Below are 72,089 nucleotides of genomic sequence, written 5' to 3'. Positions count from 1 at the left end.
ACTCCGGCGTGTCCAGACATAAAATCCCTGGACCCATGAGAGTGCTTTGTAGATGAAGCTCCGGACGAAGACCTCTTATACTGCTTGCTATTTCTAAAGCACCTGATGGCCTTGTGAAACTTGACACGGGCGGGCACCGTGAACTCGTTCTGCTGTCTGCATCTGTCCAAGAAGCCCGAGAGGGCTATGGCCTGTGAGTGGGACACTCCTCGACTTGTCACAGCGTAGCCCAGCAGAAAGGTGTACACGGAAACGCTTGAGTCACAGTAGCTCTGCAGCAACCGGTCCGCTCCGTACACAGCCCCGATTACAACTGCGACGACAAGAATCACGGTTGCAACCGCAACAACGACCTTATATCTGAATCCAGTTGCTCTATTGACCCCCACACCTGTTGGCCTTGCATGAGGATGAGGCTCTCCGCCATACTCTACGGTAGCAGGTCCCGTAGAACATATGCGTTCCAAGGTCAGGAGAGAGACGGTCCTATCCTCGCCCTTGAGATGTGAGCCAGCAGGTACGGACGTCAGATGCCCCAGGATCCCATTCACATAGCCCCCAAGTGTCGAGGATCTGACCTGGTGACATCCATGCTCGCAGCGTGCAATCATAACACGTAGTGGGCCTCTATAAACAAGCACCAGGACAAACAATATCACTGCAACCAGTGCACACACCCCCGCGCTGATCCACGCACTAGCAATCCTCTCTGGAGACTCAGTGAGGGATCCTGTCTCGGAGTGCTGCGCAGATGCACATATCGCGTCGTGAGTGTGATTCCCTGTGAAGAGAAATGAATCCCCTTCGCACTCCGTGTGCGGGACGCATGTGATACAGTCTTCGTTGGAACAATGAAAGCCTGGTTTACACACACACTCCAGCTCATTTGTGGGACTATACACAATTCGTGCAGGTGCATAGTCCGTAGGCCACATGGACTTTCTGTTCACGTAATGGGGGCGCGCACCGTCATGGCACAGAATCGCTTTATTATCATCATCATCATCCCCTTCCCAGGTCTTACAAGGCACACAGTGTGACGCAATTGTCCCAACATTACCAGGGTTGCACATACAACATCCTTGGTTGTCCGTGACGCATGCCAGGGGCCCACGTAAGCCCGCAGATCCATTTTGTCAATTGGCTTCCAGTTCTGTGCACCAAGCGTCCTTACGCCCTCTCGGTTGGTCGCCTGTAATACGAGGTTCTCGAGCTCCGAGGTGAAATACAGCAGAAAAGATGATAATATGTCTTGTGCACCCGCGATCGCCTCCGCAGTTGGACCGACCTGATAACCGGGTGCGTTATCCCGCCGCGATTCATTGTGGGGCACGGACAACCATTCGATTTCCCTGTTCCTCGATAGAAACGTGTCACGGTACACGTTTACGGTCGCCCCCCTCTTTGTATCATGGTCTTCATCAGCCTCTTCTTCTTCTTCTTCTTCTTCTTCTTCTTCTTCTCCTCTGTCATCTCCGTCTCCTCCTTCACCTTCTCCTACCCCTACTCCTACTTCTTCATCACCTACGGTTTCATCACCTTCATTATCAACGTCATCATCTTCATAATCACTATGGTCAGACCCCACTTCTAATGGGGATGTATTGTCCTCGGGATCAGAACATGAGTTATCTGGGTCCTCACAATTGGGTCTAAGGAAGATCCGGTCTAATTTGCGCTTCACTTCGGCTACCTGGCTGGGAGTAAAAAACTGTGCCATTGTAGTTCCTCCAATGCACACGTCTACCACCCTGGGTTAGCGTTTGCCAACTGAGGTTTTGTATCTTTGGTAATGCGTCAGTTCACCTAACGCTGATCATATGTTTGTAAGGACAGCTGAGTGCTCTAAGCAGTCTGTCCTCCGTAGCGCAGCTCACACCGTCTGGCCCACAGGATTCCTTTTAAAAGCCACACACAGTCTTGTGCATAAATACTCTCCAAGCCATAGGATCCAGGCTGTAGTTTCACACTACGCGAAATACTCCTATAGTTTGTGGATACCTGGGCATTGGACCGCTGTGGAAAGTAGGAGCTACGACCATCCTGTTTGGTGTCGCAGCCCTACTAGTCTGGTCAGACCGGACAATATGGGTAACACGGACGGGACCTGCATATAATCCTGATCGTTCTCTTAAAACATGACTGTACACACACACACACACACACACACACACACACACAAATCAAAAATGGTCAAGTGCGTCACAGCCCTGCTCATCAATCTGTGTGTTGTGCACAGGATAGCCTCTGCATTGCAGCGCTTCATGGACCCCTGTCAGGTGCGTCAGTGTGCGTCTGTAATGTGTATGATATCGCTTTGTGGTTGTATACCACTGTACCCAAGGTGTTAAGTAAATGAATAGACGCATTACCGAAATAACGTGGTTTATTACAGTATGCCATCACAACCTTTATATGACAGGCTTACATAACGTAAAGAACATTATGAAGGTTCAGTTCCGGTATTCCTTATGCACTCCACAAGTGAGCGTGGTTTGTTCTCATGTTGTTCAAGGAAGCGCGCCACCCCATCGTGCATGTAGAAGCCGTACGCTGGACTGATCTTAGGGTTCTGCAGCTTCCAGAGATCGCATACATATTTCAGGGTCCTGAACATCAATTCGCATTTAGCGACGGTCCAGTGCGTGTCGCAGATCTTCGGAAGTATACCTATTAAGCTAGTGAGCTTCACGCCCATGGCATGACAGTGGAGCGTCTCCTGGGTGTCTTCTTGAGGTCCATCGATCGGCACCCATAGCATTCCCAGGAGCTGCGCACACCAGGCAGAGAATAATTTTCTGTGTGCCACTGCGCCGGTCAGCAATCGCTTGATCCCTAGCCCCGTCGGCATCACGCTGTAGTCGGTCCCGCAGAGGGCCATGAAAATCATATGCTCTGCGCGAACTGCCTCGTCCGACATCACGGTCGGTTTCACGCGCAGAAACAAGTGTCGCCCGACTCGAGACAATCTGAGGAACCGAGCGTGACTGGCCCTGGGTATGGCTCCGCTCGTGTATGCTTTAGCCATGCGCACTATTCCGGCACTGACCAATACTCTAGGGTCCAGGGATGTCACTTTGGATGACTTTGAGATAATGCTATCCAACGTCCACGCTTCATCAGGCTCCGCTTCTGCGGTGCTTTCCAGGCCATGCTCACGCCGTCTCCTTTTTCCACCCACGGGCTGAGATGTAATCTCTTCACGGGGGTCCTCAGCGGTGCCGCACAGCATTTCAAAGACATAGCGGACCGCGTTTGCACCGCTACGCCTCTTGCGGTTCCGTAACTCCAGATTGAAGGCGATCGCAGTATTCGGTCCGTTGGACTCAAAGAACTTACTCAAGAACAAGACATAAAGGGAGCCTCGGATCCCACAGCGGTACAGGTACTCAACCGCTCCTGACCTTAATGAGGCTCCCCCGTGTTCCTCCAGGATGCGCTCGAAGTCTTCGTGTAGTCTGTGCCTCTGGGGCAGCAACTGCTCGTCTCCCAGCTCAACGTCGCACAGCACCCGGAAGCGCTCGTCTCGAGAGCTCGAATCTCGGATGTGCAACGGGCTTTGCTGGTCTGGTTCCGAGAGAAGCTCCCAAAAGGGCGAATCGTGCATCGGACGATCCTCACGGTAGCTCATATTGTCCAGTCTCAAAGTCAAACCTTCCCTCCCGCTGGCCATGAGTACCGCGACTAGGTCAGAGTCTCCCGTGCACACGGTCACGGCTCCTTTCAATGCGTTAGCCAGTTCCACCATCAACGTGTCGGCTTCGGAGCCCCGACACTCTCTACGCGCGTCGCGTAACTCCGCCGCCCCCCTGCTGTTAGGGTCTGCGAAGCTGGCTATGAATATTCCTGAGAGCCCAGAGGGCCTGCGGATCTCGCCGCAGTAGCTCAGGTCCAAGTACGAGAACTCCTCCGGGTCCGTGGCTGCGATAGGGTCCTCTGGCACAATTGACGGTGCGTGGTCTTCCTCACACCTCTCGTGAAACGAAGCCAGCTCACATTCTCCTCCTATGACGGGAGAGGATCCCTGCGAGTCGTCGCCCCATTGCGCACCAGTGACCAAGAACGTTTGTTTCATGCCCATCTCGGCGAGAAGTATCATCATCTCGTATTCTATCTGGGGCAGGTGTTTCTTACAGAAATCTATGTGAGGTGCCGTCGCGCGGGCCGCTCTGACCTCTCTTACACTTGGCTTCTGCGCGGCGGGTCCATCTTTTACAAGCACCACAGCGCGAGCACTATGTCCCTCCTGCGCATAATTACATGCCAGTGTCCTGGCCATCTTCGTCACGGATGTCACGGGCTCCCTTTCCACATAGTCACTGTCCTTGACTCTGTGAATCACCATCAGATGGTCTATGATAATGGTGATAATGGTCTCGTGGCTTATCTATAACTTCAAAAGGCGTGAGGTCCGGATTTGCAAGCATTGCGTGAATCGCCTGATGTTTCAGCCCCATGGTCAGAGGTGTCTGCAGGGTCCTTCTTAGGACTCTTCAAAGGTGTGTCAGCGTCCCTCCGCCTCACTTACATGGCAGGGTTGAGCCCCGCCAGTTATTATAACCGTCCATGCGCCTTGCATGTAAAGCACAACCTTGAGAGAGAGAGAGAGAGAGAGAGAGAGAGAGATGCGTGTCGCACACTACAAGCGCTGACTTCCTGCCGGTCTCTATGAGTTGCTCATTTTAGGCGAGCGCACGGTTTAATCTCCGCCGGTCTTCACCTTCGCGATAGCAGCTGAGACCCTGACCTTTTCTTGGTTGAACATTACGTTCCTGTAGCACAAATCGTCCGGGTCCGCGCTGCGCTGTTTCCCTTCCCCATCCGCAGAGATTTCATTTAGGTGACTTCCTACCCTCATGTTCATGCAAGTAGGCGTGAGGCAGTTGAGTACCTGCGGACACAGGCAGTTCAGCCAGGGAAATCTGTCGCGCAGCGTCCTGGACACAGTAGGCCTCATGCAGCTCCTTATCGTAACCGTGCTCGTCCCGGGTCTGATTATCACCAGGTACGCGTTTGATCGCTCTGCCGTGCTCGGGTACGTGAGCGAGAACATAGTCCAGGTTAGCCACAGCTGCGTGTTGTAGCGCCATAAGGTCGCATCATCCAGTACGTCGCTGTTCCTGGTCTTGAGCTCCAGTAGGGCAATCGTGTTTCTCACCGTGTTGTTGGCCACCAGGTCCACTTCAGTGTAAAAGCTCGTCTCTCCGCATAGCGAACGGCACCCCTTCGTGCAGTTGTTGTGGTACGTGTAGCACCCGCCCCTCCTTGCACTGTCTCTGTCCGGAGCGGGCACCCCGGCCACCTTGAGTCCTGCGCATATGGGGCTCATTCGCAATGCTTCGAGTTGAGGCAATATGACACGAGATACGGGCCCAACCTCGTCCATGCTCATATTACCGTTGAACACGGCTTTGCACTGTGCGCCCACCATAGTCCCTATGCTTGCCAACATACGGTTAGAGTCCCAAGCGCGCCTGCAGCTCTTCAGGTCCAGCGCCTTATGCTCGATCAGCCTCAGTAGCGCTCCCCTGAACTCCATGGCCTTGGATCGGGGCGCGCTCAGGTAGAGCACGTAGTCCAACATCCAACTGAGCGAGGTATCGGGCTCTTCGTTGAGATCGCGCAGGATCCTGGCAAACAGATCCATTCATATCATGTTGTACGAGCGCGTGCATTTCCTGCAACATACTATCGAGTCCAGAGTCTTTGTGATACCCTGGACCTTGTACCAGCGATGGTTCGTGATAGACTTAGTGAATAAGTGCGGTTTCGCGGTCCGAAACTCCACGGCCGGTTCCCGCTTCATCGTATTAAATGTTTCGATCGGACATCTGTCCTCTGCGTGAGCAGAGTCAGGCGCGTTAACCTGCGACATAATGCGCACGAGAGTTAACGGTATTGTCTTCCATTCACTTGAGCCTCCGACCCCAGCGGATCCAATTGAGATGCAGCGCGGCAGGGCCGGCATCACGGGAGGCTTTGACTCTCTGATTTCCACCGGCAAGGAACTGTTCGGAGGCAAGCTGTCCGCTACGTCCGTTTCCATCCTCGGCGCAGTTCGCTTCAGGGGCAAGCTGGGAGCGGCCATATCCGTGATCACCTCTCTGATCGTCGGGTTCCTCACCGTACCAAACAACATCCTGTACTTCATAGACAGCAGGCATGGCATCAGGGGCTACAGCAGCGTCAACACCCGGGATACCGACCAGGCCAGGCCCGAGCACGAGTACGCCTACATTCACGCAGGCATAGCTCTGATCACCCTGGGCTGCCTAGCCATGGTTGTGAGCATCATGCTCAGCTTCTTCGCTGCCACCAGCAAACGTAAAATGGACGAGCCTGCCCGGAGCCCGCGACCCGAGCAAGAGCACCCGCACAGTGTATGCGTGTCTCATCATGATGAACGTGGAGCTGTTCATGTCCATGATCAAGATGGCGCCGCGGACGGCTGGCTCGGTGTGTTGGTGCGCGTTGTTTTGTTTTGTTTTGTGTTTTAACTCTGTTTTTTGTGACGGTACCCGGAGCTCTTTCACCAGAGAAGAGCTCATGAACATCAGGGGAGCAACACCAGAGGATTTATTTCCTAAATTTCTGCTCCCAACAGTGGAAATTTTGGACATACTGGTCAAAGGTGTGCTCACCCTTGCTCACGCAGTGAAACGCCGGAGGAGAGGAAAACGAGCCGGCGCGCTCGTGCGCCTTTGCCAGCGCGGACTACGCACAGCGTTACCGGGAATATTTCTCTCTAACGTGCGTTCACTGCCCAACAAACTGGAGGAATTACAACTGCTGTTGGGTAAAAACAGGGACTTTTCTTCATCTGCGGTTTTGTGCTTCATCGAGACGTGGCTCTGTGGATTAATACCGGACTCTGCGCTGCAGCTGGCTGGCTTCCAACTCCACCGCGCGGACCGAGACACGGAACTTTCCGGCAAAACTAAAGGTGGAGGAATCTGTTTCTACATCAACAGTGGTTGGTGCAAGGACGTGACAGTGATCCAGCAGCACTGTTCTCCTGACCTGGAATCTTTCACCATTAACTGTAAGCCTTTTTATTCACCCCGTGAGTTCGCTTCATTCATTCTGGTCGGCGTTTACATCCCGCCGCAAGCCAACGTGCAGGACGCACAGCGTATGCTCGCGGACCAGATACTGTGTGTGGAGCGGACCAACCCGGACTCCTTAGTTATTGTCCTTGGCGACTTTAACAAAGGTAACCTCACCCACGAACTCCCTAAATACAGACAGTCTATCAAATGCCCGACCAGAGAAGAGAACATTCTGGATCACTGTTACACCACCGTCAGGGATGCTTATCACGCCGTCCCCCGTGCTGCACTGGGCCACTCTGACCACGTCATGGTACACCTGATTCCTGCGTACAGGCAGAAACTAAAGCTCTGCAAACCTGTAGTGAGGACATCAAGGAAGTGGACCAGTGAGGCTGTGGAGGATCTCCAGGCGTGTTTGGACTCTACTGACTGGGATGTGTTCAGGACTGCTACCAACAGTCTGGATGAGTACACGGAGACTGTGACGTCCTACATCAGCTTCTGTGAGTACTGCTGTGTTCCATCACGCACCAGGGTGAGTTACAACAATGACAAACCCTGGTTCACAGCCCAACTCAGGCAGCTAAGGTTGGCAAAGGAAGAGACCTTCAGGAGTGGGGACAAAGACAGATACAAAGAGTCGAAGTACAAGTTTAGCAAGGCGGTGAAAGAGGCTAAACGGCTGTACTCTGAGAAGCTCCAACACCAATTCTCAGCTAACGACTCTGCGTCTGTCTGGAAAGGGCTCAGGCAGATCACTAACTTCAAGCCTAAAGCCCCCCACTCCATCAACGATCGATGCCTAGCCAACGACCTGAACCAGTTCTACTGCCGCTTTGAAAGACAAAGGGACAGTCCAGCAACCATCCCCCACGACACCTCTGAACAGCTCCAGCTCCAGTCACCTCCACCAATGCCCACCTTAAAGGCCCCCCCCTCCCCCTCCCCACCCACCTCAGTGACGACTCTTTCCATCCATGAAAGGGACGTCAACAGACTCTTCAGGAGACAGAACCCCCGGAAAGCAGCTGGACCGGATTCTGTCTCCCCATCTGCCTTGAAGCACTGCGCTGATCAGCTGTCCCCAGTGTTCACAGACATTTTTAACACCTCACTGGAGACATGTCACGTGCCAGCCTGCTTCAAGTCTTCAACCATCATCCCCGTTCCCAAGAAGCCAAGGACCACAGGACTTAATGACTTCAGACCCGTCGCCCTGACCTCTGTGGTCATGAAGTCCTTTGAGCGCCTTGTGCTCTCACACATCAGAGACATCACTGACCCTCTCCTGGATCCCCTGCAGTTTGCCTACAGAGCCAACAGGTCTGTAGACGATGCAGTCAACTTGGCCCTCCACTTCATCCTCCAGCACCTGGACTCCGCAGGAACCTACGCTAGGATCCTGTTTGTGGATTTCAGTTCTGCCTTCAACACCATCGTCCCAACTCTGCTTCAGGAGAATCTCTCCCAGCTGAGCGTGCCTGACTCCACCTGCAGGTGGATCACAGACTTCCTGTCTGACAGGAAACAGTGCGTGAAGCTGGGGAAACACCTCTCCGACGCTAAGACCATCAGCACCGGATCCCCCCAGGGCTGTGTTCTTTCTCCTCTGCTCTTCTCCCTGTACACGATCAGCTGCACCTCCAGTCACCAGTCTGTCAAGCTCCTGAAGTTTGCGGACGACACCACCCTCATAGGACTCATCTCTGATGGCGACGAGTCCGCCTACAGGTGGGAGGTTGACCATCTGGTGACCTGGTGCAATCAGAACAACCTGGAGCTCAATGCTCTAAAGACAGTGGAGATGGTTGTGGACTACAGGAAGAACTCAGCCTCACCCGCCCCCATCACCCTCTGTGACTCCACTATTGACACTGTGGAGTCTTTCCGCTTCCTGGGAACTATCATCTCCCAGGACCTCAAGTGGGAGCCGAACATCAGCTCCCTCATCAGGAAAGCACAGCAGAGGATGTACTTCCTACGGCAGCTGAAGAAATTCAGCCTGCCAAAGACAATGATGGTGCACTTCTACACAGCCATCATCGAGTCCATCCTCACCTCCTCCATCACCATCTGGTACGCTGCTGCCACCGCCAAGGACAAGGGCAGACTGCAGCGTGTCATTCGGTCTGCAGAGAAGGTGATTGGCTGCAATCTACCATCTCTTCAGGACCTGTACGCCTCCAGGACCCTGAGGCGTGCAGAAAAGATTGTGGCTGATCCCTCTCACCCCGGACACAAACTCTTTGAGCCACTCCCCTCTGGCAGGAGGCTGCGGTCCATCAGGACCAAAACCTCACGCCACAAGAACAGTTTTTTCCCGTCTGCTGTCAGCCTTACCAACAAGGCCCGGAACCCCCCCGACACTCTTCACATTCCACCTCGGACTCATCCTGTCACATTGAGTGATATAAATATAACTCTATGCGTTACATTAACGCTCAACTGGGACTTCTTTCTGAAAAACAGTACTGTGTTTCTAACAATAACAGACTTGTGTATATATATTTAAATTGTTATTTTTTATGCTCTTATTTTAGTAGATGTGTCATATTTTAGTAGATGTGTCATGCACCAATTTCACCAGAAAAAATTCCTCGTATGTGTAAAAGCATTCTTGGCAATAAAGCTTTTTCTGATTCTGATTCTGATTCTGATCGCGGGCTGCATGGAGTTGCTGTACAGACCGCTGATCGGAGATGAACACAGGCTGAACAACATGGAATGTGCCATTGCCGTGTTCAACATCATCATCTACGTCATGTATGTTGTCACGATGATACTTACGTCAACCGTGCTCAAGGAGAAGCAGGAGCAGGTTAGAGCGTGCAACCGCAGAGACCTCCCCGAGATCACCATCCCACCGAACACCTCCCGCGACACCCGCATGCACTATAGCAGCAGGGGGGCTGGGAATCCATACTGTTCACAGTCAGGCATGTACATGTGAATATGCAACGATAGCTGTACTGGCTCAACCTCCACCCTGAATCAGCCATGTCATCCACTTGACCGACGTAGATCCCTGAGGCCAGCGCGGTACTTGTACAAGGAAGAGAAATGTGTTGTGCACAAGGTCATCATTAGAGCATGGCACCGTGCTTACATCACGCAAACAGTTGGCTCATGCGATAATGTTTTGATCTCATCATCCATTGATAGCATCCCATGGGCATGCTTCTTTAAACTGTGGTCGTCTTTCAACAAGAGAGCTACGTTGTTTGTGTATCCAACAGCTTCGGTGCAAATAAAGTGACATGAGACCAAACGAACGTGGAAACGCTCTTTATTTCACTGATAATGTTTATTTTCCTGGGGTCACAGGAAACGATTGTTCTGCAAACGTGTACATGACATGCACAAAACCCCCGACATCGTGACAATGATGTCACAGGTTCGCATCAGAGGGCCAGTACAAAGTGGCAGATGGGGAACTCCACCGTCCTCTCAAAACAGTGGTTCATTAGAAGCGGGACCACGCATCATGTCAGCAGGCACCTATAGGGTACATAAAAAATATGATATCACAACAAGTTCACAAGTAAGTCAGGGCAAGTCGGTATGACCTGTACCGCAATCCGTGAAGCACACATACCCGGAGAGCAACAGTAGGATTGACAAAGGCAAGGCCACGGACCCTAACCGTGTTTTGGTCACGGGAATCTCGAACCTCTGACAATTAGGGCAGAACGCTGAAAATGACCATGAGACAAATGACATAGGTCAAAGCGAGCGTGGCATACGTAATGGAAACCGCTGCCACATATGCAATGACACTGCGGGGGGGCGGGACTTACCGCATTCGGTTTGGGTGTCTGGCACATCCGCGCCATAACCCGGGGATCCCTGCATCGCCACTACGCTGTGCATACTGCACGAGCTTGCGTGGCTCCAGGAATGTTGCGAAATGCAGTCCCGGCAATGTTCTAGTTCTTTCATTCCCACCACGCCTTTGTCCACAGCGCAAGAACGATAGTCAGACACTAACAACCCATCCGCCAGCGATGCTGCGCTCTGCGGGCCTCTAAGTAATCGCTCTTATAAAGGCTCATGTCTCCTGAGCATCCAATGGAAGCCGGAGCTAAGTGTAAACAAGAGCGCAAAAAAATCATGAGGGTGATTGGTTCACATAATCGGGAACAGACACGTTGCCACAGAGAGTGTGAATGCGCAGCCTGACAAGAACAATTAAGAAAAATACAGGCACCCTTGTCAGTATGTCAAAGCCATTATGAAGAATTAAAGCACGTCAGCCTGCAAGCTAATGTCGACGAGATTAAACCACGAGCACCTTCGTACTACGTGCGCATGCAGATCATTCATTGTCTCCAGTTACATCCGGTCCATGACGCTGCATTGTCTAGGTGCAAATGGTAAGCGCTTGTTCTAAGACACTTATGCGGGTTCAGATGAAGTACGTGAGAGAGAATGAAAGGTGCCAATGATGACAAGCGCTGTTCTCTCCGGTTACATCCTGCGCATCACGCTACGTTGTCTAGGTGCTCATGGTAATCGCTTGATCTAAGAAACGTATGCGGGTCCAGATGAAGTACGTGACAGAGAATGAAAGGTACCAATGATGACAAGCGCTGTGACCGGCAGTAAAGGGTACATACGGGCTTAAATAGCACGTGATCATTGAATGTATAAGCAAATAAAAAGGCCGTGCCCTCGAAATGCGCCCATGCCCTGTTCCCCGCGCGCTTACTGAATTTTGAAGTTGGAGCAGCGCTAACTGCACATGTCCACTGGGTGCCGTGGTTTCCCCATGGGGGGGGGGGGGGGGGGACGGAAAGCGAGGGGGGGAGGGAGGGGGGGAGCGAGGGGGGGGAAAGCAAGGGGAGTCCCCCTGACCCCGTGTGTGTGTGGGGGAAGGGATGGAAAACGAGGGGGGGTCCCCCTGACCCCATGGGGGGGGAAGCGAGGGGGGTGCCCCTGACCCCATGTGTGTGTGGGGGAAGGGTTGGAAAGCGAGGGGGGTCCCCCTGACCCCGTGTGTGTGTGGGGGAAGGGATGGAAAGTGAGGGGGGTCCCCCTGACCCCGTGTTTGTGGGGGAAAGGATGGAAAGCGAGGGGGGGGTCCCCCTGACCCCGTGTGGGGGGAAGGGATGGAAAGCGAGGGGGGTCCCCCTGACCCCGTGTGGGGGGAGGGAATGGAAAGCGAGGGGGGGGTCCCACTGACCCTGTGCCCAGGGTAGCGCCGGCAGGGGTACGTTGCACAAGGGCTAGGGAGATGTTCCAGGCATGCCCCACCGGGAGGAGGCCCCGGGGAAGACCCACGACACGCTGGAGCGACTATGTCACTCGGCTGGCCTGGGAGTGCGTCGGGGTCCCCCCCGGATGAGCTGGAGGAAGTGTCCAAGGAGAGGGTAGTTTGGGCGTCCCTGCTTAGACTGCTGCCCCCGTGACCCGGTCCCGGATAAAGCGGGTGGAAGATGGATGGATGGATGGATGGATGGAAGAAATAATATTACACCATAATTTGTTGATTCTATTTTGCATGATTATTCTTAATTTGCAATGCAAGCTATCAAGTAAATTAAGTCAAAGTACAATTGTGGCCTCTGAAATGTAGTGGAGCAGAAGTAGAAAGCAGCAGAAAATGTAAATTGTCAAATAATTGTCTCAGTATTCCCCCCCCCTCCCCCCCTCCCCAGAGACATGGCCCTCATGCGCATCTGTGGGCCTTCTTGTGTGTTTAACCATCATTTTAACCACACTGTTTTCTTCCTGAGGACTGGCTGTGATGCAATAAGAGAATGCATGTCTATGAGAGATGCCAGATCCTGTTCGACAATCAATGGGGGTCTGCAGGTCCTCCTTTAGTGCCTGAAAAGCCCCTTCAGCTTCTTCAGACCACAGTAATTTGGTGGCATTGTTGGATTGTCCTGCAGCTTTGATCAAGGCACACAGTGGTGGTGTTTTGAGGGCATAGTCACAGATCAGCTGTATCCTGCCATGGCCAGAAAAGAGAGCATTTGAGAAGCTTTCTGTGGTTTTGGGATTTTGGCTATAGCCAAATGGGGCAATTAGCCTTTTATCCCCACAAAGCTGTCTGCCTAAGTAGTTGACTTTATGTTGACAGAACTGCAGTTTATCTTTACTTAGTTTATGCCAACCAATTGCTATAGCCGTTAAGACAGCAATTGAGTCTTTTTCACACGGTTCTTTGGTGGGACTACAACTTAGAAAATCATCCACATACTGAATTACAGGGACCTGCAGATTTTAAAGATTTGGGCAAACACTCTGTTAAAGATTGACGGACTTTCCAGGAACCCCTGGGATGACCTGGTGTACATGTTCTGTTGGCCTTTGTATGTGAATGCAAATAGATGCTGTGAATCTGGGTGGACTGACACACTAAAGAATGCAGAACAGAGATCAATGACAGTATACCACTGTGTGCCAGGTAGAATGTTTGAGAGCAATGGGTGTGTATCAGGGACAACAGGGGATTCGGCATCTGTGACAGAGTTAACTGCCCTTAAATCATGTACCAATTGATAGTCATTGGAATGTGGTTTCTTCATTGATTCTTGAAAAATTGGGGTATTGCAGGGGCTCTTGGTCTTTTTTTAAGACTCCAGTTTCCAACGGACCTTCAGTTATGGGTCTGATCCCTTCCATGGCATGCGGCTTGAGTGGATATTGTCTTTGATATGGTCAACTACCCCCTTGTTTTAATTTTATTGTCACTGGCTGATCTGTTTTGACATTACCAATATCTGTCTTGTGTTTTGACCACAGTTCCGAGGGTATTGTGTTCACTAGGGTTTCTTGTTCTGCAGTTAATGGCATTTGAGTTGGTGGTCTCTAATTCACTATGACTTTCTCTGCTACTCCTACATCATACGATTTCATTAATATCCTTATGTACTGTTTGTCTGGAGAAATATGAATGTTTTTGTTTTCAGTGGTTTCCCATTTCTGCACCTGTAGGGCTGCTTTCACCATTAGACCATTCTTGTATTTCTTGTGGGGGCTCCATAGCTGCTGCTGCTGCTGCTCCTCGTGGTCCTAGGTAAATATCATGACCGATGATGGAGTATTGTTTCTTGTTGATCATTTCTTCCCGGCATGTGTTAATAGTCCTCGTGGTCTTGGTACTCATCATACAGTATAGTACAGTGTATTGGAAGTGTCATGCCTTCAGCTTTTCCAAGCAGTGCTGACTCTTGTGGTGTGAGCTGCAGCCAATGTAACAGTGGTTACACACAATCAATGCTTGTGTCACTTTGCTGGACCATCTTGGGTGCACATGATTTTAGCTTTGAGAACTATGGACCTTCCTGCAAGTAGCATGGGGATTGGCTGCTTGAGAGGTTTAATTTGGGTTTTTCCCAGAGAAGCCTATCGTCTTGGCAAATGAATTTGAGAGGGTGAGAGTGGAGCCAGTCCTGCCAATGCATGTGTAGGTTGCACCTGTGTCCACCATGAAAGAATGCTCTTGATTTTGTATTGTAACTGGTACGGTGGGTTCATCTTGAGGTTGTGATGATAATACAGGCAACATGGCTTCCCCTTCTGGCTACTCTAGGCACCCCTGGTTCTAGTTAGCTGCTGGGCCTATCCAAGTTTTTGGTGGCCTGTTTGTCCACATCCCCAACACTCATTGTCTAAGTTTTGATTCAGGTCTGGGGTGTATTGTGAGTGCCTGTATTGTTGAGGACGAGGGCATCCTCCCCTTTGGGGTCTTCCCCTTCTCAGCATCTGTCTTCCTTGTTCTTGCATTGTTTGGTTTTGGTAGGTGCCCCCATTATGGCCTCCTGGAGCACGAACATGCACATGGATAGGTGGTAGTGCTGCTGTTACTGGAGCAACGGGTGGTATTTGCACTGGCCCTTGTTGGGCCTGTGGTTGGGCTGTCGCTGGAGGCACCACCAGAGTTTGGATGACTGTTTTTTCAGGAGATGAAGTTTGGACTTGGACTACTGTTACCAGCAGGGCCTGAGTCTTGGGCTTGTCTTTTTCTTTCTTTCAATTGGACGTCTAATGGCCAAGTTTTTGTTAAATTCTTCTGCCTCTTGTCTTTCCTTCCGGTACCCATCCACATGATGCACAATGTGCTCTGAAAATAACTGCTACTCCATTTTCATCAACTCTATAACACCATCCAGGCATTTCTGGACTTCTGGTGGCATGGCCTTCTTCACCATTAGTTTGAATAGGCTCTCCGTGGTACGATTAGCATTCCAAGTGCTCTATCTGATTGCGTTGGAAGTTATGCAGGAATTTTGACAGGCATTCATCATCCTTCAGGGTTTCTCCTTCCAGTTTAGACGGGTCCATTTTTTCTGGATAATGTTTCCTCAGTTCTTATCATATGTCATCACGATGTCCTCCAAAGCCCACAGTGAGTGCAGACAACCTATTAGCTAGGCCAATCATGCCCATAAATGACCATGGCACATAACAACGAGTCTATGTTGGTCCTTTGGTTATTATAGGGCACACTGATGCTTCAAACTGTTCTTCATCTTCTCTGTCCCTGTAAAGTGCACCATACAGTTGTCCACTCCTGGTCCTGATCTCTTGTCCTGAATCATCTGGGCTCATAGCCTTTCAGTTATATGTATTCTTTTTTCCAGGTCACACACTTGTTCTCTTATCTGGTCCCTTAGCCTTCGTTTTTCACTAGTCAGTGCCTGCCATCCAGCTGCATGCTCGTCCTCTCTGTGCACTGTACCTCATCACTATTATTTTCACTGCAGTCACTCCAGGCTTACATTTTCTGCCTCTCATGGGAACATATTCTAACCTCGCTGATCCTCCATCTTCAGGATGTCTTGTAATGTAGCCTTACTTTACTTTTTCCCACTCAACTCTTCTTGGGACAACAGTGATACTTAGTTGTTGTGCTAGGACGCCCCCGTTTTGTCCTTCTATTCCGTGTCCCTCTGGTATTCTAAGAAATGGGCCCAGTGGGATGGTTGCAACTGCAGTTGGATGTCCACACAGTCAGTTCAGTACCAGAGCCAATGTTTTTGTGGTCCACAGTCCTCACAGAAATTGTTCCCAAGGGATAAAAGGAAGTGCACGAGGCAAATTTCTAAATTTTGTTATCTGGGTGGCACGGTGGCACGGTGGCAACACTGTCGCCTCACAGCAAGAAGGTCCCGGGTTCGATTCTTGCTGCGGGCACCGGAGGTGTGTCCTCCACCATGCCTTCGGTGCCTGCTGCTTGAGGAAAAAGGCCTTTCTGTGTGGAGTTTGCATGTTCTCCCCGTGTTCACCTGGGGTATCCTCCATAAAATATACCCCCACTAAAAACATGCAAGAAGATCACCACCTGAACAATGGTGAGACAAAAGGAACTGGGTCCCCGGGCGCCGGTTGGATGGCAGCCCACCGCTCCTGGTCTGCCGCGGAGGAAGGACGACCAGGATGGGTTAAAGGCGGAAGTCAAATTTCACCAGTGCATGGCGTGTGTGGGCATGATATGGGCATGTATCTGTGTGACAAATAAAGGGGATTGTCCCTCTGATTCTTCTTAAAAAGTCTTAGATATTATTATCCTATACTTATATATGTATGTGCGTGTGCGTGTGTGTGTATATCTATCTATCTATCTATCTATCTATCTATATGCAGAGTGAGGCTGCACCCCTGAAGCACAACATAGAGGCCTACCGCAAGCGCTGTGAAGCCTTTAGGTGGAACACATATGTTGTGGATGGACACGATGCGGAGGAGCTGTGCAAAGCTTTCTGGCAGGCTCAGCAGGTTAAGGGCAAACCCACCTGTATTGTAGCCAAGACATTCAAGGGCAAAGGACTCAAAAATATTGAGGATCTTGATAACTGGAATGGAAAGCTCATCCCCTAGAATAGAGTTGATGGCAGGATGACACTGGTGACCTGGAATGCCAGTAACATTGTGCGATGCCTGTGCGGCCAGGAATCATTAGAGGAATGCTCAGTTTATAACAGGTTAACTTTTCACACTGTGTCTGAAGAAAGAGTTCTCTCTCTCTCTCTCTCTCTCTCTCTCTCTACACACACACACACACACACAGCCAAGATCCTGCGCAGAACCCTCAAGCTCCCAGGCCTCTAGGAGCTTGTTCCCGCGCGCTCTTCTGGACAGAGACCTCAGATGTTCTTCCTGGTATCTGCTGGAGCCATTCTCCCAGCTTGGGGGTTACCGCTCCAAGTGCCCGATCACTACTGGGACCAGTATGAATATGTGTTGTGAATTTATATATATATATATATATAGAGACACACTACACAGAACATCACCTGTCAACCTGTAAATAATTTTGAGGACAGTGTTCCATATTACCCTCTAACGTCTTTGTCATGTAAATGTTTTATGTAAATTTTAGGTCTAATTTGCTGATTTTGACTTATATTTTGACTTGACTACAGTAACCAAAGCTGTAATTTCTTTCCAGACACCCACATTTCAATTTCACTAAGGGGTTATGCACTGATTAAACATGTTTATTCATTAAAGTGTGATGCATATACACATTGTTGGTGTCAATGTTTTGGGAGGAAGCCAGTTTGACTTTAAAGAAGATGCAGTGATCATCAAGGAAATCTAGAATTTTATTTAGAATACTACAGAATAACTTATCTAGAGAACTGCTGATAATGCCACAGTAGTCTGATTTGTCCCCACTCTTAAGGAATGAGAGAGATGAGCCCTTTGCCCCAGAACTGTAATATGATATTGAGCAATTTCAGCACTGCAACCTTCATGTCTGGGGTGTTGCATTTGAGTATTTCAGTTGTAATGCCCTCTGGACAAGCTTTCTTTGTCGCGTGTGCACACACACACACACACACACTCACTCTCTCACTCTCTCTCTCTCTCTCTCACACACACAAACACACACACACACAAAGCAGATTGATATCTTTATTAAATGGGTAAGGACACAAAAACAGACTTGGTAAACTAATTGTCAGATAAAAACTTCATACTGACATGTAATGTGTAAATAAAATACAATGCAGAAATGTTAAAAGATCAGCCTGGTGTTACTCTATATTTTTGTTACTGTCAACAAATCCCACAAAAAGACCAAGACCAACAATGTGTTTGTGTCCTGTGTGTACTGTACAACTGTAACTACTGTTTACCTGGTAAGACACAAAAGGAAAATAATCCTCACCACGATAACTTCCCAGAATTGTAAAACCCTTTTTTTTTATTATAAACAGCTGTGCAGTGTTTTGAAAATAACTTGGCCCCTTGCATTTTTTTAACACAGAGTTGTTTCCTGTATAAACGTCTCGTCATCAATATTTGTAAAAGGTTTTGGACAACAATGAAGCGCCACGGCACAGAGGAATAAGCTTTTATCAGGCTTTGGATAAATAGACAATACGTTCATTAATTACTGATTTTCATGGGATTTGCTTTCAATAACAAAAATACAGAATACCATGAGCCTTAGCATTTAAGAATTGTTGACTGCCAGTTTGGAGATCTTTCAGAACTGGTGAAACCTTTATTCGTCTCTATGCACTGAGAAATCAGTGATCAGTGATCACAGGCTAATCAATTTCTTTTGGGTAAATAGTGAATCAATAATTTCTCAGTTAGTGAGCATTATTGAATGTTGGCTGGAGATGAAGGCTGTGTCAATTCAAAGCAAGGGGGCACCAGAGGGATGTCTGGGTAACAGTAGTTAGTGTTTACCCAGTACTTCAGGAGTTTCAAGGGCATGGTTGCTAGCTTACTCCGAGGGCAGGTCCCCTGTAGGATCATGCTCATCACAGCTCCTCACTGTGCCAACATCCTGCAGGTCAACCAACAACATATCTGTTTGAATGTCCTCCACATCTAACTGCACCAAAGGCTCATCGTTTTCCTCACTGGCCGCTTCATCTACTTGCTCCCATTCTGCGTCTTGGTTGGACAGCTGGTTGTTTGTGCGAGGGGTTTGGTTCATTTGGCTTCTCAAAGATTCATAAGAGCAGGACTCGAGGTCTGGACCTGTTAGAGAAGACAACTGTTATTTCACTGAGTAACTAAAGCTTACTCTCAGTGGACTAGTATTATCTGAAGACCAAATATAATTGAGTTCACCCTGTCACATCTGAGTTTTGAATAGGGAGATAGGTCAGCTACGCATTCATACCCTACCAAGGCATGTTACTAACCTAGCTTCTTCCCCAGAGTCTTTGTGCTTTCTTGTCTCCCAGGTTCCTATGGATACTGATTCCTCTCTCTCTCTCTCTCTCTCTCTCTCTCTAACCAGTCAAGGCAGATGACCGCCCACCCAGAGCTTAGTTCTGCTTGAAGTTTCTGCCTGTTAAAAGGAAGTTTTCCTCGCCATTGTCGCCAAATGCTTGCTCATGGGGGAATTGTTGGTTCTCTGTGGATAAAGAGTATGGTCTATACCAGCTCTATATGCAATGTGTCCTAAGAAAACTTCTCCTGTGATTTGGGGCTATATAAATAAAATTCAGTTGAATTGATAATTGAACTACAGGCCCATTCATTTCCTCGGGGGTGGGGGGTGTAGTGATTTTAATACTATATTGAATGGTTGGTCGCTGATTTTCACTCCTGTCCAGAGAGCATATATGTGATTACTCTCAACCATAATATCTCAGTAATCCCAGTAATAATTGCAGAACCATTTACCTGCTGTTTTTTATTGCACGTTAACTGATCCTCCTGTAGCTTAGATCCCACCTGGAGAGAAGTTTCCTATATTATAAACTGATTAAGTTACTGAGTGGCTGATGTACTAAGCAAAGCAAAGCAAAGCATCTAGAGCTGATAGAGCTAAGATGTTTTTCTGTTCACAAATGGCCAAAAAATGATTGATGCACCTTTAAAAACTTTTCCCCCATACAATATCTTATCTGTGTCTTGAATTGCCTTCAGGTTGTAGAGTAACTGTATTGGGGTTACCTGCAGTCAGTGATGATCCAGTGCTGATGTCATCACCAGTGGAGTTGAGAAAGTCATCCAAAGCCTCCTGGTCTGATATGTTAGTTACTGTCATCTGATCCAGAACACACAAATCAGCTCCTATTGGCTCTACAAACACAAACACAAACATGCACACGCACTTAATCTTTACATACAGTTTAAAATGTCCTTTAAATCAATAATAGTCTTATTGAGTTTTCTTCAGACACTTATAAGCTATAGCAAGCAGATGACAAACATAGCTGCTTCCGTCATTCTGGAACTGTTCCAATACCCATACATCAAGACTTCAATGCACATTTCTACACCACCAGGTTGTGGACGGATGTGACCACATCTGAAAAATAAAAACAAGCAGACACCCATGCTTTGGAGCAGCTCTCAGATCTAAGAGTATCCCACGATTCATCATGGCCTACTGTGCAACACCAGACATGTGGTTGTACTAATGGGCCTACAAGTCAATTTTTCAAATGCTCAGATAATACAGTTATTCCTCCTACCACTGACCACGTCAATATAAATGGGTATGAAATACAAGAATTCCAATGACTTCTAATGAGCTATAATGCTTTTCCTAACTACTGAAACAGCAAGCCATTTTTTCCGACTTTTTCTGTCAATTTCTTGCATTTTTGACCCTTATGAACAAGAACATTAGGTTCTCAATATAAGCTCCTCGTGGTTTCTTGGTTTGATTGATCTGAACAACCATAAATGACACAAAACATAGGCATTTTGAGTGTGTTATAGTACTTCCTACACAGAAAATCACTTAAGGCCCTCCATCTGCAGTTTGCGCCACAACAAAAGAGTGATGCGACGTCATATGCAAAGGACCTATTACCAAACTTGAAGGAACTATTCTTCTTTGTGTCCTAACATTAGACTGACGTGTTTGGTTTTGACATTGGCTGTCATGAGAACATGATGACCTCAAATGTAGTGGCAAACAGTTATTGGGCCAGTTTGACGACAGGGAATACAGTAACTTAACATTACCAAAATGATTTATGGAGTTTCCTAATGAACAGAGCTTTACTAGTTGCTATGCAAGCTAACTGTTGCTAACGGTAGCTGCCGTTAGTTTGTCAGCCCAGTTAGCCATGCAGCTAGTGTTCCTATTAAGCAGTTTGGGAGGGACTTGTTGCTGTACAGTCAGCTAATAGGACTGTTTGCTCCAGGGTGGGGAGGACATAATCCAGCACTACTGGCTACAGTAAATGGCAATAAATATCCATGACAAGTCACTCCCTGGATACTGGAGTGAGATCCAGTAACTACTACATTATACACGCAGAGTTATTGTCGTCTTTTGTAACCTGGCACAGTTATCCTGCCCAGACCACATACAAATACTTTGAACAAGCCTTGGACATAACCACACACGGAGAGGAAAGTCAAAGCTCCTGCTCCACATACGTAGATGGCCAAATGAAACATTCACACATTCTTTCTGCACCCATACTTCAGAAACATTCATAAAAATTCCTTCATGTCCATGACAGGTGTAATGTCAGTCTTATGAACACCACTTCTAAGTATGACCTTTCTTTTTAAGAATAAGATTTCTTATCTGACATTTTCAACATAACAAACTGAGTGACCTCGGCATCAGCATCTCTCTCTGCAACCCTGAACTTCCTGACCAACAGACCCCAGTCTGTTAGGTTAGACAACCACACCTCTGCCACCCTGACCCTGAACAACGGCGTCCCACAGGGCTTTGTGCTGAGCCCTCTCCTCTACTACACTACACTTCACCCATGACTGCGTGCCTGTGCATGGCTCCAACTCTATCATTAAGTTCACAGACAACACCACGGTGATAGGCCTGATAAACAACAATGATGAGTCAGCCTACAGGGATGAGATTCAGCAGCTGGTGATGTGATGTGCTGACAACAACCTGACCCTCAACACCAAGAAGACCAAGGAGCTCATTGTGGACTACAGGAAAACCAAAGGCTGCAGTCACACCCTCATTCACCTCGACAAGGCTGAGGTTGAACGGGTCTCCAGCTTCAAGTTCCTGGGCATCCACATCTCTGAGGACCTCTCCTGGACCCCCAACTCCTCCACCTTGATAAAGAAAGCTCAACAGCGCCTCTACTTCATGAGGAGACTGAGGAAAATTAACCTGGCTCGTCAGATCCTAGTCAACTTCTACTGCTGCACCATTGAGAGCATCCTGACCAAATGCATCTCATTATAGTATGGCAGCTGTCTCCAAGCAGAAAGCCCTGCAAAGGGTGGTGAAAACCACCCAGTACATCACCAGTGCCCAGCTAACTGCCATCAAGGGCCTCCAGCGCAAGCGGTGTCGAAGAAGGGCACGCAGCATCAGCAGTGACAGCTCCCACCCCAACCATGGACTGTTTGCCCCCCTGCCATCTGGTAGGATGTTCAGGAGCCCCCATTCCTTCACCAGCAAGCACAGGAACAGCTTCTTCCCCAGAGGTGTTACCTGCTGATCTCTGTCCACCAGCAGCCCCCCATCTCCAAACCCCACCACCCTCCCATTGACACTGACACACCCTCTACCACCTCATGCCCACCTACAACCCCCTCCGCCCACCCATTGACATTGTCACCCCCTCTTGCACCCACCAACCCTCTTCCAGAGACTACAACAAGATTAACATTACAACTCAGCTCATGTCATACTGTACATACTCCACACTGCACATATCACTTTATATTCTATATTTGTAGAACTTTCCAGCAGTTGAAAACATTGCTGTATGTATGTGTGATGGGTATATTTTGTGTTTACATTTTACATATGTTAATCAAACCAGGTTACAGTAATGTTGATCACTGTCTTATTTCATCTTATTTCAGAGTTTGTCTGATTATAATTTCCTGATCTCCGGACTGTGTGGGTGGAGTATGCGCAGTTCATCAGTAAGCGCATTTGACTAATGTTTTTCATTTCATTTAATTGATTGTCAGGACTGGTACGCCTTGTCGGTAGGTGACTATGAGCTGGCATTGCTAGCGTATCAAACATGAATAATTATGGACTTTCGTTGACTAATTTTGGGTTTTGTTGTGTGTTTGCATTGCAGGTTTACAACCTATCTGACTAACTAAATGGCGAATTAACTGGCTGTTAAACGTCAGTAGGCTGGTGTAGCTGTAGCAGGCAGGCTAACTAGCGTGTGAATTATGTGTGTGTGTATGTGCAATAAACGGAACAAGAGTCGAGTTGTATCCGCTGTACTTGTCCTGATTACCCTTCCAGAAGGGAGTTTATTAAGCTATAGCAAGTAGTTTAGTAAAAGTCTGGACAGTTGTAAACCGTCGTTAGAGCCGTGCCAGGAAATACATGGACCTACATTGCCTAGACAAGATCCTAGAGGGAGTGGAGAAGATACTGAGGTCAGCCCTGGGTCCGGTCCAGTCAAAGTGGGAGGCGCGACGGGACAGAATCTAAGCCAGTGACTTTGATGTTACCCAACCAGTTAGGGGTGGAAGAAAACAAGGCCCTGGGGGTTGGCTACCTCGTGCAAGAGGACAAACTCTTTGTGATGGTCTCCATTAACTTCTCTAAGAGGAAGAAGAAGATGAGAACTGAGATTGACCTCACTGAAGAAGAAGTGGAGGTTAAGACACCAAATCCACTGACTCGTCATGTTCTACTGAGCCAGATTGCTGGGCTGTACAACCCAATCAGTCTAGCAACACAGAACAACAGAAAGGAGTGATCCTTGTGAGAAGAGCCTTCCAGGAAGCTGGCAAGCTTACAAGGGACACCTGGGACAAACCCCTTTCTGACGAGCTCCGAGAGAGGGCAATTGAACTGTTCAAGGAGTACATTCGCCTGTGTAGCACCAAATTTCACAGAAGCCTCACACCCTCTGGCTGGAGGGGTAAGCCCTGGGGAATCACGTTTTCTGACTGAGTCCTATGGCGCTGTACTATACTTGCGATGGGAGACGTTGGATGGTGTGGTCACTCAGCTAGTGGAGTCTACGGCCAAGTTAACTCCGCTCGACCAGAAAGGCGACGCGGTCAAGGCTGAGGTCTGCGGGGCTGTCTTCGCCACACACCTCAAGGGGTATGTGTTGAAGCATGGACGGTTGGACCTGGAGAAGTGGTACCATTTCATTGACAGTCGGACAGTGCTGGGATCCATCCAGAGAGCTATGGATTCCATATATTCTTCGTGAACCGAATTGGAGAGATTCAGAAGGCTGGGTCCGTAGCTGATTGGTGGTGGATCCCAGGGGAAGTCAACAACGCTGATCTGGTCACAAGAGGGTGCTCTCCTGAATGGCTAGATGAAAACTATGTGTGGCAGAAGGGTCCAGAGTTCTTGTTTAGTCCAGTCGAGGACTGGAGAAAGGCCTTTTCAGCAATCCTCCTGTTTTTAAAAGGAGGCTCAAGACTCACCTTTTTAGTTTGGCTTTTAATTGATTTCTTCTACTCTCTTAAGCCAGACCTGTTTTACCCTAGCCTATTGTCTTTTAGCTGTTAAGACCTTTTGTTCTATTCAATTTTAGGATTTTGGTCTTTTATTCTATTGTCTTTTAAGTTTTAAGTCTTTTTATTCTATTGTATTTTAGGTTTCAGGTCTTTTTTATTCCACAGTCTTTTATGTTTTAGCCCCAGTGGTTCCTCATGGGGGGCCTCCACGCTGGGAGGTGTGCCTGGTCTGCCGGGGCGTCGTCCTGGGGACCCCTCGGGCCCGGAGGGCTGGGGGGCTCTACACTGCGTGTGGAGTCCACCCTGGTCCAGCCTGGCACTATGTGTGGAGTCCACCTCGGTCTATCTGGGTCGGGGGTCTCTGTTGCGGCGGTGCTCCCTGTGGCCGTGGGCTGTGATCCCTTGCAGTGTGGATGAGCTCCCCATAGGTGTTTTTTTTTTTTTTCCTCTCATGTTTCCTCTGTGCCCTGCCATGTTATTACACTGACAGTTTCGTTGGGGTGTGTGTGTGTGTGTGTGTGTGTGTGGGTATGAGTGTGTGTGTGTGTGTGTGCATGGTGTGTGGTGGTTTTGTAGGTCTATAGGTGTGTTCTTCTTTCAATTATACTACTGTTTTATGTTTTTATCTTTTGTCAAGCACCTTGTGTTGCATTTTCATGTATGAAAGGTGCTATATAAATAAAGTTTGATTGATTGATTGATTGAATCCTCACCAGAGCTCAAGCCAACAAGTTGTTAAACCCTGACAGTCCTGGTGGTGAAGGTCCAGTCTCCACAAATGGAGTTAGCAGGGCTTCAGAGTCAAATGGGAAGGAATTGACCTCAGTTGAGACCAAGAAAACAGAGATACTGTGGGGGGCCACGCTCATAGATCAAGTGGGTCCAACAAGGTATAGTTCTCTAGCTAAGTTCTGTGGAGTGGTTGGTTACATCCGCAGAGCTGTGAAGAAGTGGTTGGCTCATATAGGGAGAGCCTCTATGCCAGCAAAGTGGGAGGCAGTACTGACAGTGAGAGAACTCGAAACTGCACTCCAAGACCTGTGCCTGGCCGCTCAGAAGGGAGTTACGTTTCCTGTGATGGCACTGAACAGACTCGTTGTCAGCAGGGATGAAGCTTCAGGGCTCCTGCATGCCATGGTAGAGTCCAGGCCATAACACAGGGAAAGACCGGTGTGCCCCTGGTCCCCTACAATGCGTGGATCAGCACCCTTTTCACGCGGCAGGCCCATGAAGCTAACCACGAAGGTGTTGCTGGCACGCTCCTCTGGGCGAGGTCTAAAGCATGGGTAGTGCAGGGACCAAGGATCGCCAGAAACGTCATTGACTCCTGTATGCACTGCTGGAAGACCAAAATGAAGATGTGTAAACAGGTAATGAGTGAACTTCCCCTTGAACAAACTGAACCAGCTGCACCCTTTGAGTTTACGGCACTGGATCTCTTCGGCCCCTACATCGTTAGGGATAGTGTAAGACAAAAGACAAAGGTGAAAGTCTGGGGTGTGGTGTTCAGTTGTATGGCTTCGAGGGCAGTGCACCAGACATCGTGGAAGATCTCTCGACAGAAGGATTCCTGAAGGGAAGCCCTCAGGGGTCACCCAAGAAAGCTCTGGTTGGATCAAGGGACCAACTTCGTGGGCGCCAGGCCGGTGTTACATGAGCTTTATGAGTTTCTAAGTAGCATCGACAATGCACACAGTTCTGTTTAATAAATCTCAATCATTGTGAAATCAGCAACACAGGCACAAGCCTGATTTCCACTCCACAGTCACACAGCCATAAATGGAAAAACAATCTGGACAGTCTAATCACCATTTAGCATATCATTACCACCAGTCTTTATTGCAGCACGTCAATGTGATGAATGGTAAGAAAGAGGCATAATTTCAGCCAATCACACTGGTAAGGTCTTCCAATAGTGCCAGAGTAGCCATCATTAAGCCTGGCCGCACAGGTAGTGTCAATTTATTTATTTACCTGTACCTGTAAACTATCATAGACTCTATACCATATTCCAAATTATTATGCAAATTGGACTTAAGTGTCAGAAACACTTATTTTTTTTGTTTTTCAATTAAACTCATAGATGGTATTGTGTCTCAGGGCTCTTTGGATCATTGAAATAAATCTCAGACACCTGTGATAATTAGTTTGCCAGGTGAGTCCAATCAAAGGAAAACTACCTAAGAAGGACGTTCCACATTATTGAGCAGGCCACAGGCTTTAAGCAATATGGGAAAGAAAAAAGAATCTCTCTGCTGTCGAAGCATCAAATAGTGCAATGCCCTGGACAAGGTATGAAAACAGATATTTCACTAAAACTTAAGCGTGATCATCGTACTGTGAAGAGATTTGTGGCTGATTCAGAGCACAGATGGGTTCGTGCAGATAAAAACATAATGAGGAAGGTGTCTACCAGACAAATTTATCGCATTAGGAGAGCAGCTGCCAAAATGCCATTACAAAGCAGCAAACAGATATCTGAGCCCACTGGTGCCTCTGGAGTCCTGCTAACCTCAAGGTGTTGGATCCTCCAGACATTTGCAGTTGTCCATAAACCTACTATTTGGCCATCACTAAACAATACTCACAAGCAGAAAAAGGTTGGGTGGGCTCAGAAATACATGAAGACTAATTTTCAAAACAGTCTCGTTTACTGATGAGTTCCGTGCAACCCTGGATGGTCCAGATGGCTGGAGGATGGCCACCATGTCCCAATAAGGCTACGACGTCAGCAAGGAGGTGGCGGAGTCATGTTTTGGGCCGGAATCATGGGGAGAGAGCTGGTAGGTCCCTTCAGGGTCCCTGAAGGTGTGAAAATTACCTGGGCAAAGTTCACAAGTTGCAAGATGCAAGAATTGTGAAGGTAATATCAAAGAAGGGGTCCTTTGTTAATATGTAACTTGACCTGTTAAGATGTTTTTGATTTAAATAGCTTTTGATTTCAGTAAATATGACCTCCTAATGCTGCAAATTCAACAAATGACCATTTTTAGTTCTTTACAACCTATAAAATGTTTTGAAACTCTGTTGTACATAATCATTTGGAATAGTGCATTTTGAGTTTTTTATTTTTTAAAAATACTGTTATCATTGGGAGGTTTGTTTAATTAAACTTGAATTATACTCTAATGGTTGATGACTTGAAAATTATACTGACTGTCATTTGCATCAACTATTTAGGAAAACATGAGAAAAATATCATTTTAATAATAATTTGGAACGTGGTGTAATGCTGTGTCTCAATCATCATTAACACTGGGAATGTAATCAATAGTGATTAGATCTGCTTACAGCACTGATATGGACACATACATAACAATAAAATATAAAATGAAAAAGGGGAAATGATGAAATATGGGAAACCACCAAGATGACTACTGCTATGTGGACCTCTGTGTGGACTGTACTGTCTCTAGATAGATTTGACACGATGGCCCCTGTGCCTGACTAGGCAGCAAGCACTGGAAGAGTCATGTTTTTTTTGACTTCTCTAGGGCTTTTAACACCATCTGGAAGGCTCTACTGGATGAGAAGCTGACAGCGATGCAGATTGATGCCTCCCTTTTGTCCTGGATTATGGACTGCCTGACTAGCAGACCACAGTATGTGCACCTGCAACACTGCATGTCAGACAGAGTGGTCAGCAACTGAGAGTCCACACAGGGCACAGTTCGGTCTCCCTCTTCATCATCTACACCACAGACTTCAACTACCATTCTGAGTCCTGCCATCTTCAGAAATTCTTTGATGACTCTGTTATAGTTGGATGTATCAGCAAAGGCAAGGAGGATGAGCATAGGGCTGTGGTTGGAAACTCTGTCACATGGTGTTTAGAACAGGGTGCCAACTATGGCTCCCCTTGGCTCCCCTTAATGAGACATGAGCTCCTCTGAAAGATGATTTGTGAAATTTTGGGGGGGTCCCTAAAATATTGACAATATGCTATTTTTGCCATGCAGTTCTATCTTTCTGTATTGTCATTGATAATGTGTTTAATTAGGCTATTATTGATGTAAGATTCATACATGAGGTTATTCACTCTAATAAAGATAAGGGCGTGCATGCTATTCTTGCAATCACCATCGAAGCGTGGCGCCGCTGTTTGACCTAATTGTGTCTTATTGGTGCCAATCAACTAGAATCACTGCAGAGTAAGTTACGCTGTGCCCTGCTTTTGTTGGCTGTATTGTATTAACCTGTGATGTTTGGTTTTCATATTGTGGAGGTTTGATGTGGTTATTAACTGATTTTTATATATCAGAGGCAGAATCACAGTAAGTCCTCTCCTTGAGGCATGCACAACAGGAGCAGGAGCTGGACTCACTGGAGGCAGTGTCAGAGAGGAGAATGTCAAGTACCTTTCTGGACGATGTTTCCCACCCACTCCACGACTTGCTGGACAAGCAGAGGGGTTCACTCAGTGCGAGACTCATCCCCCGAGATGCACCACAGAATGCCACAGGAAGTTAATTCCTGCCTGTGGTCAACAAATTTACTGGACTTACTTATTTCACCCATAAGTAACAGTATTAACTCATAATTCAAACAATCTCATCAAGATGTGTGATAATTCCACTGGGCTGTGCAATAATACAATGGTGCAAAGCTATGGTGTGTATGTATATTATATATATTACAAATTCTTCGTAATTTTACATTGAGAAAAAATTCTTAAATTGTTGCACTATTTGCCAGCGTAGACTGTCATAGACTGGTGAATCCCTTCCCATCTTAACTTCAAAAAGACACAGCCTCTATGGGATGCACTTTTATACCAATCATGTTGCTAACCTGTTGCCACTTTTCTGAATGTACTATATGTAAATTTCTTATATCTGTAATCATTAAATCTACTCGGTTAACTTCTTCATCTACAACTCTTATTGATAATATATTTGTCATCTCTCTTAGTAATATGCAGAAGTCTGGTGTCCTTTACTGTGATGCATCTGATAATTTCCAACATTTCATTTCACTCCAACCGACAAAGTTAAGCACCACAAAATAGAGGAGCAGAAGACGAGGCAAGTGTTCAACAAAAGAAACACTGACCGATTTGGGGAGCTGACTGGTGATGTTGCATAGCATAATCTATACACTCTGATGATGAACTAGGGTATCGGTCATTTGTACCTTCTTTTAACTCTGTATTAAACATGATTTCCCCTGGTTAGTGTGCATATAAAAAAGTCAGTACATTCAGAAAATCCTGGTTTACTCCAGGTGTCCACAAGCAACTCAATCATTAGCTGCTGTCGTTCGCCAGGCCCCTGTGGCCACTGTGGACTGACCAAGTGTAGCTTCCACTCACTGTCCCTCGGTAGCTTCCGAGCACCCGGAAAACAAGGAATGCTGGGTGACTGTTCGAAGGAACCATAGCCCAGAGCCAAAATACAGTAAGCTTATCAGGTTGGTAAACAGAAGAGGAGATATACATAAAATTTAACACCACTATTGCAATGATAGGAGATGATAAGAGAATTAAATATGGACACTTCAACATCATATCTCTGACATCTAAAGCTGCATTTGTAAATGATTTAATCAGATAATTCAATCATTGATTTATTTAGTCTTACTGAAATCTGTCATGTCATGAAGAGGAAGTTGGTCTAAAAGAAGCTACTCCCCTCAGTGATATTAATGTTCATAGTCTTCGAGGCACCGCCTAAGGAGGTTGAGTTGTAGCCATTTTTGGCTCAAGTTTTACTTTCAATTGGCTCTTCTTTAGTAGATATAATAAACCTGTCTTTATCAACAGGCTATGTACCACAGTCCTTTAAAGTAGCTGTAATCAAACCTGTTCTGAAAAAGCCTACTCTTCAACTGTGGTTTTAAGCCAACTATAGACCAATATCTAAGCTCCCCTTTCTCTCTAAAATTCTTGAGAAAGCAGTCACCAATCAGTTGTCTGACTTTCTGTATCTCTGTAGTAGTCTTGTTAGATTTTAGCTGTAGACAACCACTCAATCACTCAATCAAGACTCACCTGCCGCCACAGTACATAAGTCCCAGCTCTCCACTCAGTATTTGTCAAATTGTCTGTTCATCTTTGCGGTAATGACAGATTGTAGTGTAGTGCTACCGACAAGAAATTGAGCTGCTGAGTTTTTGAATGAAGTATATAGTAGCATTTACTTGCTGCTGTATATTTTTGATGATTGGTGCATGTTTGAAAATGACAAAATTATTGACACAAATGAAGTGAATGATGAGATGGATGAAAGGAAGTTTGCCAAGCTTACAGCCAAGGTTTTGGCTTTCAAAATTGAAACTCTTCAAAAGGAACGCCAATCAGAAATTAGAAAAATTAAAGGGCTCACAAAGTAAATTAAAGAGCTAATGAAAAAGAATGAAAATCCAAAGAATGTGTAATTCAAACTGGAAAGGATCATTCATCTTTATGAAAATGCAAAGTCATGACATGATTCAGTCATTGTATTGCTTCCCAGAGAAGAACAGGTGACCCAGAGTGACTGGTTCAAAAACATAACAAAAGCTAACAGATTTCATGGCTGATGTGAAACAATGGCTTTTTGAAATTGGAATGCCCTTTCAGCACACATGCCATGTTACTGCTGATTTCACAATTGCTGCAAACAAGGACATCCCTCTCATTTCACCTGAGGATGCACCTGTGTAGCTAAATGAGATAGTGCCACACACTGATGCTCAATATGAGATTCCCTTTTCCCGAACATGTACTCAAGCAGCATTTGACATACAGGATGAAATTCGGCAAAGTGACAGTGTGTCAAATGTTGGAAGCAAAAGGAGCAAACAACGTTGGTCTGGCTCAAGCTCCAGAACTTCCAGTATTTCATCTGCACATACTGTATAAAAGCTGAGGCTGAAATGGCTGCGCTCATGGCACAACAAAAACTGCTTAAGGATAAACACACTCCGAAAGAGCAGGAGGAGCAGCTAAGGAGGAAAAGGAGCAACTGGAGTTGGAAGCAAACATTTCTGCTGCTAAGGCCAAGATGAAGGTGCTAGAAGCTGCTTCAAAGGGATCCAGTGTTCGAAGCAATTCATCTAAGAGGTCTGATGGCATGGAATCGCATTTTGAGCAAGAACAACAGGAAAAGAAAACACTTCATGGTAAACCAAATTCTTTTGTGCCACAATTGTAAAACATGCATACATGTGGACAAATCCTTCCAACACACGGTGTTACCTATCTGCACACACCAATAGTAACAACCTCAGACAGAATGGAAACAGCTACTTCGGCACCCCAGCCAAGTATCAGAAATCCATGTGACTTCTCCATGTACATTGCCTGCTTCAAGTAAGTGCGAACAAACCAATATGCTCTCAGTTATGGAAAAGCAAATTAAATTATTAATCCAGCAGCAATGCCTCTCCTCTATGCCTAAGAAGGAGATTCCAGTGTTTGATGGTGACATGCTTCAGTACCAAATATTCATTAAATTATTGGAACACAATATTGAAAGCAAGAACAACAAAAGACTGTCTCTATTACCTTGAGCAACACACTATTGGACAGCCAAGGGAACTTGTGAGAAGTTGCCTACACATGGTGGATTCAAGAAGGCTAAATCTTTACTACTGGAGCATTTTAGCAATGAACATAAAATTGCTACAGCCTACACTGAGAAAGCTCTTTCATGGTCATTAATAAAGCCAGGTGACACAAAGGCTTTATAGGCATACACTCTCTTTCTAAGAGGATGCTGCAACGCCATAGAAGATGTTCACCACATGAACATGCTTGACATGCCTTCGAATTTGCTTGCCATCATGAGGAAGATGCCAAAGAGGAAGCACAAAAAAAGAAAGAAGTAAAAGACAATGCTATAGTTTCTGTCCAGACAAGTGGTCTCAGTAGGGCTGGTGAAGATAACTGCAAAATCTCAATAGTGTACAAGTTAAGGCCAGGAAGGGAAACACAACAGTGCACACTTACACGTCACACTTTCCTCAGCCCAAGTAGCACTGCTTCATTTTGCACAGTCAGGCTAATGAATAAGCTAAACCTCCAAGGAGGAAGGTCAAACATTTTACTGAGAACCATTGGACAAAAAAAAAGGTTGTTCAAACCAGCGTTGTTGCAGGCCTAGAGGTTGCTGGACTGGACAGTCGCAATTTTTGTGATCTCCCAGGAATATACACTTAAAGGAAACAGTCCACATAGAAGTGACATTGATCAGTGGCCTCATCTGTGAAACATTTGTCTGCCTGAAATTGACTGTAATGTAGAGTTACTTATTGGCTCAGATGTACCAAAGGCTCTGGAACCACTGGAGGTAAGCCAGAGTTTGGGGGATGGACCTTACACAGTTGGAACCATGCTTGATTGGACAGTCAATGGACCATTCTGGACCAGTTTGTTCTTCAACCTCAGGAAGAGTGGCCTCAAACTCCTGATTGAGAGACATTTCAAAAAGGATTCTGAAGACAGGAGGATCACTGTGACTGCTGCTCAGACATCTGAAGAAGTGGATACAATAACCACTTCATTGAGCACTTCTCATTCTAGACTCATTTAAGAAGGGCAGTAGCATGGATGCTCACACTTAAAAAGGTGCTTCTGTATTGCATCAGAAAAAGGAAACAAACAAGAAACGTTCTCATTCAGCTTCACCAAGACAATATCCATCAGAGAAATCTGTCACAGAAGGAGACAGGAAAACATGAGGCTCAGGGAAATATTGGTCTCACAGTGTAACAACTGGCAAATAGTAAGATCGAAATAATGTGCTTTTATCAGAAAATCTTCCAATTAAATCTCAAGTTTGACAAGGAGAGTGAATGTGACAAGGACCAGCCACACTCACAAACATAACCCTGTTCTGGATAACAATGTATTGAGAGTTGGTGGACAATTCAGCAGGACAGCAGTGCCAGAACACATGAAACATCCTGTCATACTAGCCAAAGACTCTCACATTTCAGACCTAAGTCTTCATGACATATTCATGAAGAGGTGGGCCATGGTGGTTATCCAGACTGTGCCAAAAATATTGGATTCCTGGTGCTACCACATCAATTAGAAGAATTATTTCAAAAAGCGTTGACATAAAAACACTGCTCCTGGACAACAGCAGATGGCAGATTTGCTTCTGGACAGAGTCTCTCCTGATGAACATCTGTTCACATATGTTAGAGTTGATTATTTTGAAACCTTTGGTGTGAAGCCTGGAAGCAGTGTTGGGAAGTGTTATGGTGTTTACATGTTTAGCTGAGCCATTCACATCCAAGTTGTAGCCTCTCTGGCTGATACAGACTCTTTCATAAATGCCCTTCAATGTTTTACAACATCCAAGTTGTAGCCTCTCTGGCTGATACAGACTCTTTCATAAATGCCCTTCAATGTTTTTTTTTTTTTTATAGTTCTCCTCCTTGAACCGCCACCTTATCGTGGTGGAGGAGTTTGAGTACCCGAATGATCCTAGAGGCTATGTTGTCCGGGGCTTAATGCCCCTGGTAGGGTCTCCCAAGGCAAACAGGTTCTAGGTGACGGGTCAGACTAAGAGCGGTTCAAAAAGCCCTTATGGATAGTACAAAAACAAGGATGTTCACGTCGCCCGGATTGGCGTCACCGGGGCCCCACCCTGGAGCCAGGCCTGGGGTTGGGGCTCGCAGGCGAGCGCCTGGTGGCCGGGTCTTTGCCCACGGGACCCGGCCGGGCTCAGCCCGAAGGAGCGACGTGGGCCCGCCTTCCCGTAGGCCCACCACCCGCAGGAAGGACCAGAAGGGGCCAGTGCTTTGTGTTTTGGGTGGCAGTCGTGGGCGGGGGCCCCGACGACCCAAACCCTGGACAACGACTCTGGCTATGGGGACATGGAATGTCACCTCGCTGGGGGGGAAGGAGCCGGAGCTAGTGCAGGAGGTTGAGCGGTACCGACTAGAGATAGTCGGACTCACCTCCACGCACAGTTCGGGCTCTGGAACCCAACTCCTTGAGAGAGGCTGGACTCTCTTCTACTCTGGAGTTGCCCGCGGTGAGAGGCGGCGAGCTGGTGTGGGCTTGCTTATAGCCCCCCAGCTCAGCCGTCATGTGTTGGAGTTCTCCCCGCTGAGCGAGAGGGTCGCTTCCCTGCGCCTTCGGGTCGGGGATAGGTCTCTCACTGTTGTTTCGGCCTATGGGCCAAACGGCAGTGCAGAGTACCCGGCCTTCTTGGAGTCCTTGGGAGGGGTACTGGAAAGTGCTCCAACCGGGGACTCCATCGTTCTGCTGGGGGACTTCAATGCCCACGTGGGTAGCGACAGTGATACCTGGAGGGGCGTGATTGGGAGGAACGGCCTCCCCGATCTGAACCCGAGTGGTGTTCTGTTGTTAGACTTCTGTGCTAGTCATAGTTTGTCAATAACGAACACCATGTTCAAGCATAAGGGTGTCCATCAGTGCACGTGGCACCAGGACACCCTAGGTCGGAGGTCAATGATCGACTTTGTAGTCGTATCATCTGACCTTCGGCGGTATGTCTTGGACACTCGGGTGAAGAGAGGGGCTGAGCTGTCAACTGATCACCACCTGGTGGTGAGTTGGATCCGCTGGCAGGGGAGGAAGCGGGACAGACTTGGCAGACCCAAACGTACTGTGAGGGTCTGTTGGGAACGTCTGGCGGAACCCGCTGTCAGGGAGGTCTTCAACTCCCACCTCCGGGAGAGCTTCGACCAGATTCCGAGGGAGGTTGGAGACATCGAGTCTGAATGGACCATGTTCTCCACTTCCATTGTTGATGCAGCCGTCCATAGCTGTGGCTGTAAAGTCGCCGGTGCCTGTCGTGGCGGCAATCCCCGAACCCGGTGGTGGACACCGGAAGTAAGGGATGCCGTCAAGCTGAAGAAGGAGTCCTATCGGGCTTGGTTGGCTCATAGGACTCCTGAGGCAGCTGACGGGTACCGGCAGGCTAAGCGGGCAGCAGCTCGGGTGGTTGTAGAAGCAAAAACTCGGGTGTGGGAGGAGTTCGGGGAGGCCATGGAGGAGGACTACCGGTCGGCCTCGAAGAAATTCTGGCAAACCGTTCGGCGCCTCAGGAGGGGGAAGCAGTTCTCCATTAATACTGTATACAGTGGAGGTGGGGAGCTGCTGACCTCGACTGGGGATATTGTCGGGCGGTGGAAGGAATACTTCGAGGATCTCCTCAATCCCACTGTCATGTCTTCTGTAGAGGAAGCAGAGACTGGGGACTTGGAGGTCGATTCGTCCATCACCCGGGCTGAAGTCACTGAGGTAGTCTGCAAGCTCTGGGGGTGGACGAGATCCGCCCTGAGTACCTCAAGTCACTGGATGTTGCAGGGCTGTCCTGGTTGACACGCCTCTGCAACATCGCATGGCAGTCGGGGACGGTGCCTTTGGACTGGCAAACCGGGGTGGTGGTCCCTCTGTTTAAAAAGGGGGACCGGAGGGTGTGTTCCAACTATCGGGGGATCACACTCCTCAGCCTCCCTGGGAAAGTCTATTCCAGGGTACTGGAGAGGAGAATCCGGCCGATAGTCCAACCTCGGATTAAGGAGGAACAATGCGGTTTTCGTCCTGGCCGTGGAACACTGGACCAGCTCTATACCCTCCACAGGGTGCTTGAGGGTTCATGGGAGTTTGCCCAACCAGTCCACATGTGTTTTGTGGACTTGGAGAAGGCATTCGACCGTGTCCCTCGCGTCATTCTGTGGGAGGTGCTCCGGGAGTATGGGGTTGCAGGCCCTCTGCTGAGGGCTGTGCAGTCCCTGTACAACCGGAGCAGGAGCTTGGTCCGCATTGCCGGCACTAAGTCGGACCTGTTCCCGGTGCATGTTGGACTCCGCCAGGGCTGCCCTTTGTCACCGGTTCTGTTCATTATTTTTATGGACAGAATTTCTAGGCGCAGCCAGGGACCGGAGGGGGTTCGGTTCGGGAGCCGGCAGATTTCGTCTCTGCGTTTTGCGGATGATGTTGTCTTGTTGGCTCCATCGAGCCAGGACCTTCAGCGTGCACTGGGACGGTTCGCAGCCGAGTGTGAAGCAGCTGGGATGAGAGTCAGCACCTCCAAGTCCGAGGCCATGGTTCTCGACCGGAAAAAGGTGGCTTGCTCCCTCCGGGTTGGGGGAGAGATCCTGCCTCAAGTGGAGGAGTTTAAGTATCTTGAGATCTTGTTCACGAGTGAGGGAAGAATGGAGCGTGAGATTGACAGGCGGATCGGTGCAGCGGCAGCAGTAATGCGGTCGCTGTATCGGTCCGTCGTGGTGAAGAAGGAGCTGAGCCGAAAGGCGAAGCTCTCGATTTACCGGTCAATCTACGTTCCTACCCTCACCTATGGTCATGAACTTTGGGTCATGACCGAAAGAACGAGGTCCCGGATACGAGCGGCTGAAATGAGTTTCCTCCGCAGGGTGGCGGGGCACTCCCTTAGAGATAGGGTGAGGAGCTCTGTCACCCGGGAGGAGCTCAGAGTAGAGTCGCTGCTCCTCCACATCGAGAGGAGTCAGCTGAGGTGGCTCGGGCATCTGTACCGGATGCCCCCTGGACGCCTCCCTAGGGAGGTGTTCCAGGCATGCCCCACCGGGAGGAGGCCCCGGGGAAGACCCAGGACACGCTGGAGTGACTATGTCGCTCGGCTGGCCTGGGAACACCTCGGGGTCCCCCCGGAGGAGCTGGAGGAAGTGTCCGGGGAGAGGGAAGTTTGGGCGTCCCACCTCAGGCTGCTGCCCCCGCGACCCGGCCCCGGATAAGCGGGTGGGAATGGATGGATGGAATGGATGGATGTTTTATAGTTAGACGTAGCCAAGTAAAAGAGCTACGAGCTGATAATGGCACCAATTTTGAGGGAGCTCAGCGTGAGGTGAAGGAGGCAATTGACAACTGGAATCAAACTCAAATTCACAATACACTCCTCCAGAAAGGAATCAACTGGACCTCCTACCCCCCTGCTGGCTCACATCATGGAGTTGTATGGGAAAGGTTAATTAGATCTGTACGAAAGGTTCTCAATTCAGCCTTTACCATGCAAAATATTGATGAGGAGGGTCTCCACATAGTTTAATGTTAAGGTGAAGCAGTCCTCAACAGTCTTCCGATCACCAAGGTTTCTACAGATCCAAATGACCTAGAAGCACTTACCCCGAACCACCTACTGCTTCTGAAGACAAAGCCATCTTTGCCACCAGGACAGTTTCAAAAGGAGGACATATATGGCTCAGGAGGTAGAGCAGTCGTCCACCTATCGGAAGGTCCTTGACTGCCTCAGCGGCCTACATGTCAAAGTATCCTTGGGCAAGATACTAGAGATCATATTTCTCCAATATTAGCCATTCTGCACTAGCTTCCTGTAAAATATAGAATAGAATTTACAATCCTCCTCCTTACTTTCAAGGCCATAAATGGCCAGGCACCATCTTAAAGAGCTCATAGTATCTTGTTACCCCACTAGAACACTGCGTTCCCAGAATGCAGGCTTACTTGTGGTTCCTAAAGCCAGAGCATTTAACTATCAAGCTCCTCTCCTGTGGAACCATCTTCCATTCTTTGTCTGGGAGGCAGACACTGTCTCTACATTTAAGAGTAGGCTTAAAACTTTCCTTTTTGATAAGTCTTACAGTTAGGCCTGGCTCAGGCTTGCGCTGCTACTGGAGGCAGAGGAACTTTGAGAAGTCCAATCTGACTGACGGTTTTGTTTTGACCTTGCCTTCCACACACATTCAACACGACACAGATTTCACTGATTCAGAGTGATGGTTAAGATCACTCAAGACTACGTGCTAGTAATTGTTTATAGCTTTGAACTGCATCCTTGTTTTTCTTTTTTGTTAAATAAATTGTTTATCACACGTCCAAACTGAAGCAAGGATTGTTACGAACACGTCACAGTACTGGAGCCTACAACTCACCCACACAGTGAATTTCATCATTAGTAGTCACTATATGCTGAAGCAGCTGCTTTGTTTCCCCAATGTAGGTCTGTGCATTCCTTACTGTTTTGCACAGCATATACTTCACTGCTCTGCTTATGCATGGGTTTTTTGTCTTTAGAGTGAACAAGCTTCTGCCTCAGAGTGCTACTGGTACATGCCACAACGCAGGAGAGCCAACACCTCAGGTCAAGAATCAGCAGTCTACCTACACATTAAGGACAAGGGACACTCATTTGAGAATGATAATGTATTTCGACCAGAGAAGACTGATGGTTTGAAAGAGGAGTGAAACAAGCCATCCATGTCAATTAGGAGGTCAACTATGACACTCATCAGCCACTTACAATGGAGTCCTGAGATCCCTCACTAGGAATCTTAACAGTCGTCCACATCAGAACCCACCCACCTGACCATACAGACACTTACAGAGACCATCTGTCTGGGCTGCTGGTATTCATGGGTTCAGATCAGATTGGGGTCCACGGGGTCACATTGACTAAACCCAGGTGTATAATTGCTGCGGAGAAAAGGGGCACTGGAAAGCAGAATGTTCATTCATTAGAGCAAAGCCCAGATGTGAGAATGGTGGTGCACATGTTAAGTGGGCCGCTCTTGCTGCTCCAGTGGAGTCACTTTCAGGTCCTGCCTTGTCCTGTGCGCAACTGGAGGTTAAATCAGACGGTGATGTGAAAGTGCCCGTGAAAATTCTGAGGGAAAATTCAAGATGGAATTCATGTTTCTGGGCTCTGTGTTGCCCTTTTCCAAAGAGAGCTGGCACCAGGAAGTTTTGCCTCTTCCCTTGCATTGAATGGTAACTGATTGTGACTTAGTTAGCAGAGAAGCTGCGATGGCAGTGTTCCCAGCTTTAGCTGTTGAGGGTATAGTGGTCATTTTGGGGAATGACCTGGCTAGCAACCATGTTTGGGCTAATGTTCCACCTCCACCCATTGTTACTCCTCACCATGTCTTTCAGCAGAGCCAAATGACAGTGAGCACTGTTTCCCCAAGGTGTTCACAGCTTGTGCTGTCCTATGAGCAGTCTGACGCGTAGTCTAACACTGAGTGGGGCAAGATAAAAGAAACTGAGGATATGCATGTATCTGTGACTGATTCTCTTTTGTCTGTTTCCTGTAGCAATTTAGCAGCTGTACTGTGCTGGGGTATTGTCTATGGGATACACTGATACACAAGAAATGGGTACCACATGGTGGGAACTTGTTGGGTGAACTGGTTTTTCAGTAAGTTGTTTCAACTAAATTTCGGAATCAGGTGTTGCATGCTTCTCATGACCAGTTGGGGCACTTTGGAGTACTTAAAACATACAACCTCATCCTCAAATATTTTTGGCTGCAGCTGAAGAAAGATGTGTCTAATTACATTACAACATGCCACATGTTAGTTGACATGAAAGCCTAACCAGTGTCAAACCAGCACATTTGTGTCCTACTTCAGCTACTTCTCAGCCTTTTGAATATCTGATTGTAGACTGTGTTGGTCCCCTGCCACGCTCCAAAGCTGGCAGTACAGTTATGTTATGAGCAACAACAAATACAATAACGGCCAGAACGGTTACAGCTTTGACCCAGTTCATTTCCATCTTCAGCATTCCAAACATAGAACAGAGTGAGCAAGGTTCATATTTCATTTAATCTCTTTTCTCAGGTCCTTAAGCAGTTTATAGTCACACACAAACAGCAGTCCACTTACCTGAGTCAGAGGCTACTGGAAGTTCTCACCCGACCCTCAAGTCTCTATTGCCAGCGTACTATACCGTACTGAACCAGGAGTGGGAGGAGTGTGGTAAGGGAATACCGGGGAGTACCAGTTTTATCCCAAATGACCTTGTGTTGGGACACACAGTCCAGGGCACAGTGGCTTTGCTGCAAGATAATTCTTCTTCTTCAGAACCTCCTAAAAATTTCAAGACTTTGTTTGTATGCAGCTGATCAAATGGCGAGGGAAATGCTGGTAGCAGCTCAGGACAAGCTGAAAAATGATCATAAAGTTGAGTATTGCCCACCTCCTCAATGGTGTCCGGGACAAAGCAAGCTCTCCTGACCAGTTTGTTCTGTCTTTTTTTGTCCCTCTCAGAGCTTCCGCAGATCCATCGTACCACTTTGTAGAAAACTGCAGATGCCACCACAGTCAAAAAATGTTTTTGACAGTGTCCTATATACTCCAAAGGACCTCAGTCTTCTCAGCAGGTGGAGACAACTTTAGCCCCTCCTCCAACACACCTGTTGTTAGTCCAGTACAGTTTGTTGTTGAGGTGAACACCCCACAATCTCAATGTCCAAGGCCTGGATGTTCACCAGGTGTAGTCTGTGGTACCTTCCTTCAGAAATCAATCGCCATTTCCTTTGTCTTGCTAGCGTTTATGTGCAGATGGCTCAGTTCACACCATTTGACAAAGTTGGTGATGACCTCCTTGTATTTCAATTCATTCCCCTGTGACAAACAAGAAGATACACGATGGCTGCATTATCTGAGACCTTCAGTGTTGTGTCTGAAGTCTGGTGTGTAGGGGGTGAAAAGGAAAGGATGAAAGCACTGTCCCCTGTGGAGCCTCAGTGCTGCAAACTACCACATCAGCCACGCATTCGCGAAGCCTCACTTTGGTCTGTTGGTCAGGTAGTTGATGGTCCATGCAGCCAGGTGGCATAATACGATGGCTCCTTCCAGCTTCCCCCTGAGCAGTGATAGTTGGATTGTGTTGAAAGCACTCGAGGAGTCAAAAAACATGACCCAGGTAGATGACTGCATCCTCCACATCAATGCCTGGTCGATGAGCAAACTGTAGGGGGTCCAGCTCACTGCTCACAGGCAATGGAGGTGGTTCAGTATGATCCTCTCCATCGTCTTCATCAGGCTGGAAGTTAAGGCTTCATAACTGTGCATAAAAGTGCATAACTGGTTTGTTTTTAACCACTGCTTGACATTTTTTGGAATGTCAGATAGTTGTCTGAGTTGGTTTAATGTCTTTGTGTACTTTGAGGTTGTACTGAAGGTGGAAGCAATTTTCTTTGCAGAAGGACAAAGAAATCTAAATGTAATCTATGCCATCCAAGTCTGCAGCCTTTCTCCCCTTCATCCTCCTGAGCTCTTTCCTCACCTGATCTGCTGTTACGGAGAGGCTGGGGTGGGGACTAGGGGGTGGCTCCTGTAGAGTGATGTGGGGTGCATGTCTGTGGTGTGGAGGGGGGTTAAGTGGTGTGAAGTGGGTGTTGTGAGGTAGAGGGAGTGGGTGTGGAGAAGTCAGCGTGACTTCAGGTCTGGACTCTGGTCGGTGGGGGGAGGAACAATTGAAAAACAGGTTCAGTTCATTTGCCCATTCCCAGTCTTCAGATTCAGGGCCCTTCTCACTGTCACTGCTGTGGCCTGAGATGGTTTTCAGGCCCCTGCAATCCACTGTGGCATTGTTCCCCTGAAGGTATTCCTCCAGTTTCCTCCTGTAGCTGTCTTTGCCTCTCCTTATCTCCCGTTTCAGATACCTGTGCAACCTCCCCGGCTCATCTTTGCCCCCCGATCTAAAGACCCTCTCATTCAATAGGGCTTTCAGTTCCAGGGACACCCAGAGCATTTTCCTGGTAGGCACAGTGTTCTCCACACAGAAGATGATTTAGTCCGTGATGCAGGTTGTTAAACTGTCAATGCTCTCCCCATGTGGACTGCACAACACTTCCCAATCAGTGGTTTCAAAGTAGTCCCTCAGTGCCATACTGGACTCTGACCATGTTCTCACATACCTTGTGGTTGATGATTGTTTATTCACCAAAGGTGTGTATGCAGGAGCAGATAAACCAGGTTGTGATTGGAATGGCCCAGTGGGGAGAGGAAGCATGTAGCTCTGCCTCCTGGTCTCAAATCTGAGTTGTCACGGGTTTCGTTCACAAATAAATTCGGTCAGAATTCTAGGGATGAGAGCTACTCTGTCCAAAGTGGGATTGATGCTTTCTCTCCTAATCACACTAGCTCTTCATCAGAAAGTCTGCCAATTATCAACGAAGCCCACATTGTTTGCTGCACACCACATTGCCAGCCAGTGATTGAGGGGGCAGGGGCCCAGAGAAAACTACAGAGTCCGACATTGTCTTTGCATATGAACACACTGATTCCACTTTAGTTTTAGTGACCTACGATATGCGTAATCGGGTGTCATTACTGCTGACATGAATAACAATCTTACTGTATTTACACTTATCTTTACCCAACAGTTTCAAATTTGATTCAGCGTCACCCGCTCTGGCCCAAGGATTGCATTTGACTATAGGTGCTGGTGTCACTCACTACACGTTTTTCAAAATGGAGCTGCCAATAATCAGAGTTGGTTTCTCAGCTGTCAGAAACATAAAGTGGTTGGTGATGAACCGTGGGCTTCAGCTTGGGACTATGTTTCCTTCGAACGGTCACCCAGCCTCCCTGGTTTCCCTGATCGGCAGGAGCTGGCAAGGGACCGCTTGTCAGGGCTACACTTGGTCGGTCCACAATGGGGGCCTGGCTTACTACACCTAATGACTGGGTTTCCATGATGCAGAGCTGCGCTTCCAATTCACTAAGCCTCGCCTTCTACACAGCTAATAAATTAAACTCATAAACAACATACTGAGCAGGAGAAAGCAGGAGAAAGTATCAGTGTACACACATATCAACAGCCTTAAGAAGGACAGCAGCAACATTACATCTATCAGTTTCACATGTGACATTTTGAGTTCGAGTGCATGTCCCATGTCCATGTTGAGCCTAACTGCATAGTTTATTGATCAAAACTTTGAACTACACAAAGTTGTTTTCACTCTCAAGAGTTCTCAGGGTCACACACTACAGAGGCTCTTACTGTTGCATTCAGCACCACACTCAAAGCTAAAGGAAAAAGTGCACATTTTTCTAAGGGATAATGTGAAAGGCCATGAGGGATGCGGATTTACCCAGCTTATAGTGCATGGTGCATACACTCCAGCTCACCATTACTGAGGGAGTTTTTGTCACAGCATAGCATCACTATATAATATATAATATATAATCGCCTGTGGAAGATGCACTGTTGGTCATTTCAAATACTCCCATCTTGCCTATTACCGAGTAATAGAGTATTCAGAAACAGCCGGGCCAGCCTATCAACCCACCAGCTGAACAGTAATGTACATATGCTACAGCTTCAACAGGGCATGTTAATATTATTACCCTACTTGCCTCCTTCGAGGAACTCACACAACAGATAAGCTCATCAAATGCATTGCCTGCGTATGTTATACAATCCATCAGATCTTTAACTTGTCTTCTTGAGAAAACAGCAGAGACTGACCATGGTGTGAAAACGGTAAAAGCCATGTTGCGATCCAGAGGAGATTCCATGACACTGAATCTGAGCATCTGTATGCCATTGCTACAATCCGTGATCCAAGGTGAGAAAACTTAATTCACACATACTTGACATTCGTGTGTGTGTGTGTATGTTTGTGTGCCCATCTGTGTTGCTGTTAGAGTGAATTAAATTGCAGGCGAGAAAGGAGTATTGAGTATTGAAAACATTTCAACTCATAATCAATATAAATTGAAAAATCAAGTTACAAATATTTGATAACACTATAAACTCAGAGTGAAGCATAGCTACAAAATGCATAAAATAAATTGATGTTTTCTTTTTCTTGTTAATAAAAAAGGTATGAAGAGAGATGTTTCCCTGATGCACTCAAGCCACAGATACGTGGACTACTTTCTGATGTCCTGGTCACTGGACTGGAGCACCAGAATGGTGATTCAAAACAATATTTTGGCTGTGGCCTTTTTTGTTGTAGTTTTGTCATCTCAGTAAATACCATTTTTGTTCCAACTTGGAGAGTTGTGCACATTTAGCTTTTATTCTCATTTCTATTATATAAAAATGAATGTATTTTATTCCACAGAAAAGCTATAGTTGTTAAGCTCTAAGCTGCTTCCTATAACAAAGAGTAAGCTGCTGTGGTTTAAGTTGTTGTTTTACTGTGTGTTGTTATTAATTTGTTAAGTTTTCCTGTGTTATGTGTACTTTGTGAGTTTCCTTCTAGTTCTGCAGTGGAGGTGTGGCCAGGCTGTTTGGAGGGCAGACGGCGCACCTGATTCTCATCCACTGATTTCTGTCCTATTTAAGTGGCATGGCGGAGATGTCTTGCCACCAGATTGTTCGAGCTTCATGTTTGACTTTCCAGCCATTCCTTGTCTCTCGCATTCAATGTAGCCTAGTCCTGTTCCTTGTCGCCTGTGTGCGTACTTCGTTTTCTGTTTAGCTGGTTATCCAGAGTGTGTTTTCCTAGTTTTGTTCTCTTGCTATATTGTGCGTTAGTTCCTACCCGTTTGCCAGGGTGTAGTTGAGTATTTCATTTAGGGTTGTTTTTGTATTTAGGAGATTGCGTTTGCTGTTTGTTCCTACTTTACTATTGTATAGCATTTTTTTTCATTCATGTAAATAAACCACTTTGTGTTTAAATGGCTCCCTTCGTTTCCATGCTTTGTATCTGTCCCCTTGGGTCCTACTAAATTTATATTGATTTGCTAATCATAAAAGTAGTGTCATATGTTGCAACAGTTGTCAGCTCATGATACTCATTCACGAAATGGTAAATGGACTGTATTTATATTCACACACACATTCGAATGGCGGCTAAGCCACCTCCTCTATTCACACACACTCGCATACTGATGGCACAGGATCGGGAGCAAATTGGGATTCAAAGGCTTCAAATAGACCCAGTGTTTGGTGATCAGCATCGGCCAATACTGCTTGCCGCAATCGTTGACCGGCCCGGTCCTGATCGACGCACCCTTGGCACTAATCCTGTCTATGGGGTGTTAATGTTAATAATACCATAAATAAAAATATACCATGCTTCATAACCACTACTGCCCCTGCTTTCTGTCCTAGTGTAATTATTGGAGCAAATCATATGTTGCTTTGTGACGGTATTTACCATTAACTAGTCATGCTCATTCATGTAGCTTGATGAGTCATAAGTCATCTGATCATGAGATATGAGAGATACTTTCAGTGAGATTAGAGAGTAATTTGGCTACATCAATAATGTTAGTTCATTTAATTGGAGAGACTTTGATATGTTGGGCTCACATCTGATCTGTGGCTGTCTGTGATGGGAACTGGGACTTGGGACACATGGACTGGAATGATCAAAGCACTCTATAATTACTTTTTAAAAGAATAGACATGGTCCACACATCTGATTTGCAGATGTATATGCAAAGTCACAATATAACAGACAACAAGCGAAGTATATGATTTTACTTGGTGATGCACTTAAAAGAGTATAATACTTTAACTTTCACATGTGATCACACTTGAGAAAGAGAGACTGGGAATGTTATCCTGGCAGATGTGCAGCAGACCATCATCAGCAGCAGCAGATAATGACATAAGAGTCCTTGTATTTTACCCTTATCTTATGCTTTTTAGGTTTCTTAAGTTGCTGTTCAAGTAGATGTTTTTGTACTCTTACTCAACTCTTTATTTTGATGACTACTTTTCTCTGGTACTTGTTTTAACAAAGTAACAGTACTTTCACTTGAGAAAAGTTTTGGCAACTCTACTCACCTCTGACTACAACACAGGACTGCTGTTGAGTGTGTATGAATGCCAATAGAAGGGGAAGATGTAAATTCAAATATTAAACTGTGTACATTTTAAGCATATCCCTGTAACATCCCTTAAAAATCTGTATTTCTACTGATGATTTTATTGGCTAATAATTATAGCAAGTGAAGTACAAATAAAAGTGACTTACTTCTGTGTTGCAGGTATCCAGTGGACAGGTATTGCTTCATGTCTTGGTTAAAGGCTTCTTCATAGACTTTCTGTCGTTCTTTCAGTTTCTGCTGCATGACATGCTCCAGCTCTGCCACCTTCTGAGCATGCTTAGATTTCAGTTCCACTACAAACAGACAACAGCAGTATTAGTCACTGCTGTATTAGTCACTGGCATTTAAATGATGAACTTTACCGTCATTCAGAACAGGCACAAATTCCAGACAATTATCACCAACTTGACACACTACATCAACAAGTAAACTTAACTTTACTGACAATAACTACAGGTCAAAGTAGTTTCTCACATGGATTAAGTGAGTGTTATCTTCTTAATATTAAACTTCCTAAGAGAGCTATTGCTGAACGAAATTATTTCAAAAACAAGTGCCATATGTTTACACAGGTTCCTTTTGTCTAAGGCTACATTTATCTACACAGCCAATGCCATTCAGTGTGACAAATATACAAAAATAGAGAAATTAAAAAAGAGGCAAACATATTTTTACAGCACTGTAACAAGGTATAGCAGGTATTGTTCAGTAATCACAAATGTGTATTGTACATCAGTAATGCCTAATGACAATAGAGCAGCTCACCTTCAAGTGCCTCCACCTCCCTCCTGTTACAAGACAAAAATCAGACAAGTCCCCATTAAAACCCAAAAATCACTACACAAGTGAGCATTATGTCATTCAGTTTCTCTGACCAAACAAACTGTATTGTGTACCCTTGTCAAGCCGGGAGGATGAAAAGTTAATGGTGATATTTGTGATGGTGATAATGTGAATTTCCCTTGGGGATGAACAAAGTATCTACCTATCTATCTATCTGACAAAAAGACACAGAGATAGAACAAACTAGACAAATACATGAAATTAATACAGAATAAGACAAGACAGCATCATTGTCAGAATCAAAAATCAGAAATCAGAAAAAGCTTTATTGCCAAGTACGATTTCACACAGGAATTTGTTTTGGTGAAGTTGGCGCATGACAAATCTACTAAAAATAAACTATTAAAAAGTAACAATATAACAATATAAATATATATACACAAGTCTGTTTGGAAACACAGTCTGTTTTTTTCCAGAAAGAAATCCAAGCTGACCGTTAATATAACGCATAGAGTTATGGCAATGTCAATGTGACAAGTAGAGGCAAAGGTGGAATGTGAAGCGTGGTGGGGGGGGGGGGGGGGGTTCCGGGCCTTGTTGATAAGGCTGACAGCAGACGGGAAAAAACTGTTCTCGTGGCGTGAGGTTTTGGTCCTGTTGCACCTCAGCTTCCTGCCTGTCTCGACGAGTTTGTGTCCAGGGTGAGAGGGATCAGCCACAATCTTTTCTGCATGCCTCAGGGTCCGTGCACCATCATTGTCTTTGGCAGATTGAGTACATCCTCTGCTGTGCTTTCTTGATGAGGGAGCTGATGTTCGGCTCCCACTTGAGGTCCTGGGAAATGATAGTTCCCAGGAAGCGGAAAGACTCCACAGCGTAAAAAGTGGAGTCACAAACGGTGATGGGGGCAGGTGAGGCTGAATTCTTCCTGTAGTCCACAACCATGTCCACTGTCTTAAGAGCGTTGAGCTCTAGGTTGTTCTGGTTGCACCAGGTCACCAGATGGTCAACATCCCACCTGCAGGCGGACTCGTCACCATCAGAGATGAGTCCAATGAGGGTGGTGTCGTCCGCAAACTTCAGGAGCTTGACAGACTGGTGACTGGAGGTGCAGCTGTTCGTATACAGGGAGAAGAGCAGAAGACAAAGAACACAGCCCTGGGGTGATCCGGTGCTGATGGTCTTTGCATCAGAGACGTGTTTCCCCAGCTTCACACACTGTTTCCTGTCAGACAGGAAGTCTGTAATCTACCTGCAGGTGGAGTCAGGCACGCTCAGCTGGGAGAGCTTCTCCTGAAGCGGAGTTGGGTTGATAGTGTTAAAAACAGAGCTGAAATCCACAAACAGGATCCTGGCATAGGTTCCTGTAGAGTCCAGGTGCTGGAGGATGAAGCGGCTGCATCGTCTACAGACCTGTTGGCTCTGTAGGCAAACTGCAGGGGGTCCAGGAGAGGGTCGGTGATGCCCTTGAGGTGTGAGAGCGCAAGGCGCTCAAAGGACTTCATGACCACAGAGGTCAGGGCAACGGGTCTGAAGTCATTAAGTCCTGTGGTCCTCGAATCTGTCTTCGTCCCCACTCCTGAAGGCCTCTTCCTTTGCCAACCTTAGCTGTCTGAGTTAGGGTGTGAACCAGGGTTTGTCATTGTTGTAACTCACCCTGGTGCGTGACGGAATACAGCAGTCTTCACAGAAGCTGATGTAGGACGTCATAGCCTCCGTGTACTCATCCAGACTGTTGGTAGCAGTCCTGAACACATCCCAGTCAGTAGAGTCCAAACACGCCTGGAGATCCTCCACAGCCTCAATGGTCCACTTCCTTGATGTCCTCACTACATGTTTGCAGTGCTTCAGTTTCTGCCTGTACGCAGCTGGAACGTTTTCCATTAAGCATTTATCTACATAGGCATCTGATGGCCCTTTTCAGCATTGCATGTATTTCAATGCATATATTTACTTCATTTGCCTTGTAGGTGGTATCTGTTTGATATTACATGTTGTTTAGTAATTACACTTCCTGTAAAGCAGAGAAGGAGAATGTTAGACAGGAGATGCTGGCAAATAGTGCCACAATTTAATAATAATGTTTCTCAACATAAAATTGCAAATAATTTGGGGATTCCATTGTCTACAGTACAAAATGTCATTAAAAGATTCAGAGAATCTCAAGAAATCTCTGTACACAAGGGACAAGGCCAGAACCAATACTGGATGGCCATGATCTTCAGGCCCTCAGATGGCACTACACTGAAAACAGACATGATCATTGCAAAATACAAGATGAAACTCTTGCATGTTTTTTCCAAAGAGGAAACCATATATAAACCAGGTTCAGAAACGCTGCTGCCTTCTCTGTTGCCGAGCTTGTTTAAGATGGACTGAGGAAAAGTGGAAAACTTTCCTGTCTGACAAGTCAAAATTTCAAATTCTTTGTGGAAATTTATTATTTCAGCAAGACAATGCCAAACCACAGTCCGCACATATTACAACAGCATGGCTCCATTGTAAAAGAACTGGGGCACTAAACTGGCATGCCTGCAGCCCAGACTTGTTACCAATTGAAATGTTAGGCACATTATGAAATGTGAAATACAACAAAGGAGACCCCGAACTGTTGAGCAGCTGAAATGGTACAAGAAAGAATGAGAAAATGTTCCACTTTCAAAATTGCAGCAATTGGTCTCAATTCCCAACGCATACAGTGTTAAAAGAAGAGGTTGTGCTACACAGTAGTAAACATGACTCTGTCCCAGCTTTTTTGAAAGGTGTTACTTGCATCAAATTCGAAATGAGGATACAATTTTCAAAACCCAATGAAATTCCCCAGTTTCAACAATTTGATATGTTGTATTTGTGCTATTTTCAATTAAACATGGCATTTCATCCATCCATCCATATCAGTGGATGGATGGATGAAATGCCATCCATTTCAGTGTTTTGTAAATCATCACATCCTGTTTCTAGTTACATTTTACAGAGCTTCCCCACTTGGAAACAGGGTTGTAAGTGTATGCCTAACTGTCTCAATTGAATGTGAGGTTGCATGTGCAGTGGTGAATATGAGTAGATTCAAAAAAAAAAGGGAGAAAATAATGTTGGAAGGGGCAGCAGTATAGGAGGACAAGCACGACCCAGGCCACCCCTTGTGCAAAGAGCTTGGACAGTGGGGATGTCGCTGCCTTTGACTGTGAATTGACCCGTAGAAGGTTAGTTTCGACCAGAGCGTGTGAGCGGAGTGGAGCGATGAGAATTCCTACTCCTCACGCACAGAGCTGTTCCTTGTGCCCGCTCATCCACTCAGAGGGGATGCACGCTGCTCTGCTAATTATCCCTCCCCCTTCCACTCAAATTTCTACCCGCTCCACTCAAATCGCTCACCACTAGCTCTAGGAAAAGAATAAAACATCTGTCTTTTTATTTTACTTTAGCTTTAACTGCAACCTGACATCTAAAATAACTGAGTAGCCATAATAATTTTTTTCAAGCAGAAATTATATATTCAAAACACACTTAGGCCTATGTTACAAGGAAAATAAAATAAAGCCATTTGTAAAATTAACTGAATCCACAGGCTGAATTAAATGAAATATATATAGGCTAAAAGAGATACGTAATGCCCTTATCAATTCAACAAACAAACTTTTCAATTTCACCTTTGGCGTCTCCAGGTAAGCACTACTGCTCGCTGAAGTACGACCCGAACAGGCAAGCTCTTTTTGTCTGTGAGGTCCGCCAGCAGTGCCAACACATTGACAAGGACACTTCATTTAGGGTGATGTTGGAAACATTAGACTTGACTTTGCTTTGCCATAATGGGTCTTTTTGGAACAGCCGGAGGACCGACTGAATCATCTGCAGTTGGCTGCTCCATCCTGTTGTGCAAGCAGTCATGGGGTGCACTCCTAGTCGGTTGGTTTCCTTGGCCTTAAAGTTGCTCTTGCGCACACTTTTCAGTAGCAGGCAATTAATGTTGTCATGCTCCTTAACAGCATCTTTAATCGCCAGCTGAAGCATGTGAATGGGGCACCGCAGATGTAAATTTGGCACAGTAAAATAATTGTTTGTCATAGTTTCCACACTGGCAGTTATCTCCTCCACTTGGAAGTGTGAGAGAGCAGGTGGTCCATCACCTTGAATGCTCTGATCATGTTACTGGCACTGTCAGTCACAATCCGAATCACACGCCGTCACACATTCCAATTTTTTAGTACACTTTCGTACTTTTGGTAAATGTTCTCTGCTGTATGGTGCCCATGTAAGAGCTTGTAGCCTAACAAAACTGTGTGCCCACAGAAGGCCCTATCAATGAAACTGGCCATGATGCCAAGAAAGCTGTGCCCTCTTATACTGGTCCAAATGTCAGCTGACAGGACAAACCCATCAGCCTTTAGCAGTAGGTCTCGCAGCTTGGTTTCCATCTCTTCTAGCGCATGCAGCATTAGCGTATCCCGGACAGTGTGGTAGCAGGGGGGCCTGTAGCCTGGTTGGGTTGCACTGGCAAAGTCTCATCCCTTCGCGTTCTCCTTTACTAAGCAGCCCGTAGTCCATGTAGATAGATCATTTTAAAAAATGCTGGATCTTGTTCCCATTTCCTCTCCCCTGTGACAGTTGGGCCTCTGCGCACAGTGAAGAAACTTTTGAATTCCTCACTATTTTTCTGTTGGAGCTGCTGCTACGCCTCTCACTCTATAAAACACAAATACACAGCCAATCCAAATTAAAAAGGTAAACAAGGTTATATTAGGCTATAGGCTATATTAATTTACTCATTAAAATTCTGACCATAACTTGGCTCACCTTTTGATTTCTTTGCAACATGGTCGTGAAGTATACTGTCATGTTTCCGAGAAATGTGTCTTTTTAGATTCCAGACTGCATCTTTACTGACCGAAAGGATGTTGCCACATTCTTTTTCTTGTACCACATTATTGTCATCCGTTAGTCTCACAGGAATAGTGCACTTGTATGACCTCTCAGCATCCTTTCTGAAATACTTTGTAACTCCATGGTGCAGTTGTCAACATCAAATTTCTGACAGACAACAGTGTGGGTAGCTGAGCAATTAATTATACACAGATGCATTCTGGGTGAGACATGCTTCAGACGCATGGTGTAAGCGGTACCGGAGTGAAATTGTAGCAGGATGGAGCAAAAGATAAGGTGATGCTCCAGCATTTTTGAAAAAAAAACGCTCCATGCTCTGGCCAAAGACCTTCCGCTCGCGCTTCCCGCTCGCTCCTGATCAGCTCCCCTCACATGCTCTGGTTCCATTCCAGTTCAGACTCACTCCGCTTACCTCACTGGGCTGCAAGTCCTGCTTTTGTTTGTCTGCCAGTTTAAGTTTTTCCCATTTTTTCTTATGTGGGTCAGCAGTTTATGGTGCTTCTGAATTGTATTATGTTATACTGACAAGTATTTTCATTATTTCAACCACACCATACAAATCACCATAATTACATTATGCAGTCTACTGATGATGATTCACTCTAGCTTGCTGACATACATGGAACACAATGAAGGACTTATGGATAAATTGCAACAGAAAAAAGGTAAAGCATGGTATTAATACAGTGTCACTTGACATTTTTTGACATTCACTGAAATCAAGCATTGATTGGGGGGAAAAATTCTATATATGATAAGTACAGTTTTGTCTGAGGTTTCAAAGGCAGCTTTGGCGATATGGTCTATCAAAGATTTTATTTTAATAAGCCTGCTGTCATCTTATTTCACACAGCATAAAGAGAAGATCGTTTTCTAAAAAGCATATATGAGATTCAGCTGTAATAACTTTTTTTCAATATGCTGGACAATAACTTTGCATGAGTACAGTGCAAATTTACTAAATGCCAATTTGAATAAGGATGTATATGATCCAAGTTGTAACAAACTAGAATTACCACCTCACAGTTTTAGGCCTCCACTAACCAGTCAAGTGGCATTTACATTTGAGCCTGTTCAGACTCATATATGCAGTGAAGACTTTGAAGCAATTTAATGAAAGGTATTAAGAGTCTTCTTTTGGCAAAATGGAAGTCATCTCCACATTGACATATATGATTCCAGTAAATAATTTCCAGTGAGAAACATGCTGTCTTCACTCAGGTGAGTGTTTTTGCACAATGCTTGGTCACATGGTGCAAAAACAAAACACTCACCTAAGGTTCAGCATAAGCTAAATTGATGAGCTTGTGGTGGACTACAATGCTTCAAATATATAATATGTAGGATATTGCTGCAAAGTGGCTATAAGTTGTAAAGCATGGATGCTTCACGCACATCTTCACCCTGTTGGCACAGCAGATCTATACAATCACCACAGTTTTAAGGAGGGAAACCAAGATTAGTATCATCAATCCAACCAATTGTGAAATATGGTCACAATGTCCCCTTCTGTTCCTGATTTATGGCATTGAATAATAAGCTCTATAGATCATTATGTCACAGTGTGGTTGACCTTTTGGTCATGAAATGTCATTTTACCGTGCATTTTTATAAAATTTTGCTTGACAGCCAAAAATGCGTTGTGTATGGTCACAGTGAACTTGACCTTTGACCACCAAAAAAGAAACAGTTCATTCTTGAGTACAAGTGAACTGTCAAATTTGAAGAAATTCCATCAGGACGTTCCTGAGATACCATGCTAACGAGAATGACAAGGAAGTCATAGTGGCCTTGACCTTTGACCAGCAAGAAGTAGTCAGTTCTTTCCTGAATCCAAGTGAACACACTTGTGCCAAACTTAAAGAAATTACCTCAAGGCATTCCTCAGATGTTTTTTCAGGAGAATGGGACGTATGTATGTAGATGGATGAATGGACAACCCGCAAATACAATCTTTCAGCCACAGCTGTCACTATTGAGGTCAATGAGCTGTACTCATGCATCTATTATACCATCTAACATTTAAAAAATAATTGAAAAAATTTAAAATTCAGCCTCACCAGTGAATAATAAGTGATTTGCATTTCATACCTCTTCTTTTTCTTATAGACCTCTAGTTCGTTGATATGATGATGTTTGAATGCCTGTTGTTCACACTGACAGCACAGAGTCTCCAGGTATACCAGTCTGCTCTCCATCTCCTCAAAGTCACCTTCCAAATGTGCTGGAGACACACAAAGACACACACACACACATTAAACTAACTATGTCATACTACATGGCTTTCCGTCTTCTATGTCATAGTACCCTTCACACAATCACCCAAAATAGAAAACATAATAATTCATAGAAATGTAATTAATTCATTTTGGATGACAACCAACAGGAAAGAATAGCATCCACGGTTGACCATTCATATCCACTTAACACTGTGATTAGCCATCTGTGCAGCGGTAAAAAAGGAGCCATGGTTTGAACTTCTCTCTAGCTCTCTTTTTTGGTTCTTGGTACAACTGTTTTTGTTACTTTTCATGTGAACAATTTACAGTGGTTGACTTTAACAATCAATTAAAGTGACCGTCAAAATACTGAGGTGGAAAGCTCAATATGTGGCATGTGTGAGATTAGTAGATTATCTCTGCTAAAAAGACACCAAAAAAACTTACAATATAATGACACTTTTGTAACTATATGTATGTATGTGTGTATGTATGTATGTATGAGAGTCTGTGCCAGTATATGTATTTGTGTCATTTTATCCCACTAACTTAAATTGTAAAAATGTGTTGAAAAAACTTAAATATCTTAAAAATGTCAAAGTTACAAAAAGCATAGCTCTGTTGTCCATAAATTGCTCAAGCAATACTGAAAATAGCCAAAAAAAAAAAACAAAAAAAAAAAACCCAGCTGAAATCAATTGAAATGTATTGTTTTGAAAACCTGGAAGCTGAAATCTAAAACTGGATCTGGGAGCTTAAGTCCATTAGCTGAAACAGCTGAATAATTGTTTTAATTATTTTTTATTAAAATCAGATCTAAAACTCACTACTGCCCAATTTTATGAGTTCCTTCTTAAAATAAAGCTCCTGTCTGGGGCCAAAAACCAGGGCCATCCCGGGTTTCCTGTTCCTGAATGGAAGCACAATTGTCCTTGAAGAGGTGAACATTTTGATATTTGAATGGTTTCTGTAGCTGAAAGCAGAAATGCTTTGTATTAACATCAGATGAACTGATTTGCTTAACACTTCGAACCGAGCTCCAAGTGAAAGTAGCAAAGCATTGCAGAGCACAGCAATGCAGATATGTGAAAATTTTTGCTAGAATTCAAAGCTTAACTGCATTACCTTAAGAAGCTGTGAGCTTAAATTCATGAAAAAATCTTAATATTTATATCAACTATAAAAGGTAGAAAAATGTTCAATAGAAGCATACATCTCCTGCATTCACAGTGTATAACTGTATCACATGCTCAGTCATTGAGTAAGAAGTAGAGACACATGTAAAAGTACCAGTCAAAAAGCATTCAAAAACCATAGGTGGTAACACTGATGAGTTACATAAGGTTTAAGAGTTTAGCATCAATCCACCAATCACAGCAGAGGAAGAAAGATAAACAGACAAACACACACTGAGAGATGAGAGAGAAAGAGTGACTGAGAAATTTTGAAAACACTTTAATTTTTTAAAGAGCAACAACATTGAGCGAAAATCATATGTAGTGACTATGCGGTGGGGGTGGGAGTCTCCTCCCAGAAGGGTATGACTTTTTTTTTTCCCGCCTGCTGTCAGCCTTATCAACAAGGCCCGGAACCCCCCCCAACACTCTTCACATTCCACCTCTGCCTCATCTTGTCACATTGACATAGACACAACTCTATGCGTTATATTAACGCTCAAATTGGACTTCTGAAAAAACAGACTGTGTTTCTGGAAAAAACAAACAAACAAACAAACAAAAAAAAAAAAACAGACTTGTGTATATATATTTATATTGTTATATTTTGTACTCTTATTTTTAGTAGATGTGTCATACACCAACTTCACCGCAACAAATTCCTTGTATGTGTAAAATCATACTTGGCAATAAAGCTTTTTCTGATTCTGTTTTTCTGATTCTGAAGAAGTTTGTGTCCAGGGTGGGCGTGGTCAGGGATAATCTTTGCTGCTTGCCTCATGGCCTGGAGGTGTACAGGTCCTGGAGGAGTGACAGATTTCAGCCAATCACCTTCTCAGTAGAACACAGCATATGCAGTGTACCAGATGGTGATGGAGCAGGTGAGGATGGTGATGTAGTGCACCATCATTGATTTGGCAAGTTGAACTCTTCCAGCTGCTGCACAAACTACATCCTCTTGTCAAGTCAAGCTCCCACCTAAGGTCTTGGATGATGATGATGCTGAGGAAGCGAAAGAAGTCCACACTCAACTGAGTCACATCGGGTGATCGGGGCGGGTGGGGCTTCATTATTCCTCCATAGCTTCACTATTCAGTTTCTTTGATATGCTCACAACAGGTTTAAAGATTTAATTTCTGCCTGTGGGCAGGAATAAGGTGGACCATATTGCAGCCAGTGTAGAGCAAGGGATGACTTAATAGGCACTGCTAAGTATAGTCTCACACTGATCCTAAATATTCTTCTTTCTGGTCAGGGATTTAACAAACTGTCTGTGTTAGGGGACTTCATGGCTGACATCACCTTTGTTTAGGTCACCAACGAAAATAACTGAGGAGTCTGGGTTTGTCTGTCCAACACACAGTAGTTGTTCGATGAGCGTGCACTGTGCGTCCTGCATATTGGCCTGCAGTGGAGTGTAAACACCAACCAGAATGAAGGATGCAAACGAAGAAAAAAGATTCCAGCCTTAGCCTCGACCAAAAAATCCAGTATTTACTTCTCCGTCTGCTTGATCTACAGTTGAACTTATTTAGTTTCACTAGATCACACAAACAGTAGATATAATAGATACAATATTGTCTCCAGTATTTACAGAGAAAGAATCCACTATAAGGCACCTAAATCCACTTCCAGAACTGATCTAAGACAAGCTTTGATGGTGGGGGACCCCCATGCATGCACGAGGAGAACATGCAGACTCCTACTCTAGCTGCTAATTAAATCCTGGGCATTCTAGCTGTTGACAACAATAACCACTGAGCCACCATGCTGCAGAAAGGATATAATACAAACACTGATGCTGATGCTGATACTTTGATTACTGAGCAGCTTTTCAAGTACATAAGCAACTTACTTTATAAGATCGCTTACTCCACAGTCAATTATGTCGATATGGCACAGATTATACAGCACCTTTCAAAAGTATTCACCCCTCTTGGCTTTTTACCTATTTTGTTACCTTACAACCTGTGATTTAAATGTCTTTTAATCTGAATTGTATGTCATGGATCTGCACAAAAATAGTCTAAGTTGGTGAAGTGAAATAAGAAAAATATATACAGTATATAAAAAATAAAAAAAATGAAAATTGGCATATGCATATGTATTCACCCCCTTTGCTATGAAGCCCCTAAAAAGTTCTGGTGCAAGCAATTATCTCCAGAAGTCACATAATTAGTGAAATGAAGTCCACCTGTGTGCAATCTAAGTGTCACATGATCTGTAAGTATAAACACACCTTTTCTGAAAGGCCTCAGAGGCTGCAACACCACTCAGCAAGAGGTATCACACCATGAAGACCAAGGAGCTCTCCAAACATGAGAATCTGTGGTCAGACTTGAAGATTGCTGTTCACAGGCAAAAATCATCCAACATGAAGGAGCTGGAGCAGTTTTGCCTTGAGGAATGGGTAAAAATCCCAGTCGCAAGATGTGGCAAGCTCATAGAGACTTATCTGAAGCGACTTGCAGCTGTAATTGCTGCAAAAGGTGGCTCTGCAAAGTACTGACTTTAGGGGGGTCAATAGTTATAAACGCTGAAGATTTCTGTTATTTTGTCCTATTTGTTGTTTGCTTCACAATATATATATATAAAAAAAAATCACATCTTCAAAGTTGTAGGCATGTTCTGTAAATGAAATGATGCAAACCCTCTAACAATACATTTTAATTCCTGGTTGTGAGGCAACAAACATGAAAAATGCCCAGGGGGGTGAATACTGTTGCAAGCAACTGTAGTGTATTCCATACAGATGGCTGCCTAATTGTGACCAAGTGTCACAAACTTGGGTGTTCCCTGAACTAAAAGCTCTACTGAATGAGAAGAGGGTTTTTAGATCTGGGGACAAAGATGAGCTGAGGAGGGTGCAGAGGGAGCTGAAATGGGAGATGAGCTGAGGAGGAGAACCTTCAGGGGAACAATGCCAGAGTGGTCTGGAAAGGCCGGAAAACAATCTCTGGCCAGACCAAAGACAGTGGGAGGGGCCCAGAAATCTCAGGACCAGGAGTGGGAAAATTAACTGAATCCTTATTTCAACGGATTTGATTCTACCCCCGTTCCATCCCCCACCCACCAGAGCCCAGACCTGACACCCCTCCTCTTCCCCCGAAGCATTCCTGAAACTAGCAGCACCCTCTTCACACCATTTAACCCCCCTCCACTCCACATCAAAAACTACCTACCCCTCTCCCAAACCTCATTCAGAGTCTCTCCATAACAGCAGATCAGGTGAAGAAGGAACTCATGAAGATGAAGGCGAGGAAAGTTACAGGTCCTGATGGGATAAGCTTCAGACTGCTCAATAAAATTTTAGTACAACCATTTGTGCTAAAGTTTTATTCAGTGCAGTAAAACTGATGCACAAATTGGGGCAAAATTAATTTTCCACAAATCCTTCAAATCTGGGGATACTTTTCTTACCAGATAAACCAGAAGATGACTTACAAAAAGGAAAATTGTCTGAAATATCTCTATTACTCATAATTCCTGTTGCCATAGTTTCAGATTTACTAAAAGTAATCTTGTAGCCTGGTATGGTACTAAGTTGATTTAAATTGATAACTTAAGTGAAGACAAAACTACTCCTTAATTCAATGTGGATTATTTGATAACGTGTAACAGGAATCCTGCTCAGAGCCAAGCAAAAAAAAAAAAGCAACACAAGCGACAGATCAGATGCCTCAAAATCATGTGCGAGGAGCCCCCACACCTAAGCTCCTTGTGGCTCTGGAAGCTGCCATAGAATAGACCACAAAGGTGATCAAGGAAGGCATTTGTCTGGTAAACAAAACATCTGAAATAAACATCTCTTGGCATGCTGTCTTATTGTCACATATACTGTACATTGCTGCTTGGTTCTTGTTCGTTAATCCTGCACCTGGTAAACTTTTGAGTTTTGGTCTCTGCTGCATGTGCATTATAAGCTGCTCAGTTATTCCTTAAAATCAGCAATCACTTAGGTCCATTCTTGCTCAGAAAATCATCAAGTGGATCTGAGTTTTTGAAGGCACATTCCTCTTTGCTGAAAGTGAAGCATAAGCTGGCTGGGTAGTGCATTTGGAACCGAATTCCTCTCCAGATAAGCTGTTCAAAGGGACAGTGGCCTGTATACACATACACACACAGCCAAGCATAACATTATGACCATTGACAGGTGAAGTGAATAACGCTGATTATCTCTTCATTATGGCACTTGTTAGTGGAGGTGGAATATGTTAGGCAGAAGTGAACATTTTGTCCTCAAAGTTGATGTGTTAGAAGCAGGAAAATGGGTGTTCCCGATCTGCAGTGATCAGTAATCTATCAAAAGCGCTCCAAGGAAGGATCTGTGGTGAACCGGCGACAGGGTCATGGGCGGCCAAGGCTCACTGATGCACATGGGGAGCAAAGGCTGGCCAGTGTGTTCCGATCCAATAGACGAGTTACTGTTGCTCAAATTGCCAAAAAAGTCAATGCTGGTTCTGATAGAAAAGTGTCAGAATACATAATGCATCACAGTTTGCGTATGGGGCTGCACAGCTGCAGACCAGTCGGGTGCCCATGCTGACCCGTCCACCACCGAAAAAGCCAACAATGGACACATGAGCATCAGAACTGGACCATGGAGAAATGGAAGAAAGTGGCCTGGTCTGATGAATCAGTTTACAATTTCTTTTACATCACATGGATGGCTGGGTGTGTGTGCATCGCTTACCTGGGGAACACATGGCACCAGGATGCTCTATGGGAAGAAGGCAAGCCGGCGGAGGCAGTGTGATGCTTTGGGCAATGTTCTGCTGGGAAACCTTGGGTCCTGCCATCCATGTGGATGTTACTTTGACACGTACCAGCTACCTAAGCATTGTTGCAGACCATGTACAGCCTTTCATGGAAACAGTATTCCCTAATGGCTGTGGCCTCTTTCAGCATGATAATATGCTGTGCCACAAAGCAAAAATGGTTCAGGAATTGTTGGAGGAGCACAACAACGAGTTTGAGGGGCTGACTTGACCTCCAAATTCCCCAGTTCTCAATCCAATCAAGCATCTGTGGGATGTGTTGGACAAACAAGTCAGATCCATGGAGGCCCCACCTCGCAACTTCCAGGACTTAAAGGATCTGCTGCTAACATCGTGGTACCAGATACCACAGCACACCGTCAGGGGTCTAGTTGAGTTGATGCCTCGACAGATCAGGGCTGTTTTGGCAGCAAAAAGGGAACCAGCACAATATTAGGCAGGTGGTCATAATGTTTTGCTTGATCGGTGTATATATAGGCTATATACTGTTTTCCCTTTTGAATTGATGTATTTTTTGTATTGTGCTGTTAAGTTTTCTGTTTACTGTGGTGTAAGAACGTTACTTTATGGAAAGAAAAATACAGTGACATTTTCCATGAAAATGTGATTGCAATGGGTATGCAATGTGTAAAACTTTGTATTACTGACATCGGCAAATGGATAGCATTCAATTTGACATCTAGTACAGTAAAAATTCAGTATCAAAAAACTGGTCAAGAAATGGATGGAGAAGTGGATGTAAGGAGCATTTCCAGGGTCCACTGCCATACAGGCAAAACAATTCAACATTCATTATTAGATTAGATCAGATCAGATTAGATTAGATTAGATTAGATTGAACTTCATTGATCCCTTTGGGAGGACCCTTCAGGGAAATTGGAGTTCCAGCAGCTCAAAGCGATACAGATAAAGGGTAATAAAATACAATAGAAATAGAGAAAAATATGTGCTATACAATGTTTACACAATGCCAAAGGAACTTTTCATTTTGACGGCACTGACTTTTTATGTAAAACAATAACTTCCTTTTGAAGCATGAGTTAAATTTTTGGGGTGAGTTATAACCTTTTTGCAGGTGAGCTATGATGTTGTGCTGTACCATATAAGCTGTTTTGACAAATGCACCTAGAGCTTTGAGAATGTTAACACTATTTCAAGAAATGAGCCAAGGGAATTGAAATGTTGATATTGTGGTGGTGCAGACTGGTGTTCTTGGGCAGGAATGCAACTGACTTCATACCTATGTTAGCAGTGATGGCATCAAGTTCACTGATAAAGGACGATAAGCTTTGCAGTTGTTCCTGTAGTTGTGTCAGAGTTGTTCTTCTTCTCTCCCAGTGTGCTGAGAGCATGACTATGTCCCCATCTACTGCCTGACAAACAAACAGAAGGGTGGAGTTAAGACAGAGCAGAGAGGGCTGCTAGAATTATAAGATGCATTCAGACAATCATTAGTAACAATCTCACTGTAAACTCATTTGCTATCACAGTTAAACCTCTGTTAGTATAAACATAACAGCTCCTATCACTATCTGGCAACTTCTCTGGTAAATTACCTTGTGCAGACTCCCAATCACACATCAATAATAGGCACAATTACAACCATTTAACTATAATGCCTATTTACCCATGGTAGAAGCATAAATATCTATAAATATATGACCAAATCAGCTAAATCTGAGCAAGTCAACAAAAGTGTGCAGGCAAAACGCTCTGCTTCTGAAATGCTCCTGATGGGACCGTGTGAAAAGACATCACAGAGACACACCCAGTCCGGAATGAGTCACTGACACCTGTTGACTCCTCTGTGTGAAACTCTGCAAAAAGAGATTTTCCAATGCTATCTTATAAGCAAGGAATGCAAAAGCAGCAGTCGCAGTCAGCTGATTAGATGAAGGGTTGCATACAGTTTGGGCACATATCTACCTCCAACCTCTCACAAAATGACTGACTTACCATCTTATTTCTGTTAACGAAGAAAACAACTCGCAACTGGACAATTTTACTCAGTTATTATTTATTTCAATAGAATGATAATATAAGCAACTTAATTTAGTCTTTTGTGTTTTGTATTTATTCTTCCTCTGTTTTAGGACTTTCAGAATTAATTAATCTGCTGCATACTTTCTCAATTAATCATTTGGTCTATAAAATGTAGGTCAAAAAAAGTTTTCCCAAGATCTTGTTTTGTCTGACAAGGAGTCCAAAGCCCAAACATATTCAGTATATTCAATATACAAACACAGAAAAAACAGGACTCCCCCCTCAGCGGCCACCTTATCGTGGTGGAGGAGTGACCAAGTGTCCCCCCTCCCCAGGGAAGGGGCCAACCAGCGTGCACCTGATAACCGGGCATTCGCCTATGGGGTCTGGTTGGGCCCAGCCCGAAACAGAGACATGGGTCCGTCTTGGGTCTGTCAACTGATCACCACCTGGTGGTGAGTTGGGTCAGATGGCAGGGGAGGACGCGGTGCAGACCTGGTAGACCCAAATGAGTAGTAAGGGTCTGCTGGGAACGCGTGGCAGAAGAACCTGTTGGTCTTCAACTCCCACCTCCGGCAGAATTTTCACCATGTTCCGGGGACAGTAGGGGACATTGAGTCTGAATGGGCCTTGTTTCGTCTCTCACCATTGTTGAGGTGGCTATCGCAAGCTGCGGCCACAAGGTTGCTGGGGCTGGTCAAGGCGATAACCCCCGAACCCGCTGGTGGACACCTGCATTGAGGAGATCCGTCAGGCTAAAGAAGGAGGCCTACAAGGCATGGTTGTCTGTGGGTCTTCAGAGACAGCCAACTGCTACTGCAGGGCCAAGCGGTGTGCAGCTGTGGCAGTAGAGCCCCAGGGGTGCATGAGATCTGCCTTGAGTATCTCAAGGTTCTGGATGTTGTAGGGCTGTCTTGGTTGAGAAAACCTCTGCAACATTGCGTGGTCTATGACTATGTTATATGTTATATGTTATGCCTATGACCATGTTCTCGATCTCATCTCTGGTTTTGGCAATCTACCTCCGACCTCTCACAAAAGGAATGACCTACCACCTTATTTCTGTTAGGGAAGAAAACAACTCGCAACTGTACTCAATTATTATTTATTTCAATAGAATAACAATATAAGCAACTTTATTTATTCTTTTCTGCGTTTAGGGATTATGTCTCTCTGCTGGCTGGGGAATGTCTCGGGACCATTCAGCAGGAGCTGGTGGAAGTGGCTGGGGGGAGGGCCGTCTGAGCTTACTTGCTGAGGCTGCTGCCCCCGCGACCCAAACCCGGATAAGCAGAAGACGACGAGTACAAGAAAAACAGGAGATCCTCAAGAACCACAGGAAAGCAATTCTTATACAGTTTATTAAATGGTTAACTGATTATCAAAAGTGTTGTCAACACAAGTTATGGGGATTGAGTAATTAATTAACTTTTTCAGCTTGAACTTATTCTGTTAAAAATGAAAGATCAACATTTGATTATAAAACAAAGTTTCTCCATTACTTCACTGTAGCCAATGGAAAGGGAACACTGGTTTCTGACAGTGTTCTGTGAACATCCTGCCACCACAAGCAGTTGTTTGCCATTTATTTTGTTTCATTTATTTGCTGAAAATAGCCACATTTGACAAGCAGGCATTAACAAAGGTTCACCACCCAACCCAAGAGATACTCCCTTGTATACTGTAAATCATTAACGGTAAGAAGTGATGTTGCATCTGTAACAGAGCAGTGTAGAGAAATACTGATCTTACCTCTGCAGCCTCAGCACAGTCTTTAGTTCTTTTATGGAGTGGAAACCAACTCTCCTCATACCTACCAAAACAAATTTCATAAACATAAACAAACCCTTAATCTAAGCTTTTCGTTAATTATTGTTAATCGACTGTACGTATGTGTGTGTGTGTGTGTATGTCCATCTATTACTCTCATTGTGAGGAGATACATCTGTTTACACAGTCACATTGTGTGGACTCACCTTACTTGTGGAGACAAATTGCAGGTTCCCATAATATAAATCATTAAATTTCAGGATGAAGACTTGGGTTAAGGTTAGGTTTAGGGTACGGTTAGGGTAAAGGTTAGGCAAGTAGTGGTTATGGTTAGGGTAGATCTCCAAAATATAAATGCTTACATTTACATCTACGTAATGTCTCCAAAAGTGATGAAAACCTAACTTTTGTGTGTGTGTGTGTGTGTGTGTGTGTGTGTGTGCCTACAGACCTGCAGAGGATTTCCAGTCCAGCACTGAAATGAGAGCTTTCTGTGCACCTCGGCCGCCTCCTGATTTTGGTGTCCCTTGATTTGTCACCAAAGGTCTTGAAGCTGGAGGGAGGGTAGGAAGAGAGGGAGATAAAAGCTGATGACCCACTCTACCTCCTTCGTCAGGTGTGATTTAAAAAGAGGCCATGTCTCTAGGACAAAACTCTTCACTTTCCATCCACTGGTCATAACATGATCAGAGACTGTAATATAGCTCTGACAAGCTTGTGAAGTCCACCCAGCTGTGGTTATTGAGATACACTCTGCTTCTTTGAGGCTCTGTGTCAGTTTAACTTTTGTCTCTTGGTACAGAGCTGGTATCACTGTGCAATTTAAGCGCAGCCTTAAAGGAATTGTATACTTTTGCTCCAATGTGTTTACTAACCTTTGAAATCCATCATTGTCAACCATAGCAAACGGACCCAAGTCTTTGGCTATATTCAGTGATGCATCATGTTATTTCTTTAGCTCTCGGACTGTTATGGGGGAACAACGCTCCAAATGCTTCTTTCAGGTTCCTTTGACCTGGCTGAAACTTTTTCCTGACAGTATGCAGTTGTGTTAGAGCTTTTCTGCGTGGTGATGTGCTAAATGGCTTCTCATGTTTGATGTGTTTTCTGTAGTGTAGTTGACTGTCGTCCAGCAGTATTTGCAAATTGTTTTGTGTTTCGCCATTGTCAGTTCTTGAATTGGGAAAACCGAAATGCTACCACACATCAGCTCTTGAGTTGATGAAGCATCCTCAATCTCTTTTTCATTATCAGCTCATTCATCCATCATTTTCTCGTTGGATATATTTTTAGCAGTGGCTTGCTTGGCTTGGATGACAGCAGTCTGTCTTCTTGACTACTATGATTGTGCGCTCTGCTGTTCAAACAAAAACAACACAATTTTAGACAAGGAGAGATAGTAAATAACTATGTAAATAACCATGTCATAGTAGACAGCATCACAGTCTCATTATAGCATCAAGCCATATTTTTATTGCAATATCACAAGATTCAATATATTGTTACATCCCTACAACTTAACAGCTCTCTCCAATCTGGCATTTTCCCAACGGATTTGAAAACTGTAGTCATTAAGCCTCCTCTAAAGAAGAAGAATATCAAACCTTATATAAAACCTTCTGGTATTAGGTCACTGAAAAAATTGTTCATGAACAACTAATATTTTTAACACTGAACAAACAGTTTTGATCGGCTTCATCATAGTACTAAGACTGCAGTCATAAAAGTGCTAAATGACATTCAACTGAACAAAGGCTCAGACAACGACAATGTCTCTGTTTTAGTATTGTTGGATCTTAGTGCTGCTTAGTGCAGATGATACCCAGTTATATCTATCAATGAAGCCAGATGAAACCAATCAGTTAACTAAACTCAAAGCATGTCTTAAAGACATTAAGACGTAAAACAAATTTCAAGGACTGCGCTTTTTCGCCAACGTAAGATGGTAAAAATCAGGCACATCCTGCCTCAAAACTATGCAGAAAAACTAGTCCACACATTTGTTACGTCCAGGCCGAATTATTGAAATGCTAAATACTCTCCAGCTGATGCAAAAACGACACAGCACATGTTCTGACAAAAACGAGGAAAAGAGATCATATTTCTCCATCATTACCCTCTGCACTGGCTCCCTGTAATCTATAATTCTCCTTTCCTACAAAGCCCTAAATGGTGAGGCACCATCTTAAAGAACTCATCTTATGCGATCACACCACTAAAATACTGCACTCTCAGAATGGCCTACTTATGGTTCCCAAAGTCTCCAGAAGCAGAATGGGAGCCATGGCCTTTAACTGTCAAGGTCCTTTTCTGCGGAACCATATTCCAGTCTCAGTCCAGGGGCCGCTACCTTCTCTACATTTAAGAGTAGGCTTAAAACTTTTTTGATAAAACTTACAATTAGGGCTGGCTCAAGTTTGCCTTAGACAAGCCCCTAGTTAGGCTGATATAAGATATTCCTTTATTAGTCCCACAGTGGGGAAATTTTCGGTATTACAGCAGCAAAGTGGATAGCAAAAAATAGAGGGCATCAGTAAAAAGGACATTAAATATCAAACAAGCAATATAAACAATATAAACAAGGATATGGTATTAGACTGCCAGGGGACTTCCCATGATACACCAAGCACTTCTATTTTTCTCTACCACTCCATATTCATAGTCTCTCAAGACTAAATGTGCCATATGAACCTCCCAAAACTCCCAGGACATCTGGAACCTGTCTACTGGTTGTCCCGAAAGTTACAAAAAAAACACAGTGAAGCAGGATTTTGTTATCTTGGAACACAGCTGGAATAACCTCCAAAATAATACCAGACAAGCCCTGACCATTTTAAGTCAATGCTAAAAACTTTGCTATTCTACACTGTAGGCTTAGTGGCTAAAATGGTCTTCTTACAGTGAGGAAAACAAGTATTGAACACGTGAACATTTTTGTCAGTAAATATATTTCTAATAGGGCAGTAACACCCCAAATATTCCACAAATATAAAGAAATCAAAACAAATAAGTCCATAAATTAAGTTATATGAAATTAAGTGGAATGACACAGGCAAAAGGCATCAAACACGCAAACTGAAAATGATTAAATACTTTGTAGAAAAGCCTTTGTTGGTAATGACAGCTTCAAGACGGCTCCTGCATAAAGAAACTAGTGGCATGCATTGCTAAGGTGTGATTTTAGCCCATTCTTCCACACAAACTCTCTTTAAATATTGAAGGTTCTGGGGGCCTGTTCTCTGAACTCTGATCTTCAATTCTTTGCAGAGATTTTTAACCAGATTTAAGTCAGGTAATTGACTGGGCCACTCTAGCAGCTATATTTTCTTTCTCTGAAACCGAGAGTTTCCTTGGCTGTGTGTTTGGGATTATTGTCGTGTTTAAATGCCCACCCTCGCTTCAGCTTCAGCATCTCTCCATTCATTCTTCTTTCAATTATAGTCTGCTAGTACCATGTGCTGAAAAAAAAAAACTCACGCGATGTCCCCCTCCAAACTTCACTGTTGGTATGGTGTTTTTGGGGTGATATGCAGTGCCATTTCCAAACATGGTGTGTGTTGTGACATCCACAAAGTTTAATTTTGGTCCCATCTGAACAGACTATATTCTCCCAGTATTTCATCGGCTTGTCCAAATGTTGTGCAGCTCAAATGAACCTCAACATGTTTTTTCTTCAATAGTGGAGTCTTGCGTGGTGAGGATGCATAGAGGCCATGGTGGCTGAGTGCATTACTTATTGTGTTCTTTCTAACAAGTATACCTGCTGATTCCAGGTCTTTCTGAAGCTCTCCATGATTGGCTCTTGAACAACTCTTCGGATTATTATTTTGACTTCTCTGTCAAAAATCTTGCAAGGAGCACCTAGTCGTGGCCGGTTTAAGGCAAAATGATGTTCTTTCCACTTCCAGATAATGGCCCCAATGGTGCTCACTGGAATGTTCAGAAGTTTAGATATTCACCTGTAACCAATGCCATCACTATGTTTTGCAACAGTGAGGTTACGAAAGTCTTGCAAGAGCTCTTTGCTTTTACTCATCATGTTTCTTGTGTGCCTTGGTAATGAGAAACCTTTTTATAGGCCATCAATGAGGACTAAACCATCTGATTTTAATTTGCACTGATAGAGGGCAGGATTGCATTCTAAATACTGACAGATTTCAGCTGGTTTCTTGACTTTCCATGCCTTTTTGCACATCCTCTTCTTCATGTGTTCGATACTTTTCCCCTGTGTCATTCCACTTATTTCACATAACTTAATTTATGGACTTGTTTAGATTTTTTGTCCCCACTGTACCATTGCTTTTAAATAGCCTTAATTTTCCTTTTTTTTTTTATTAAATTGTTTATTTAAATTCACTGTGCATCTAAATATGGGAGTATTTGCTGTGTTTTTTAGTCATTCAGTTCTCTTGATTTAAACTACACTAGCTTACTTTTAAATTGTGTATCTTTTGTATTGCTTGCCTGTACTTTTACACCTTTTAAATTGTAAATCTCTCACCTTTGCTGTATTTTTATAACCTTGTTAAGCATGTTGAAATGCCCTTGTGTATGAAATGTGTTATACAAATAAAGTTGCCTTTTCTTGCCTTGTCTGAAAAAGGCTACAACTTTACACCTCCCATCCTACATCTCTCCTGTCTGAATTCTTTGTTATATTTCCATTCTAAGGAATTAATAATGTTTACCACAAGTCTAATTTTCCCATGTTGAAAAACTTGAAATGCTTAGCTGCTGAAAGATAACAAATACATCTTGTGAATTAATTGTGATATCATCCACTGACCATTAACTTGACAGACAGTGGTAACAGAGGCATATACCTATGAATATACAGTATATGCATACCTATATGTAGGGTAGTGCAATATGAAGGTACATAGTCTGCAACAGTAGAAATACCTTCACCGGTAGAGATCTGGCCATCCTGCTGCCCTGCTACACAGCAAGCAAGTTACTAAGGAATTTCATAGTTTTTTGAAAACTATATCCTCATTTAGAATTTGATGCCAACAACAGTAGCAAAAAATCATACATCAAGCAAGAATGTGGGAAAATTCCAATTTCAAAATTACAGCAATTGGTCTCCTCAGATCCCAAATGCTTATAGAGTGTTGTTACAAGAAGAGATGATGCAACAGGTAAACATGACCCTGTTCCAACTTTTGTTGTGGGCATCAAGTTCTAAATGAGGATCTAATTTTCAAAAACAATGAAATTTCCTAGTCTCAACATTTAATATATTGGCTTTGTGCTACTTCCAATTAAATATGGGGTTTCAATTTTTTGCAAATCATCAAATTCTGTTTCTACATACATTTTACACAGTCTCCCGACTTGTTTGGAATCAGGGTTGCTCTAGGCTGTTGTATGAACACAACAACTATCCTATGACTTGTGCCTCTGGATACAGAGTGCCTAATTACAGTCAGGAAGACAGATACAACAACATTTTTGTCTACTAGAATGCACCTTAGGACCAACACAGATTTTCCAGGTCAGTTTGTTTAAAATCATACATGATAGCAGCTATTAAAAAAGTGCTTCACGACAGCTCAATTTCAGTACATTGTATAGAGGGGGCTTTCAGAATTCACAATGCTGACATTCTATAATCTGTAATCTGACATTATTGATACTTTTATTGCAGAAACGATGTGGACTCGACTTTCATGTTTTCTCTTGCCCCTGAGCAGTTGAAAGTTTGCTGAAAAATAGAAAACTCATCACATGATCGTCAGCTGAAAGCAATTACCAGGAACAGCTAGGACCGAACAAATGAGGAATAACTAACTGAATCTCAACGTAGTTCAGTTGAAATTTACATGTAACGAAGAATTCCAGTACATTCGGATCGTAATAGGACGTGTGCACCATAAATTAACATTAACATGACAGCTAACCACAGAGACAACAAAAGAGCAGAAAGAGGGCTGTAGTTAGCTGAGATATTACAGACGCTAATTAGCTCTCTGCAGTGGAAAATTATAGTTGTTGTGTTATTAAATCTACGCGTTATGCTCTACATCACTAAGTCTAACGTACACATTTAAACTATCATATAACGTATGTAGCGTATGAGATAGCTAATTAGCGTTATATCCGAGGCGGGCGGCTTGCCACGGCCAGCTAGAGCAGAGATTAACAGTATGTCAGAAAGCTGACCAACCCCGTCGTGAGATCCTGCTGGACCGTGTGAAGTCGTTCTCTGAAGTTTTCAAACATGGTTCCTCTGAGTTTCGTTCTTCCGATCTTTTCGTTCGCATTTAAAAAATACCAGTTTTGACTGGCTATCAACACTAACGAGTTAACGTTAATTTACACAGTTTACTGATTCTGTGGCCTACTCGCTCTGTAACCCTACTTGTGTGCCAATATCTTCACTTTTGTCCTCAACCCAAGCCTTCTAGGCAGCCCATCCTCTCCTCCGCCTCAACAGAATCCGCTCTCTCCATACGGCTGGTTCTCCCAGTAAATGCAGTGCGTTAACAGACGACATAGACGGTGGGTCTATTTAGTCGGAGCAAAAATAGTAAGGATTTTACGCCGGCTGAATATATGTACCACAGGAAAGCCTGCCTGAAAGGCGGAACTCGGGGATAAATCGCAGAGCTCAATCTTCGAGAGAGAGAGAGAGAGAGAGAGAGAGAGAGAGAGACGTCATCTTCGTTCTCTCCAGGAGACAGGAAGTAGACACGAGAAAGGAGGAGTCGAGGCAGCAGGCATTCAACAACATGAGACATCCTTGGTTTGCAGGCACCATTTTTAAGCGATTTCAGTTTGACGTTTGTCGCAGCTCCATCATCTGGCCATTGTGTTGTTATAGTTAACCGCTCTTATGCTCTCTGTCAGATGACCGTAACACTGCTCATGATACCTTGTATATTTACTCACAGTTCTTTACTAGTGTTGATTCAAGTAGGTTTAATTCAGGTAATGACGACTGATGGCAAATCTGTGTCTATCTAAATCGAGTTCGGCGCGGTTGTTTTAGAGATGATGGGTAGTGTGTACAAAAGGCAAAATATATGATATGAGTTCTTGCCTATTAAGTCTCAAAACATTGACTGCTGTTGAAAAGGTGAACCTGGAGACGTTTCATGCTTCCATATTCATCTGTATCTGCACCTTCATGTTATTATTATTAATATATTTTAATTTGGTTTTATTTTGCACTTAATTGTCCTTTAATTTTCCATCTGTTTTTATATTCTTTCTTTGTCTTTTTTATATGTGAAGCGCATGGTGCATGTGATTTCTTTGTTGTAAAGCACTTTGAGTTCTTGTATGAAAGATGCTGTAGAAATGAAGTTGATTATTATTATTATTAGTAGTAGTAGTAGTAGTAGTAGTAGTATATTTTAATTATTATTATTATTATTATTATTATCTATGTTCTCTGCTAGTCCAGCATAGCACACTTACAGTGTGGATGTGTGCATTTGATGTAAAAGATAACATAAAACTAAGCAAATGACAGTAAATAATAGTGAATTGTAAATAGCAAAAAGTTTATTAATTATTTAGTAGCCCACACTCAAGTCAACTTATTTATACAGTGCCAAATCATATAAGTTATCTCGAGGCATTTTTCATATAGAGCAGCTTGTATTCTTAAGTGCTTTGACATTAACATTCCCCCATGAACAATCACTTGACAACATTGGCAAGGGAAAGGCAAGGTAAAACTCCCCTTCAATGGAAAGGTACTACAAGCAGAACACAGTATGTCCACCGAAGCCTTTATCCTGAAGCAAGCATAGTTTTCTCATTGTTTGCAATGGTACCGTTACTCACTATGCTACAAATACCAGCAGCGTGGTGAGACAGTGAGTGTCTATTCTACATGTTTTTGTTTTTGTTGTTTTTTTCAGTTTGCTGAGAGTTGAAAAATATTCAACTTTCAGTGAAACTCTGCGCTCACCACTTACCACTAGTCATAGTTTATTCAACCATGTGATCACAGTGGTGGGTTTGCCTGGACAAATACCACAGTGACCAACCATCACATCCTACATGTGCAAGTGCTGAACAATGACAACAGCTGAGGAGAAATTAATACTGCTGGTTTCTGAGTATCATGTCTGATGTTTCCTCACACCCACAAAATCTCATAAATCCACATAGACCAGTGGGTCTGTCCTCTCTCCCAGAAATGTACTGGGCAAGATATATGTTGCATGTGTTACAAAAACTGAAAGTGAAACAGAGACAGCCTGATATAGTGCTAAAACACTCATCTGGATGGTGATTGTTTGTGTTTTAAAATACTTTTGTAGAATGAAAATGTAATAGTGTGGACATTGCCAGAGTTGCTTGTTTGTGTGAAGTGAGGATTTGTATGCTTGTTTGCGTGTGAGGGGAATCCGTGGCACATGGCCTGGGAAGTGATAGCACATTATCACATCACATTTGTGGTAAACTGATGTAAATTGGCTGCCATGGTGTAATTCTATACATAATTTTGGAAATAAACAAAAATACTTCAATAAAAAAAGACTTCACAACAAATACCGAAGTTAAAACATTTAGTACATTTCTAACAGGCTTCACAGGCTTTTTAAAAGACCTACACTTGTTGTGAAATATTCACATTTCACTTCTTCTATTGTAGGAGAACCCAAGACCTCCAACTGA

The 72,089-nt window shown here is 44.8% G+C and overlaps 1 protein-coding gene and 1 pseudogene across 1 annotated transcript; both read right to left on the bottom strand.

Moving 5' to 3' along the window:
* Positions 1–17,907: 17,907 nt before the first annotated feature.
* LOC143324530 (dysbindin-A-like) lies at positions 17,908–70,067 on the bottom strand. The gene is made up of 9 exons (XM_076737099.1): positions 69,622–70,067; positions 63,904–64,005; positions 63,435–63,495; positions 60,940–61,072; positions 53,619–53,751; positions 46,629–46,651; positions 46,010–46,156; positions 19,932–20,060; positions 17,908–19,004 (listed from the first exon to the last, which is right to left on the bottom strand). The coding sequence occupies exons 1-9, from the start codon at positions 69,675–69,677 to the stop codon at positions 18,745–18,747; spliced, it is 1,044 nt and encodes a 347-aa protein (XP_076593214.1). The 5' UTR covers positions 69,678–70,067; the 3' UTR covers positions 17,908–18,744.
* LOC143324273 (uncharacterized) lies at positions 42,104–43,181 on the bottom strand (annotated as a pseudogene).
* Positions 70,068–72,089: the final 2,022 nt, after the last annotated feature.

The sequence above is a fragment of the Chaetodon auriga genome, chromosome 8, assembly GCF_051107435.1.
Source record: "Chaetodon auriga isolate fChaAug3 chromosome 8, fChaAug3.hap1, whole genome shotgun sequence".
NCBI lineage: Eukaryota > Metazoa > Chordata > Actinopteri > Chaetodontiformes > Chaetodontidae > Chaetodon > Chaetodon auriga.
Note: the sequence above shows the minus strand (reverse complement) of the source record. Positions and strands in the feature narration are given on the sequence as shown.

Bases quoted from the DNA above. Each gene is read 5' to 3' on its own strand.
- LOC143324530 (XM_076737099.1), bottom strand. From the start codon at position 69,677: ATGTTTGAAAACTTCAGAGAACGACTTCACACGGTCCAGCAGGATCTC. The intron at 64,006-69,621 runs GTTGGTCAGCTT...CCCTCCCTCCAG, and splicing joins CAGCAGGATCTCACGACGGG to CTTCAAGACCTTTGGTGACA. The intron at 61,073-63,434 runs GTAAGATCAGTA...TTTGTTTGTCAG, and splicing joins ACTGTGCTGAGGCTGCAGAG to GCAGTAGATGGGGACATAGT.